This window comes from Mesocricetus auratus, unplaced genomic scaffold (genome assembly GCF_017639785.1).
Source record: "Mesocricetus auratus isolate SY011 unplaced genomic scaffold, BCM_Maur_2.0 Super-Scaffold_100030, whole genome shotgun sequence".
Classification (NCBI taxonomy): Eukaryota; Metazoa; Chordata; class Mammalia; order Rodentia; family Cricetidae; genus Mesocricetus; species Mesocricetus auratus.
In genome coordinates, this window is record NW_024429211.1 from 15,435,041 (window position 1) to 15,507,129 (window position 72,089).

Here is a 72,089-nt window from a genome sequence, read left to right on the forward strand (position 1 = left end):
GCTCTCTTCTGGGTGAGTCAGAGGAGATATTATTAAAAAATGTTTCGAGTGTGATTTTGATTTCAGGATTCTCAAGAAGAACTTTCCAATACTATAACGATACTCGAGGCTATATAGGGAAAAACAATATATTTATTTATCAGGGAGAGAGAGAGTCGCACATACTAGGAGTTAGAAGCGTGGCTGGCTTCCAGGAGAAAAGAGAGAGAGCCCCTTTTCCTTTCACTACCTTTTATCTCTACCTTGAGCCCGCCCTGTTGGGCAGGTATCTTTGTGGCATTGACTCCTACAATTCCCCTTTTAGTCTAAATAGGAGATTTAAATTTGATGCAAACTCAAACATATACAACATATATACATAGAGGGTGATACTTAATTTATAATCTACTTATCCTAAACTAAACATATCCATTCCACCTAAGTTCTAAACTTATCTGAAAGGGATGCCTAAGTCTGAAAACCTCCCTCTAGTTCCAACCCTAAAATAATTGCAAATTACACTAACAGGGGTAAACTATCCTCTTATGTCAATAGTACGGAGAGGGGATGTGGAATTCTCAAAGTTACTTCCTGCTGAAGTGGGACGATGACAATCATGGGGACCTGTGGGAAAAAATTGTTAGTATAACAAGAGTCTTAAATAGGTCGTTTTGCAGGAGAGGCTTGACTGAAGTTCCGGATTAGATTTCTGATTTTGATTGAAGCTCTTGTCTGAAGCTCTGATCAGATTGTAGAAGATGCACTGTATCAGTTCCTTGGCCTGACGATGTGTCGGGTGATGTAGTTCCAAGCTGTTTTCAGGATGGTGCCTGTCAGGTGGGGTCGATGATGTGGGGCAGTTTAGATGTATCCAGTCGAATCAGGCGGAGTTGGGAAAGTGAATACACATTCTCTTTCTGAAGCAGTTGAAGATCACTGTCAAGAAATCCCTTTGTCTCTAGAAAACTGAAATATTAATGTTAGCACAGAAACTCTTAACTTTTATGTGTATGAATACTGGAAAAGGCAACCCTGAGGAAGATAATACACATGAAGGAGATTAGAGTTTTAGAAAAATTAAATATACACAGATTACAGTCCCATATATGTATATCTTTTTTGATGTTGTTTCTGTCTTATATCAATGGCTCTTTGATATAATACAGAAAGTCTGAATTGCATTTTAACAATATGCTTGGGTTTAAAGCAGGAGAGCCAATCCAACTCCAAAGCCAGCAATAATTAGATGAATTAAGACTCAGGCATATTAAGAAGTGGAAGTAATAGAAATTATAATAACACAATACAGAGATGTAGACATTGAAAACACATCACATTATTGCATGCTTGGTGGTCCTCTGAGTAGCTATCCTTTCTTCTTTAGGTATCCATATACCTAGGATTTTTTCACTGTTCATAACTAACTGTCCTGTAAAGACACAAACAGAATGCTTCTCTTTCCTTTTATGAGGTCTCCTTATACTTAGCAGACCTTGTAGATGAGCTGTCATCCTTCCTCCTCCTGAGACGTTTTCTGTTCTGATCGAATCTTAATTAATTTAGATGGGATCCAAAGCTTTTCTTCTCCTGTGGAAACAAAAGCATAACCCCTTCCCCAACGTAACACATATCCTGGTTTCTAGACTGAGGTCATAACATCCTTAAAATACACTGGTTGGTTCATTTCAGAAGTCTTCTCTGTAGTCCAGTGTCTTTCCGCTGCAGTTTGCCCTTTTTCATCAGCATTAAGAAAATTCAATGTTAGTAAAGCATTATATAACCTGTGTTTAGGGGTCTTTGTTCTCCCCGGCTGTTTATGAAGCATCTCTTTTAAGGTTCGGTTAGATCTTTCAATCACTGCTTGTCCTGTGGGATTGTAAGGTATACCAGTTACATGTTTTATATTATAATATTTGAAGAATTGTTCCAATTTACTGGAGACATATGCTGGACCATTGTCAGTTTTTATCGTTTTAGGTATACCCATAACAGCCATCACCTCTAAGAGGTGTGTAATAACAGAGTCAGCCTTTTCAGAGCTGAGGGCAGTAGCCCATTGGAATCATGAGAACGTGTCTATGGTATGGTGTACATATTTTAAACTGCCAAATTCTGGGAAGTGAAATACATCCATTTGCCAAAGTTCATTTCTATGAATACCTTTAGTATTACAACCTGCTGATAATGGAGTTTGATTGTAGAAGGAGCAACTGGGGCAATTTTTTACTATTTCTTTGGCTTGTTGACAGGTGATAGAAAAATCCTTCTTTAAGCCTTTGCTGTTGACATGGTGTTTCTTATGAAATTCTGAAGCTTCCAACACATTACCTACTAACAAACGATCAATTTCATCATTGCCTTGTGCCAGAGGACCTGGCAAACCTGTATGGGACCTGATGTGTGTTATATATATAGGATGAGTCCTGTTTCTGATGGTTTCCTGTAATTGTAAAAATAATGAGGTTAATTCTGTACTATCAGGAACAAATTCTGCAGTCTCAATATGCAAGGCAACTCTTTCCGCATACTGAGAATCCGTGACTATATTAAGAGGCTCTGTAAAGTCTTTAAGTACCATGAGAATGGCATATAACTCTGCCTTTTGTATGGAGTTGTAAGGGCTTTGAACTACTTTACTTATATTTCCTGATTTATACCCTGCCTTACCTGATTTGTTTGCATCCGTGTAGAAGGTAAGAACTCCAGAAATAGGTGTTTGTCTCACGATACGTGGAAGAATCCAAATTGTTTTCTTTATGAATTTGATTCTCTCTGTTTTGGGATAGTTTTTACTAATAGTTCCCAAAAAGTCACTGCAAGCTATTTGCCAATACTCATTATCTTTCCATAAGGAGGAAATTTCATCATTTGTTAAAGGTACAATAATTTCAGCTGGATCTTTCCCAGGCAGTTGACGAAGCCTTAACTTACCTTTTAATATCAAGTCAGAGATCTTTTCTATATATGTTTTCAATTTTTTATTCTGTTTATGTGGCAGAAATACCCATTCTAGTATGATGTCTTCCCTCTGCATTAATATTCCTGAGGGGTATTCTCTAGATGGTAAAATAACTAGAATACAGTCTAGATTTGGATCCACACGGTCCACATGTGCTTCTAATATTCTCTTTTCTACCCATTCTAATTCTTTTTCAGCCTCAGCTGATAGTACTCATGGGCTGTTTAGATCTTTATCTCCTTTTAAAGCCATTTTCAAGTGTTTCAAATCATGCCCTTCTACACCGATAATTGTCTGTAATTGAGAGATTTCTCCTAATAGTTTTTGCAGATCATTAAGATTCTGGTAACGATCTCTTCTAATCTGTACTTTCTGAGGTGTAATTTTCTGAGCATCTATTTTATAACCTAAATAGTTAATAGGATCTCCTCTTTGTATTTGTTCTGGGGAAATTTGTAATCCCCAACGAGGCAAAGTTTCTTTTACTGCTTCAAACATCTTTTCCAATGTATCCTTATTTGAATCAGACAATAATATGTCATCCATATAATGATATATTAACGAATGTGGAATTTTTTTACGAATTATTTCTAGAGGTTTATTCACAAAATATTGACACAAAGTTGGACTGTTTAACATACCTTGAGGTAGTACCTTCCACTGGAATCTCTGTACTGGACGGGAATTATTGTAGGTAGGTACCGTGAAGGCGAACTTTTCTCTGTCGTTTTCTTGTAACGGTATGGTGAAGAAACAATCTTTTAAGTCTATAACTATAATTGGCCAATCCTTAATAATTAGAGAAGGTAATGGCATCCCAGGTTGTAGAGATGCCATAGGCTGAATTACCTTGTTGATGGCTCTAAGATCAGTAACCATTCTCCACTTACCAGACTTCTTCTTGACAACAAAAACAGGTGAATTCCATGCACTAGTTGATTCCTCAATATATCCTGCATCTAACTGTTCCTGAACTAACTTCTCCAAAGCCTCTAACTTCTCAGATGTCATAGGCCATTGACCCACCCAAACGGGTTCATCTGTCAGCCATTTTTAGGGTAGAGCTTTTGGTTGCTCTGTTGGTTTGGCACTAGCATCTTGCTTCTGTACAGCCTGTACATTTGGCTTCTGTTTTCTGTACTGTCTTACTATATTCTTTGTACCACTAAAAGCTTGTCTATAATTCCTAGCTGATACACGAGGAATGTTAATCTGTGTATTCCATTGCTGGAGTAGATCACGACCCCAGAGGTTTATAGCAATATCTGCAACGTATGGCTTTAACCTTCCTCTCTGTCCTTCTGGCCCAATAAAGTCAATCCATCTAATGTTCTGTTTAACTTCAGATAGGGTTCCAATCCCTAAGAATTGAACATTAGCCTCTTTTAAAGCCCAGTTGTGTGGCCAGGACTGATGATTAAGGATAGTGACGTCACTTCCTGTGTCCAGTACCGTAAATCACCCTATTATTTACCTTAACTGGTAGTTTGGGTCTATGATATTGTATAGAAGTTTGCCAAAATATATGTTTTGTATCTCCTCCTGATGTAATTGATTCATCCTCTGGAGCTAAGGTATTGTCCAGTGCCATATTATTTACAATGGGCAGTGGATCTTCTAATTGTCCTGGGAGAGGCTGTCCTCCACTGTCACTGGGAATGACCGGATAATCTCTCTTTTTGGGGCTCGGTTGAGCCCCTGAGTTCCGTTTTTTGGCTTTAAAGATCTACCTTGTCTATCTGTTGTGGATTTGCATTCATTTGTCCAATGCCGGCCTTTTCCACACTTCCTGCAGCGACCAGGAGGTTGAGGCCTTCTGTTTGACACATTCATGGTAAAAGCATTATTCCTAGGAATGCGTTGTCTACAGTTCCTACCCAGATGTCCCATTTTACCACAATTAAAACATCTAAAGTTTTGATGTCTTTTGAAACTTCTAGAGATTGCTTCCCCAACCCAATTTGGTATCTCCTCTTGGGTAGGCCATATTTCATCCTGATTCCTCCTAAATCCTTTAGAAATGGCTTCTCCCATCCAAGTTCCTGCCTCTGGATTGTCATACTCAACATTAGTTGTATATAAGACCCATTCCTCCAATGGTGCTGATCATACCTTTAATGGCCACAGTATCTGTTTTTAATGTGGGTTTGCATTCTCATAAGCCAACGATTCTGTAAGAAGTCGCCTAATATTAGGATCAGTTATTTGTAAATCTACTGCTCTGGATAATCTTTGTAAGAATTCAGAGAATCTTTCTCTCGGACCCTGTATCACTTTTGAATATGCTTCAACTCTTTCCCCTGGTTCACGAACCTTATCCAAAGCATTTAGTGCTGCTGTTTTGCATAAATCAAATGTACGCTCATCATAACCAGCTTGGACCTGCGGGTCAGAAAATTGCTTCTCCCCCATAATCTTACTTTCAGAAGCATCAAATCCATCCCTCAAACCTTGAAGTCAAGGGCCTTGGCTTCCTGTCTCCACAAAGCTTTCCACTGTATTTGAGAAGACTGGTCCAACACTGCAGATATTAAATCATTCCAATCTGAGGGAGTTATCTTATTGGTCGTAGCCCATGTACTTAGTAACTGTTTTACATAAGGGCTGTGGACCCCAAAAGTCATTATCGCATTTTTAATGGATTTCATCTCTTACATGGGAATAGGTTCCCATTTCTGTGTAGTGGAACCGGATTGGTGCCTCCGTGATGATGACCTTTCTACTACAGTTACTGGAAAGGCCACCTTAGGATGTCTAGTAGCCGTATTTCCTTTATTTCCTAGTGGCCTAGCATCCATCGACTCAACTTCTGATATTTCAGAGGATGTATCTTCTAAAGATTGAAATTTTGCAACCATGTCATTCTTTAAGTCTCGTATTTCCTGCATTAAAAATTGTTCCAATTCCTTGGACTGTTCATTGAGGTCTTCTATTTCCTCCATTAAAATTTGTCCCAAGTCCTCAGATTGTTCATTAAGGTCTTGGATTTTCAGCATTAAAGATTGTTTTAACTCTTTGGATTGTTCAGTTAAACGAGATTCCAAGCTTTTCATACCATCCTCCCTAAAAACTCCAAAGGCATCTATTTTTCCTTCCAGAAAACACATTCGATCTGCTAGATTGCCATTATTATCAGACATAGATTGAATCGACCCTGCTGATTTTGAAAATTCCTCCTGGTTAGATTCAATCTTAGCCATAAATGTAGTGGACATCAAATTGAATATGTCTCGAAGGTTGTCCTGGTCAAATTTAACCAAATCCCCTTGTTCCTGAATTTTTAACTCTAACTTTTGAATTGACTCTGATAATTTGGAAAGTTCCACCTGATTAGACTCAGTCTTAACCATAAATGAAGTAGACATTGAATTAAACGTAAGCAAATCCACTTGTTCCTGAATTTTCAACTCAAATTTTTGAATTGACTCTGCTAAATTGGAAAGTTCCACCTGGTTAGAGTCAGTCTTAACCATAAATGTAGCGGACATTGAATTAAATGTAGCCAAATCCACTTGTTCCTGAATTTTTGACTCTAATTTTTTAATTGACTCCACTAAATTGGAAAGTTCCACCTGGGTAGATTCAGTTGTAACCATAAAGGCAGTAGACATTGTTCTGATCAAATTCCAAATTATCTGTTTTGGTAACTAAATCACCTTTTTCCTGAATTTTTGACTCTAATTTCTGAAACATAAGCTCATGTTTCTTCCAAGTGATTATATGTATTAATACACTAATCACAAGCATGGCACACATATACGTATGAAAAATATCATAATTGTCTTTTACCACATAATCCATCACATTGGTAATGAAATCTCCAAAATCCTGCAGTGTTAAATTACCTGCCATGTTATAATTAGATGTTCTTACCATCAATCGGTGATTCCTAAATTGGAAAAATTCACCTCCTTTATTATCTCAAATTAAAAAACCTGTAGTTACCGTGCTTGGCCAGCAGATGGTGGAGGTGTACTGCCAAACGCTACCTCTCCGCGGAAAATCGGATGATCCCAAGGAACCTGTGAAAACTTAATGGGCAGATTTGGGAAGGCAGATTCGCCGCACAGCAGTGGAGCTTGCAGTGGCTCTGGTAGCTGCTAATGCAGTGCACGGCAGAACTAATTGGGCCAGGGAATCGGGTGGGTGGCAGGGGTGGAGGGCGGGCAGAAGATGGCCGGGGTGCCGCGCTGCGGCGGAGGGGTCGCGGTGTGTTGCCGAGGCTCGCCGGCTCCTCTCTCGCAGCGGCGGGGCCGCGGCAGGCACGTGCGGGGGGCGAACTGCAGCAGCTCCGGACACAGCAGCTCCAGACACAGCGGAGGCCGCTGCTGTGGCGGCAGCAGCTACTGCGAAAAGGCACGGGTGGCGGAGTGGGCAGCAGAAGACGTGAGAAATGGAATTCGGGAGAAATAGAAGCGAGCGAGTGCAATGCAGTGGCAGGAGAGAGTGCACACAATGTAGCTGCTGCAGCGACAGCTGGAATGCCGATTAGCACTCACCTCGGGATGCCGATTTCAGGCAGTTTCCCGCCACTAAGGCATGGGCTGTAATTCCAAACCACTTCTGCCACCAGGTATAATGATACTCGAGGCTATATAGGGAAAAGCAATATATTTATTTATCAGGGAGAGAGAGAGTCGCACATACCAGGAGTTAGAAGCATGGCTGGCTTCCAGGAGAAAAGAGAGAGAGCCCCTTTTCCTTTCACTACCTTTTATCTCTACCTTGACCCCACCCTGTTGGGCGGGTAGCATTGTGGCATTGACTCCTACACAATACATCTTGTGACTAATCTGAAAGAGTCACAGTAGTTTATTGACTTTACAGATTTTCATAAATATTCTGGAGAGAATGATATTAGACACAAAGCCTAGGACAAATGTTAATAGGAGGTGATGTAAGATGTTACTGGAAACAGTGTAGGAACATGGAGTGAAGCAGAAAATGGGAATCCACAATGTCCTCATTTCTAATAGTTGTGCCCAAACCAAAGGAAGATGAGAGGAGAAAGACAGAAGAACAAGGGATAAGCAGTGCCTACTATTATGAGTAAGATTGTTAGTTATCGCGCTTACAGGATGATAGGGAAAACCTGGTATAACCCCTGTAGGAGATAGAGTAGCATAGAATGAAACATGACTTGATTCTGCCTTGGCTGATGAGCTGATTGTGAAAGTTTAGATTTGATTAGAGGTAAACATTAACCTCTAGAGTCAAAATTCTGTTTCACTTTGCATGAGTCTATAAGCACAAATGCTGCCAAATGGGCACATTGTTCAATCTGTAGGTGAGCCAAGTTAGTAAACTTTCTTTTATGCTTGAAACACTGCTTATGCTACTAATGTTGAAGCAATGAATCAACTAGGTAGTGATTTCTGGTGGGAAATCTGGGGGACTGAAGAGAAATGAGGTAAAGGAACAAACTGGCAATTATTGTAACCATTATTAGAAACTTAAGGTAACAAATTTGATTCGAAAAATGTTCATTCAAACCACTGAAATTGTAAAAATAAAAATGGCCCCAGCTATCTGAGGCCACTTGTTTGAAGCAGGTGGTCACATTTCATTTCACTGATGTCAGACATCCATCCCACGTCGTTGGACTGTTTGGAATTAGAATTCAAGCAAAGAAGATTGGTTCAAATTGGAGGCATTGAAGAGTTAAGTCAGGAAGGGATGATTCATAAAGATGGACAGTGTTAAGGGAAAATGGAAATGCATGGGGAATTTTTATGGAATAGCACACTGAATCACAGTTTTACTTCTAGGCTTCAAGTGACAAGGATAAGAACTGTCACTTCAGAAAAGATGAAATTCTTGGGTTAATGAACTTTCATGTGTCTGTGCATGCACATGTGTGTGTGTGAGAGAGGGACACGGAGAAATACAGAGAGAGCAAGAGAGAGTTGTGTATATGTGTGATTGTGTGTGTTTGTCTGTGTGTGTGTGTGTGTGTGTGTGTGTGTGTGTGTTCTTCCATGAGTATGTGCATGCCTCAGCAAGGTGAGACAGGGCCTATGGAAATACCAAACCCTGGATATTTGTCCTCACCTCCCTACTTATTTCAATTTAGATCCCTTTAGTCACTGTTCATGTCAGATGAGCCAGTATGAGCTCCTGGGGACTTTCATGTCTCTATCTCCCATCCAGCCATGAAAATGCAGGGGTTACAGATGAACACACTATTTAGCCAGACCTTATGTGGGTTCTAGCAATTCCAACATAGATTTTCAGACTTCCTTAATTTATCAGGAAATTAAGCCACTGGGATATCTTCCCAGCACATATTGCATGTTTATTGATTTTAAAAATATCTATTTTATTTATGTCCCTTGAATAAACTAAATTTTACCATAGGCATGCAAATCAGTGCATTTTAATACTATCAGACTTCAGAGTCCTGTTTTATCCCAGTAACTGTTATTGAGAAAGTACATTAGTGAATAAATAAACTGAACCATTTGATTTCAGACCTGTTCTATACCTTCATTTCGCAGAATTGATCCCATCATGAAATGAAAAGCTTTCATTATTTCCAACTTTTGAAAGTGTGAACTTCAGTTGAATTAGAAGATAAATATGCACCCTGCATAATGGTGGTGTAAGGTAGAACCCTTTGCTTTATGATCCTTTCATATTTCTTCCATTAGCATCTCAGATATATCCCTTCCCATTCCCATAACCTCCCTGTCTATTTATCTGTTTCCTTATGGCAGGTTCCAAGGGACTTTGTTGAAAATACTTTGAGAATGGATCAATGCCAAAATAGAATTTCATTTTCCTGAAATCACAACACACATTATACTTCAGAATTATGTCATTTATCAAACAGCATATTAATGTTTATTTAAAACTTTCATAAATCATATACCCCAACCAACAACTTTGGTGGAAGACCCTGCTTTACCAGAGGCCACACTGATACCCAGAACCTCAAGTAAGCCCCCACCAGCAGATCACCAACACTCCCACAGAGACCACCCATCCTATCCCCAAAATCCCTCATCATCATCATTTCCTTGCCCTCAACTCCAGTAGATGCCCCCTTCACACAGGCAAAGCCAGCACTCAGGACCCTAGAGGTCACCCAAGCCACCAGAACCTCAGCAGAGGCACCCCACTAGACCAGAGGGCATTCCAGCCACCAGAACCACTGTCTACCTAGGCCAGAAGACTACAGGGTAAACAGAAACTAAGGGAAAATACCCATTCAATAACAACAAAATAAGAAGTTGGCATCTAAACACATAAGTACCCAAAATTCAGAATCCAAGATGCCAGTGTAAGAACACAACAACAGCCAGGGTAATATGTCACCACCACAACCCAATTATCCTAATAAAGCCAGCCCTGACTATTCCAACACAGCTGAAGCATAAGAAAATGACCTTAAATCCAATTTTATGAAGAGGATAGAGGAAGGTAGATGAAAAAATAAAGCTTCTGTAAGCCATTCATAGTAGTATTCATCTAATATCCTAGCACACAGGAGACTTATACAAAGAATCTCCACGATTTTGAAGTTATTGGGAAACATATTGCGTTAAAGGATAGTCTTTGTAGGGAGACTCCTCTTACCATACATACACACAATGAGAGAGAGACAGAGAGAGAGAGAGAGAGAGAGAGAGAGAGAGACAGAGACAGAGACAGAGACAGAGAGACAGAAACAGAGAGACAGAGAGAAAGAGAAAAAGAGAGGCAGAGACAAAGAGTCAGAGAAATAGAGACATGGACAGAGGGTCAGAGACAGAGAGACAGAGACAGAGAGAGAGACAGAGAGACAAAGAGACAGAGAGGGAGAGAGAGAGACTGACTCTGGGGCCAGGCAGGCAAGTTTCTATAAGAAAACCGCAAGCTCAGACAAAGTGACAAAGTGCATTCATTTTACTTCCTGGGATTTGGGAAACTGAAGCTTGGAAAAGGACCGGCATCAACTACCCCACTTTCTTCTGTGCTGGGGTGAAATGGGAACATTTCCTAAGAGACAATCAGGCATCAGTATGAAGGAGTGTGGTATTTTCGATGTGAAGTGTCCCACGGGCTATGTAATTTGAACACATGGTCTGAGCCAGAGTGGCAGACAAAAAGGTTGCAACACTTTCAGCAGGTGACGCCTTACTGACAGCAGTTAGTCATTGCGGGGGTGCCTCCCTTCCTGTTCACTCTCTGGTTCCAAATTGCCAGTTGAGTGTCATCAGCAAGCCTCCCACTCCTGCCTCCACCACCATGGTAGGATAGATCCCTTCACCCTCCAAGCCAGAATAAACCAGCTTGATTTCTTCATGCTCTGTGACCCAAGTATGTGGTGTCATCATCAATAGAGTTTTAGCATCACATTATAGAGAGTGATCAAGCACATTGCCAAAAGCTTGTAGTGCTCGTGGTATGGAAGCCTATCGAACCCCACTGACCAACAATTTCTATTATTTACAAGAAATGTGGGCTAGTCACCCTGGAAAGGGAAAGGCTGATATGCTTGTGTTTTAGTTACATACTCTTAAAACTCAAGTGGAAACTACATCATGTTGCTACCTGTGATGGGACTTCATCCATAAAAGAGGAAAGAGTAATTATTTGGCGACAAGTAGACCTAAAAGGATGGGATGGGAGAGGTTGATATGAGTATAATTGGGACAGATGCCAAGAAGCATCTTAGTGGGCATCTGAATTCAAACATCTCTTGTGTGTGACTTGTTCCTAGTATATTTACAGGAAATCACAAGGTCAGCTCAACATTTTTATAAGCTTCACCTGGACCAGAAACTTACTCAGCTTCTGAAGACAAAACCCAACTCAAGGAAGCTGACTCAAGATTCAATCTATGAAGGGGTCTTCTTCAACGTTTGACAGCTCTCCATCTCCAGACCAGAGAATGGAAGAAAGGTAAAGATATATTACAATAATGTTCAGAGTTACTGTCTTGGAGTTTTCTCTATGTCCACACCCCTGTGTTGCTACCACAAAATGAATTGTGCCTGGTCTAGGTCTTTATCCTAGGAAGGCATGAGACGGAAGCTTCTGTTTGAAGCAAACATGGCCTGACTTGAGCAGATTTTTCTTACTTTCCCCAAATCATTTGTATTTCTGTCTGTTATTTAAAGTGGAAGCTCATGTGCATATTTACCCCAGGGAAGAAAGGCTGCAAAAAGGTTTCCTGTTTGTTGGTTCTTATAGCTGATCTGCAATGTGTATATGTTGCTCCCAAAGAGAGTCAGATACTTAGGATTTGAATAGCTGAGGAATACCACAATAAATGTTTATTTACAAAGATCACAGGTCTTAGAGCCAGAGTAATTTGCTGGGGAAACATGATAAAGTGAGAGAGTGGGGGACATTATCACTCCTTGGCTCCAATAATCAGCAAAAGTAATTGACACAAGTGTGTGTGTGAGAGAGAGAGAGAGAGAGAGACAGAGAGAGAGAGAGAGAGAGAGAAAGGGAGAGAGGTAGAGAGTGAGACAGAGAGACACAGAGAGAGATAGAGAGAAAGGGAGAGAGAGAAAGAGAGCACTATGAGTAAGTAGTATGAATGGATAACTCGATGCACAGAGAAGCACTGCTGCTCACAACACACAGGTGACCAAGAGAGAGATTAAAAGTAAAAATCGCACACGCAATTCCAGCACTCAGGAGGCTGTGGCAGGCAGATCTCTGTGATTTGAGACCAGCCTGGTCTACATGAGCTAGTTACAGGAGATCCTCCAAAGCCACAGAGATACCCTGTCTTGAAAAACCAAAAATACAAAATAAAAAAAAGAAATAAAATCCCAGTCTCTTTCCTGCTGCTCTCCAGTGTCCTGGAAATGTCACCCACTACCTCAAATACAAAGAAAATTGGAGAGAAAGGGGCAGCTCTTGGGGGTGAGATGTAAGATGTTGAGGAGCAGAGAGAGAATCAGAAGAAAAAACTTTATTACTTGCAAGTCGTCTACCGTGAAGCTTCTAGACTTAAGTGTCATCAGATCATTTCTCCCCTCATCTCCATCAGAGTGATGTTCGTCTTTCTTTCATTTAACTTTTAATGCTGTTTTTTTTGGAGGGAATCATCCATATTGGCCAAAAATAACCTGAGAATAGACTGAAATTCATGCAGGGAAAGATTTCTTATTGGCTGTATGTACTAGAGCATCTACTCAAACACAGAAAAATAGAATATTTCACCAAGAATGTTGTTATGTATGGGTTGGAAACAGCACCAAGTCAGACCTAAGGACTGCAGTATGGGCTGGTCCTCAGACCTAAAGAGGCATGCTGTCTGTGGTCACGGACTCTCCGGCACATCGACAGAGTAGAGAAGACACAGAGGAGTGGGAGGATGACCCTGTAAAACTGGCCCAGCCTTGCTGCAGTTACCCACTTGTTGAATCATCAAGTTCCAGTCATGCTTCTGTCATGGGGAGTAAGAGAAAAATGTGAACTGGAATCCATTTTAATTTATAATAGGATAATTAGTTAGCAGGGAAATTACGATTCTGGATTTGCTGGGTTATCGAGAAAAACAAGAACTTCTGTTCTTCCTGCTTCTATCTCCTGAGCACTGGGGCCACAGGTGAACACCAGCATCGCCACTTTTGTGCCAACTGTAGCTGACGTCAGGTACCTTCCCAGTACCCATTTGACTGCTTCTCTCCTGTTGTTTCACAATTTTTTAACCATCCACACTTGTGACTGCCATCTTGCTTATAGGGTGGGTAAGTCTCCTGTGCTTTTCCATTATTCACTTCTAGTAGACAGGCAGTGTTGTGTATGCAAATTTGTCAAAGTTTGATCTGTCCAGGGAAGAATGGTTAGTTTATAAAGTAACTGTGCTGTTTGTATAAGAACCTGAAATCCAATCATCAACCCAATCCAGGCCTGACAATGCATATCATCATTCTAGCGCTGTGATCTAAAGGTGATGCAGAGACCAGAGGATCTCTAGAATTTACTGGTTAACTGTTGAGTCTGTAAGCTTGATCTATTTAAGGAAAAACTTGACATCAGTTTGTAACTTCTTCAAACACATTCATGCAGGTACACACACACACACACACACACACACACACACACACACACACACAGTGTACTGGTCCTGCAGCATTTATTTTGGATTGGAATTCACACTCAAAATTATGTTACAATTCCATCCTCAGAAAACCATCAAAAACAGTCATCCTTTCACCATAGGCTCTGGGGGTGGAATTGAAATGACAATATAGGTGAGCTTTTAAAGAACTGTGGCATTTGGTCCACATGTGAGCTTGTCCTTTTCCTGTGGTTGCAATTTCATACCCGTAACTATTTGTCTTTCAAGTGGTGCACCTTCTTAACTTATCCTCAAACAGTCAACACAGACAGATTTTGTTATCAGGAAAAACTCCCATCTTCTAGAAGAGACATGTAGTAAGAACCCTTTGTGTTAGGTTTGTCCTCATTTGTTGCACTCCACTTAGGATTCCTCCATTAGAAATTGTATTGAGTCCTTACATCAAACTTATCTCAGTGATCAATTTCAGGTACTTAGGCATCCATCAGTAATTCCTAATATAATCAGAGCTGCTTGCAAACAGTCAGGGCAATTGAGAATTTCTTTATCATATTGTCTATCTCTGTACAATTTTTATTTTCTTCATAACCCCCCATCTATCAGTATAAAGATCTGTATGACTATATTCATTCTGAAAGTAATAATAATTTCAAAGCCGTGTGATATGAAAATATTTGTATATTATACAAACTAAACATGAGGTTTTAAACAGTTTCTATCTTCAATGTTTGTTGCCATGTGATGTTTCTGAGTTTAAAGATTTTTGAAGTAAAGGATTCATTTTCCTGCTACAGGGGGGAGTGTAAGTTATTCATTTTTATTTTGAATCTTTTCTTTCTGGTGGCATTGATTTTACTAAGGTTTTGAGTGCAATATTTTAAACAGAAGAGGAAAAGGAGATGAAATTATCATTTTCATTTAAAAATGATTTCATTTCCCCAGGGTAGATAAGCTATAATATATTTCCTCCACTGTGTTAACTTATCATGTTACTATCCTGTATTTCTTCAGAATTTTTTATTCTGAAATTACAATAAATTTTGTCAGCGTCATTTTCTGCATAATGATTTTAGAGGTTGAATTTCCTAATATGCAGTATTACATTCTTTTATATTTAATGCATGTTGAACAATCTTTGTTTTTTTATGACTATGTACAATATTTATCTCCTCCTAATTTCTATTGCCTTTGTTATATCATTAGTTTCTTGTATGTAAACAATTTCTTGTGATCATATTCATCCCAATTAATCTTCTCATCTGTATACATACACCTCCTGATGACCTCCTTATTATTCTCAATTTTTCTTTCCTTCTTTTTGATCCTTTGGTAAATTAGTTAGTTATTCAATCTTCAAATCGTTGTGTGTCTACTGTTGTTGTTGTTGTGTTTGCTTGTTCATTTTTATCCTACTGTGAACCCAGAAGATACAACACTTTTCAGTTGTTCTGCATTTGTCAATACTGTTGTGTTACATTTTCTATTTTCTTCTTTGCTGCTGTGGCAAGACACCATGATCAAGCAAGCTATAAAAGAAAGTATTTCATCTGCTTCATGGTTTTAGGAGGTTAGAGTTGGTGATGGAGGACCAAAGGCATGGCAGCAGGAACAGCTGAGAGCTCACATCTTAATCTGTAAGGTGGAGACAGGGGGTAGGGCTGGAAATATCGTGGGCTTCTGAAGCCTCAAGATCTAATCCCAATGACACATCTCCTCCAATAAGGCCACACTTCTTAATCTTTTAAAAATAGTTACACCAAATGGGAGCCAAGTGTTTATGCACAGGAGCCCATGCGGATCACTCACATTCAATTCACCACAATTATCTCATGGGATAAAATATTTTAGAGAAAATTTTGTGGGATGCTGATAAGAATATGTGCCAAACAGATGTTGAATTGAGTAAATTGCATATGTAAATTTTGATTTTCTATCTTCCGTCCATTTGGAATATCATTTCCCATCACATTATGCCACTTTAAGCATGTTTTTATCAGTGAAATATGTTTCTTGTAAACAGCTATCAGTTGGATGATACTTTGTCACACATTCAAACATGCTATCTTTTTATTTAAATTAGAAACAATCTTATTATACATATCAAATACAGTTCCCTCCCTTTCCATCCTCCCATACCATTCATCAAGCTCCCATCTCATCCTCCTTCTGCTCCTCATGAAGGGTGAGACCTTCCAGGGGAGATAATTATAGTCTGTTACATCATTTGGGGCAGGGCCTAGGCCCTCTCCTATGTGTCTAGGCTGAGAGAGTATTCCTCTGTGGGGAATTGGCTCCCAAAATCCATTCGTACAATAGGGATAAATACTGATCCACTGAAAGAGCCCCATAGATTGCACAGGGCTCCTAACTGACAACCACATTCAGGGGGCCTGTTTCTGTCCTATGTTGGTTTCCTAACGGTCAGTCTGGGGTCCTTGAGCTCCCACTTGTTCAAGTTAACTGTTTCTGTGGGTTTCCCCAGCCTGGTCTTGACCACTTTGTCTGTCACTCCTCCCTCTCTACAACTGGATTCCAGTTCAACTTAGTGCTTTGATGTGGGTATCTGCTTCTGCTTCCATCAACTACTGGATGAAGGCTCTAGGATGGCATATAAGGAGGTCATCCATCTCATTATAGGGCAAGGACATTGAAGGTAGCCTCTCCACTGTTGCTTAGATTCTTAGTTGGTGTCATCCTTGTATATCTCTGGACATTTCCCTAGTGCCAGATATCTCTTTAAACCTATATTTGTTCCCTCTATTAAGGTATCTCTTATCTTGGTCTTCTGTATTCTTTCCCCGACGCAATATTTCTGGTCTCTCATGTCCTCCTCTCACCTCCTTTTCTCCCCTTCATTTTTTCCTGATTCCATCTCTTCTCTCCTGGCTCCCAATTTGCTCTGGAGGTCTTGTTACTTTCGCCACCTGGGGACCATGTATGTCTGTCTCTCTTAGGGTCCTCCTTGTTTCCTAAATGATGGTTTAACACCATTTATATTTAAGTTTATTATTTGGATATACACACTAACTCATGTAATTTCAGAGTTTTCCTGGTTATTCTGAATACTGACTCTACAATTTCTTTCTCATTTGTTCATCTCGGTTTACTGTTATTAAGTTTAAATTAGTTTATTCTTTCTCAATGCCATTTTCTTAAATCTTTATGAGATTTGTTCTTTTGTAGAGTATCATTTTTTAAATTTATTCTTCCTTTTCATGGTGAAGCATTTCGTTTTTTGTCTTTTTTATTTTTACATATCAATCCCAGTTCCCTCTCCCTCCCCTCCTCCCACACACCACCCACCATACCCCCATCTTCCCACCATATTGCCAATTCCTTCCGCATAGAGGATATCAAGAGTCTATCATTTCACTCAGGGTAGGGTCCAGGCACTTCCCTAAGAGTTATGGACACATGATGTCTGTTAGTATTCGAGGGATAAACACTGATCCACTGCTCAGGACCCCATAGGTTGCCCAGGCCTCCTCATTGACTCTCACATTCAGGATGTTTGGACCGATCCCATGCTGGCCTCCCAGCTGTCAGTCTGGGGTCCACGAGCTCTCCCCTGTTCGGATCAGCTGTCTCTGCTGGTTTTGCCAGCCCATTCTTTGCCAATTTGCTCTTTGCTCCTTTCCCTCTGTTGCTGGGTTCCTTGGGTTCTTTTCAGTATTTAACTGTGGGTGTTTGCCTCTGCTTCCATCAGTCACTGGATGAAGGCTCCAGGATGGTTATATTTGACAAAGTAGCAAAAACTATATAAGGGAAAAAAGAAAGCATCTTCAACAAATGGTGCTGGCATAACAAGGTACTGGTATACAGAAGACTGCAGATAGATCCATGTTTATCGCCTTGAACAAAACTTAAGTCCAAATGCATCAAGGATCTCAACATAAATCCAGCCACACTGAAACTTTTAGAAGAGAAAGTGGGAGATACTCTTCAACGAGTTGGTACAGGAGACCACTTCCTGAATATAATACCAGTGGGACAGACACTGAGATAGACAATTAACAAATGGGACCTCATGAAACTAAAAAGCTTCTGTAAGGCAAAGGACACAGTCAACAAGACAGAAAGGCAGTCCACAGAATGGGAAAAGATATTCACTGACCCCACATCTGACAGAGGGCTAATCTCCAAAATATACAAAGAAATTAAGAAGCAAGTCTCCAAAACACCAAAGGATCCAATTAAAAGGTGGGGTACAGAACTAAACAGAGAATTCTCAATAGAGGAGGCTAACATGGCCAAGAGACACTTAAGAAAGTGCTCATCATCCTTAGCCATTGGGGAAATGCAAATCAGAACAACTTTGAGATACCAACTTACTCCTGTCAGAATGGCTAAAATCAAAAACACCGAAGACTATTTATGCTGGAGAGGATGTGGAGAGAGGGGAACACTCCTCCAGTGCTGGTGCGAGTGCAAACTCATACAGCCACTTCAGAAAGCAGTATGGAGTTTCCTCAGGAAAATGGGAATCAATCTACCACAAGACAAAGCATTTCATTTTTATGCTTTCTTATTTTAGAGATCAATTACATACATAATTGGTGACATGGTTTTTATATTTGAGGGGTGATTGGCTTAAACTTAGATCAGAAACTTCAGTTACACCAACCCATTGGATATAACTGTAAAACATGGACATATAACAAGATGCGACTGGTGACAATTTGAGAACATCTTCCCCAATAGGGCTTATAGTTCAAGCACATAATCAGAAGGGAAGTCTGTGCAATATTCTTTGTAGACTGACATACAGTGACAATACATACAGTTACAATATAAGCTGTAGTTGATTTTGTTCTATTTTGACTAGCATATCTGCTAGATATTCTTCCCCCTGGTTGTTTTATTTGACTCACTGAGGTTGTTCTTACCATGATTTTCATCTCTTGCTCCCCAATCTCTATCTCAGAGGTAAATTTATTAACTAAGACTTGTATAAATTTGTCCTTAACCCTGTTTACATCGTTAAAATCTTTGAACATTTTTAAATTAAGACTTCTGAGTTCATTGTCTGGTTTTGCATGAGTCTTATACTTTTGCATTCATTGTTGAAGTGATATTAACTTTTGGCAGAGCAACATTACTTGTTCATTGACAACTTTTTTTCTGGATCATAATTTTTACCTTTTGTGTTAGTTAATAGTTTTACAAGTCTCTGCCTAGTAACCAGATTTAGCTCAAGATATCAATCCCAAGCAACACCCAAAGGGAGAAATAAGACCTACTCAACACAAAAGTCAACCAAATGTTTACATTAGAAAGCAAATAAAAGCAATTGAAAACAACAGCTGCACTTCTAATGCTGATGGAGATATGGTAATATAGAATAACTGAGAAGTTCAAATTAATTAAGAAAACACTGCAAAACAGTTTTGTGCCTAGTGTTAAAGAGAGAAAGAACAAGATTTGAAGGAGAGAAATGTATGACATTACAAAAACTAACAGTGAGGGTAAAAAATACAACACAGGTACATACCAGCACAACAATATTGACAATAATCATTCATTGTTGATGAGCAGAAGACTGGATGCTTTGGTGCTTGTCTGAAGCTCACTAGGTGAAAACACTTGGATTCTGATGCTTTTTCATTCCCAATTCTAGACATTCCAAGCCAGAATCAACTGTATAGGGACTGCGACTTACCTGATATTCCCCACCACAGGGGATGGTGGGGAGGGCCAATACAGGGAACTCTACTGGGATATGGTCATGCCACAAAGCAGCAAGTACAGGAACATTCATCATTCCACTCCAATTGCCACTTAAGGTGATAAGAAGAGAAATACCAGGCTAGATGTGCTTTCTCCAAATGTCTCTGTGGATCATGGAGGAAATAGGAAACTTTCCAATAAATATGGGAGTGGAACACAGGACCCTGGTTTTCCAAGCCGTGCTGGTATATGTCCCAGGAACTACTTTTGTTCACTTACATCTTCCCCTGGTCTTCCTAGAGGATGGGACCATATTTCCACAGCAACGTCATTTATATTTCCTTTTTCATCTCAGGCCTCAAATACTTCCATATAGAACTGTGCCTTTTTATCTACATAAAATATCAGCTAGCTTTTAGGACCTACAGTGAGTCCAGAATCAAATACCTCACCTTGGGTCTAAAATTTTTCTTATTAATATTTACAGATATATATTGGACATTCCTATGTTGCAAAATCACAATGGCCATCATTGTCCAGCTCTGTAGCATAAGTGGTTATTCACAACCACAAGAGATTAAGAGATTTCCAGTGAAGAAATCATTAGCAATGACATGTTCTTCATTCTGTATGTTTTCTGGTACTCAGCTTATTTTTAAAACATTTGTACAAAGTTTACATTAAATTTTCAACTAACTCTGAGATCATTACTAATTTATTTATTCATTTGTTGCTTTTCTCTCTTTTTTGGGTTTTTTGAGACAGGGTTTCTCTGTCTAGCTTTGAAGACTGATCTGGAACTAGCTCTTATAGACCAGGCTGGTCTCAGACTCACAGAGATCCACCTGCCTCTGCCTCCCAAGTGCTAGGATTAAAGGCGTGTGACACCACTTGCTGGCTTTGTTACATTTCTTAACAAAATACCACAGTAGAGAGTCAGACACTTTTTCCATAAAGACAGATAACAAAAAAACCACTTGTTGTCCTTTATATTTTCCAAAATTTGAAATGAAGATCCAGTTTCTTTAGCCTAATAACTCTGACTGGGCTCACAGAGGTCTTGACTCCAACTCTTTATTCAATGGTTCCCGTTGGAAGGCCTCCCTCCAAGTGACTAAAAGTATCCAATGTTCATGATGAGGTGCCAATACTCCTGCACCTAAGAAGAGACTTCAGCTTTAGGACAGAAATAGTTGCATTCAGAATTCTGTCTTTTCCTGAAAGCATTAGCTGATGAGCATCTCTACTAGAGCTATCAGCTCTCCCAGTGTGGGTAGATGAATTGGTTTGCAGATAAGCTGTATTGATTTGGGTTACTATTGCTGTGAAGAGACACAATAACCATGGTAACCCTTATAAAGGAAAGTATTTTATTAGGGTGGCTTACAGTTTGGAAGTTTAGTCCATTATCATCATGGCTGGATATGGTGGCATGAAGGTAGACATGGTGTTAGACAAGGAACTGAGTGTTCTAAATCTTAATCCACAGGTAACAGGAAATGAACTGTGTTCCAATTGCACATCTCTTGTGCATAGGAGAGCCTAACCTCACCATGATATATATACTGCAACAATGCAGCCCCTACTCTAACAAAGCCACACATCATAATAGTGCCATTCCCTATGGGTATCATCTACTTCCAAACCATGACATTATACTCTCTGGCCCTCAAAGGCTTGTAGCAATAGCATAATGTAAAACTGCACTCAGTCCAACTTTGAAAGTGCCCATAGTCTATCACAGTCTCAAACTTATTTAAAAGTCTAAAGTTCAATGTCTTTTCTGAGATTAATAAAATCTCTTAACTATAATCCCCTGTAAAAATCAAAATCAAAAAGCAAACCACATAATTCCAACATATAATGGCACAGATAAATATTGCCATTGCAAAATGATCAAAGAGACAATACAGGACCAAGGCAAGACCAAAAACCCTCCGGGCAACCCCAAATGCTGTATCTCCATGTCTGCTGTGAAAAGGGTCTTCAGATCTCTAGCTTCTTGCAGAGTTTTGATTGCAACACACATCTGTCTTTTGGGCTTGTTTCACTCTCTGTTAGTAGCTTTTTGCAGGTATCCCACAGCTCTGGCATCTCCAACGTTATTGAGCTCTCCAAGACAATCCAGGCTTCAACTTCACAGCTTCATGCAATGGTCTCTCTAGGCCTCCATTCAGGAGCTAACCTGACTTGCTCCTGGACTCAGTTGATTTTCTTAGCCACAGAAGAAGATTCCAAAACCCCTTTCTTCTATCTTTGACTCGAAAGACAGAACCATGTGGCCAAAGCTGCCAGGACCAACTGTATTTTGGGACTGGAACATGGTCCCATTATTCAATTACCTCTTCACTAGCTATATCTTTTCGATGGTTTCATTTATTGCCTAAGTTTACCTGTCCTGGAACTTTCACTGTAGACCATACTGGCCTCAGAGTCCAAAATCTGCCTCCCTCTGCCTCTGTAGTGCTGGGATTAAAGGTGTGTACTACCACACCTGTCTCTCTGAGATTTTCTTTAATCCCTTTCCACAAGTATAAATTTAGCTAGATGGGATCTTGCCGTGATGTCATCATTCTCTTTATTTCATTTCTTTTTTATTTAAATTAGAAACAAGCTTGCTTTACATGTCAATCGCAGGTCCCTCTCTCTCTCCTCCTTCCCCAACCTTCTCAAATCCCTGAACCTCCCACCCAGTCCACACTCTGTTCTCCAGGAAGTTAAGGCTCTCCATGGGGGATCTCCAAGTCTGACATTTCATCTGGGACAGGGCTTAGGCTCTCCCCCTTGTGTGCAGGCTGTGAGAGCATCTACCAATGTAGGATGGGCTCCCAAGTCCATTTGTATGCCAGAGATAAATACTGGTCTACCACCCAAGGCCCCATAGATTGCCAAGGCCTCCTCGCTGACACCCAAATTTAGGGGGTCTGGATCAGTCCCATGCTGGCCTCTCAGTCATCAGTCTGGAGTCCATGAGCTCCCCTTTGTTCAGGTCAGCTGTTTCTGTGGGTTTCTCTGGCCCGGTTTTGACCCCTTTCCTCAGTTATTTATCTGTTTATCTCCTTTAGCACAGAACTTAGCTCCATCCCATTTCCTGGTGCTCCTTTTCTACTCACAAAGAAAAATGTGTATTTTTCCTTCTTTGGTTTGCCCCTTGTGTTATAAATCTTCATTAGAGTGAACACTAATAACCACATGACAAAATTTGTACTAGGCAGTTTTGAGATGTTTTTCTGCCAATAGAATTAATCCAAAGCTCCTCATGTTAATCTCAGAAAGACTCTATTGACAAGGATAAAAGGCAGCCACATTCTTCATCAAAATATCACAAGGATAATTTCTAGTCAACATAGTAACATTCTTCTCTCCTGAAACTTCTTGAGTTAGGCTCCCAAAGTTCAAATCACCCTCAGAACCACTGTCTTCCATCCTCTTACTAGTATGGTCCATTGAGCAATGCTTGAAGCATTACAAAATCCAGAAGTCCCAATGTCTCCAAATGAAAGTGTGGAAAGGTCTATTAAAGCAATACACCAGTGTGTGGTGTCAATTTCCATCTTAGTCTGGATTTCTATAGCTTTGAAGAGATTTCAGGACCATGCCACTCTTATAAAGGAATGCATTTAGTTGTGACTGGCTTAGAGTTTCAGAGGTTTACTCCATCATGATAATGGTAGGACATGGTACCATGCAGACAGACATGGTACTGGAGAAAGAGCTGAAATTTCTTGATCCACAGGCAACAGGAAGTGAACAGTGCCCCACATTGAACATAGATTGAGCATAGGAGACCTCAAAGCCCATCCCCAGAGGGACATATTTTCTCTAACAAAGCCACACCTACTCCAACAAAGCCACACATCCTATTAGTGCCACCCCCCTATGGGAGCCATTTTCTTTCAAACCACCTCATAGCCCAAGTCAGTAAAATCTTCAAGAAATTTTAAAAGTTGACAAATGACTTAATTTATGTAAGCTGTTTCCTCCACTTTGTGAGCCAGGGTCAGTTATTCCCACAGAGTTGGGTGGGGAGGGAGGGTGTCAGAGAGTATACAGTGTGTGTTCATGTCTTTTCTTTTTCATTTCAGGAACACTAGTGAAGAATTTCCAAGCATGCAACTAAGCACCCCAGCCTGGATGGCTAATGGCACAGCAATGAATACCTGTGACTACAATCAGCCTTTATACTGTGCCACAGTAATCTATACCCTGAATATTCTCATAGTCATCATTGCCCTGGTTGGTATGGCAGGAAATGCCATTGTGCTGTGGCTCCTGGGCTTCTGCTTGCACAGGAATGCCTTCTCTGTCTACATCCTCAACCTGGCTGGTGCCGACTTCCTCTTCCTCTTCTTTCACACTCTGTATTCCCTGGAAAAAATACTTTGTCATCACCATATAATACATATTGATGTACCCATCCATTTCCTTACAGTGTTAAATTGTGCTTATTTGGCAAGTCTAAGCATGCTCAGTGCCATTAGCACCGAGCGCTGCCTGTCTGCCCTGTGGCCAATATGGTACCGCTGTCAAAGACCAAGACATGCATCAGCTGTCATATGTGCCTTGCTCTGGGCCTTGTCCCTGATATTGGGCCTCCTGGAAGGAAGTTCATGTGGAGCCTTCTTTAATGACTTAGTTTTGGCTTGGTGTAAGAAATTAGATTTCATCACTTTTGCTTGGTTAATTGTTTTATTTGTGGTCCTCTTGGGGTCCAGCCTGGCCCTGATGCTCAGGGTCTTCTGTGGCTCACACAGGATTCCTGTGACCAGGCTGTATGTGACCATTGCCCTCACAGTGCTGGTCTTCCTTGCCTTTGGTTTGTCCTATGGTATCTACTGGTTCCACTTATTTTGGGTCAAAGGCATTCATATCAATTCCTCTTGCCGTGTTTTAGAAATGACAATATTCCTATCCTGTATTAACAGTTGTGCCAACCCCATCATTTACTTCCTTGTTGGGTCCATTAGGTATCACCGATTCCAGAGGCAGACTCTGAAGATGATTCTACAGAGGGCCATGCAGGACACTCCTGAGAAGGAAGGTGGAGAGAGGAGTTCTTCCGGACAGGAAATAGTCTAGTACAGCAGCAGACATTTTTGTCCTTGTCCATGAAGGCAATTTTAATACCATTTTCATTTGGATATCTGACCTTACATATGTTGAAAAATAATTATTCTTGTGAAAGTTGAGTGAGACAATGCTTGTCAATCAGGTACTGCTTGCAGTATCCTTAAACCTGCTACTCAGGTCCAGAAAAGATCTCACTGAGGGGAAATCCTTCCCTTAGAGGAAGTCTTAAGGCTCTGGTGGAAAGCTCAGGACTTCTTTGGTCATTGAATTTGACAATGATTAAATGATGGCTATATTTTGTCCAAATGTTCTATTTATTTTTAAAAGAAATCTTGTCTCAATGTTAAAATCATTGCATAAAATTTCCCCACAATCCTAGTCTCCTTAATTTCGGGATGCTTAGAAGATGTTTATAACTTCACAAATCTCTTATATAAATTGCTTAGTAAACAAATATGCAATGTTAAGACAGCTTATTAAATTTCAATTCACCAGACTGTATTCATCACTTTCAAGCCAATTGTTTATACCATTTGGGGCAATGGAAGAGTGAGATCAAGTTTTGTAACCAGAGACAAAATACCAATGCTTGCTTGAATGTTAATGCAGAGCTCGCTCCTGTGGTTCCCTCTCACTCTGCCTTGCTTAGCACTCCAAGGGCATGTCTCCCACTTCTCTATGGGTATTTATTTTGACCATCCCTCTTCGGGAACCACATTTCATGACAAATATTCAATCCAAATGAGTACTATGTTGACCAAAGGCCAGGTTGTGACACCAGTTGGAGATATAGCCCAGATGCTTGGATCACTGTGTATCAGCTTCTGTATGGGACCCCTCAAGAATGTCTTCTCTATTGTCCCAGTGCAGAGCTCAGGGTCTCTGTGATGATTCTAATCTTTCTAACAATTTCTGCTCCCTCAATGTTTGCACGTTGTTTACCCATACTCCTTTCTTCTATCAGAAGATCAGTTCGTGTTCTTAAAACTCAACTTCAACAAAGTTCTCAGAATAATGGTAGAATAATGCCAGAATTCTCAAACAAAATATCACTGACATGGTCCCTAGCCCCGATCCTGGCAGAGTCCTTGCTCCACTCTGAAACACCATAAGCTCAGCCTCTTCAGCTACTTACAACTTTCTCAGAATTCATTTCCTCCATGCTCTTCTAAATTCCTTTCTGTTCCTATGATACAATACTCTGACCAAAAAAAAATTAGAGGATGAAAGAATTATATGGCATATTCTTCCAGGTCAGAGTTCATCTTAAATGAAGTCAGGACAGGCATTAGATGGCAGAATTTGGCCAGATTTCTGTTTTCTCATAATCCCCATGGTTCTAACAGTGCCCCCAAATGTATTCATTTAAGTGGCGTTGGTTATAAATGGTTAATGATGACAACCAATCTTTTTTAAGGGAAAAATGGGGGGTTATGATACAGAAATGAGTACCTGTTATTGGAATGAATTTTTATTTATTGACACAAATTTAAGGTCAATTTTGTGATATGTATATTTCTCCTCTTGTTTAGGTAATGTGCTTATATAGCATATTTTAAGATGTAATATATAATTAAGTACAGATTATAGATAATTACCTATAACAGTCAAAACTTATAGTTTGGTTAGTTAGGTTTTCTAAATACATATAGATATATTTCAAACCTTTCAAAGATCTATAGAATATGGCATTTAATATGATTTAGGCTTTTTTATGTCAGTGTGACATAACTGCTACTGGCAATACCAATTGCTTCAGAGAGGAAGATGGACATCGAAAAATCTTATAATGGAATCTGCCTTTAACGTGGTAAGACTAGCCATTTGGACAAATAACTGCTCATGCCTCGACTGTTTGACTGTATACTGTATGAAGTGGACATACAGGACCAACAGAGAAGTGACTGTTAAAAGACAATGGGTCAGTGCTGTAGGGTTCCTGCTTCATAAAAGAGTCTGGAAGACATTCTTTTTTTTGTTTTTGTTTTTGGTTTTTACGAGACAGGGTTTCTCTGTATTGTTTTCAACGGTGTAGGTCCAGTTTGGCCTCAAACTCACAGAGATCTACCTGTCTCTGCCTCCCAAGTGCTGGGATTAAAGGCGTTCACCACCACCGCCTGGAAAGTCTGCAAGACATTCTACAGGGCACAGAGAAAAATTACTTACAAACTGCCAATACAGGTGGGACATTTCCTAATTTCCTGCTTCTCTGAGAAGACTGTCAGACACACTTGTGGCCTATGGGTCAAAGATGCTTCAATATTACAGAGGAACTTTGAGTGACTGACCAGGCAGCGAGATGTCTGTCTGTTCTAGAGTATATATATTATCCTTCTGTGGTATTTGATGGATTTAAAGACAGTTATGGTTATGATCTTCCTTAGTTATGATAAAAGATAGGTTGCATGGTAAAACATTAGACTCACAAAGATAGGATAGCTGATAAGTTATTTTCTTTAAACATTACTAAATGTTAATTAGCTAAATATTATAACTATAGTTCTTACTTTATAACTGTTTTGTTATATATAATTTGAGAATCATGTTCAAAACTTTTCAAGTCTTCTGAAAGAATCCATGATGTTCAAAGTCATGTCCCTTGCCCAAGAGAAAATCATTGTTTCCATTATATTATTATATGGCTTTGCATTAGCTTAATAAGAATCAAACTGTGCATGCTTTTTTATGCAATCACGTTTAATTAATGTATGATATTCTTGTCATATACTGTTATCATTCATGTAATCATGGTGTAAAATTATTTGAATAAAAATATGCAACTATTCAAACGTTTATCTGTATTCCTTTATTTCCTAAAACATTCTCACACAGCACAACATGTCATTATATTTTTTTTGATTTTTTCTTTTATTTTACAGTTTAAACTTAGATAAGAAACAAGGTTGCTTCATCAGTCAGTTCCAAGTCCCTCTCCCTTTCCCTCTGCTCCTCCCGTTCCTTCCCCCTAACCCCCCCCGTTATCCCCTCATTCCCTCAGTGAGGGTGAGGCCCTCCATGGGGGTGTCCATAGTCTGTCATTTCATATAGGGCAGGGCCTAGACCCTTCCCCAAGAGTTCAGGGTGAGAGTGCACCTCACATTGTTCTATGGGAGTCCAAAGTCCATGTGTATACTTGGGATGGGTACTGATCTGCTGCCCAAGGCTCAATAGATTACCTAGGCCTCCTCACTGACACCCAGATTCAGGGGTTCTTGATCAGTCCCATGCTGGATTCCCAGGCTGATGCCTGGGATTCAAGAGTTAACCTTTGTCTGGTCAGCTGTTTCTTGGGGTTAAACCAGCCCAGTCTTAATCCCTTTGATCATCAGTCCTCCCTCTCTTGTTACTGGCTTTCTTGAGTTCAGCTCAGTACTTAACCAAGGAGTCTGCCTCTTCTTCGATCAGCCACTAAATGAAGTTTCTGTTTCCCAGACTCTCTGGCCATAGGATTGTAGGCTGGCACTCCCCAGATCTATGTCTAAAATCCATATATGAGAGAGTACATGCCATGTTTCTCTTTTTGTGACTGGGTTACCTCACTCAGGATGGTTTCTTCTAGTGTCATCCATTTGCCTGCGAATCTCATGATTCCATTATTTTTTCTGCTGAATAGTACTCCATTGTGTAGATGTACCACATTTTCTCTATCCACTCTTCGGTTGAGGGACATCTAGGTTGCTTCCAAGTTCTGGCTATTACAAATAAAGCTGCTATGAACATAGTGGAACAGACATCTTTGTTGTATGAATGGGCATCTTTTGGATATATGCCTAAGAGTGGAGTTGCTGGGTCTTGTGGTAGGTTCATTCCCATTTTTCTGAGAAATCTCCATACTGATTTCCAAAGTGGCTGAACATGTTGGCACTTCCACCAGCAATGGAGGAGTGTCCCCCTTTCACCACATCCTCTCCAGCATAAATTGTCATTGGTGTTTTAGATTTTAGCCATTCTGACAGGAGTGAGATGGTATCTCAGAGTTGTTTTGATTTGCATTTCCTGGATGGCTAAGGATGTTGAGCACTTTCTCAAGTGCCTCCCAGCCATTTTAGACTCCTCTATTGAAAACTCTCTATTTAGTTCTGCAGCCCACTTTTTAATTGGGTCCTTTGGTGTTTTGGAGACTTGCTTCTTGAGTTCTTTGTAAATTTTGGAGATCAACCCTCTGTCAGATGTGGGATTAGTGAATATTTTTCCCATTCTGTGGGCTGCCTTTTTGTCTTGCTGACTGTGTCCTTTGCCTTACAGAAGCTTCTCAGTTTCGGTAGATCCCATTTATTAATTGTTGATCTCCCTGTCTGTGCTACTGGTGTTATGTTCAGGAAGCTGTCTCCTGTACCAATTATTTCCAGGGTACCACCCACTTTCTCTTCTAAGAGGTTCAGTGTGGCTGGATTTATGTTGAGGTCTTTGATCCATTTGGACTTAAGTTTTGTGCATGGCGATAAACATGGATCGATCCGCATTCTTCTACATGCCAGTCTCCAGTTATGCCAGCACCATTTGTTGAAGATGCTTTCTTTATTCCATTGTATATTTTTAGCTTCTTTGTCAAAGATCAGATGTTCGTACGTGTGTGGGTTAATACCCTGGTTTTCAATTCGATTCCACTGGTCTACCTGTCTATTTTTGTGCCAATACCAAGCTGTTTTCAGGACTATAGCTCTATAATAGAGCTTGAGGTCAGGGATGGTGATGCCTCTGGACGTTGCCTTGTTGAACAGGGTTGTTTTGGCTATCCTGGGTCTTTTGGTTTTCCACACAAAATTGATTATTGTTCTTTCAAGGTCTGTGGAGAATTGTGCTGGGATTTTAATGGGGATTGCATTGAATCTGTAGATTGCTTTGGCAGGATTGCCATTTTTACTACATTGATCCTACCTATCCAAGAGCATGGGAGATCTTTCCATTTTCTGAGGGCTTCTTTAATTTCTTTCTTTAAAGAGTCAAAGTTCTTACGATACACGTCTTTCACTTGTTTGGTTAGCGTTACCCCAAGGTATTTTATATTGTTTGTGGCAATTGTAAAGGGTGATGTTTCTCTGATTTCTTTTTCAGCCCTTGTATCATCTGTATATAGTAGGGCTACTGATTTTCTTGAGTTGATCTTGTAGCCTGCCACTTTGCTGAAGGTGTTAATCAGCTGTAAGATTTCCCTGATAGAGTTCTTTGGGTCATTGATGTAAACTATCATATCGTCTGCAAACAGTGAAAGTTTGACCTCCTTTTCCCAATTTGTATCCCGTTGATCCCCCTTTGTTGTTGTATAGCAATAGCTAGAACTTCAAGTACCATGTTGAAAAGGTAGGGAGAGAGTGGACAGCCTTGTTTTGTTCCTGATTTAAGAGGAATTGCGTTGAGTTTCTCTCCATTTAGTTTGATGTTGGCTGTTGGTTTACTGTATATAGCTTTTATTATGTTTAAGTATGTCCCTGTTATCCCAGATCTCTCCAAGACCTTTATCATGAAGGGGTGTTGGATTTTGTCAAAGGCTTTTTCAGCATCTAGTGAGATGATCATGTGATTTTTGTTTTTCAGCTTGTTTATATGGTGGATTACGTTGATGGATTTTCGTATGTTGAACCATCCCTGCATCCCTGGGATGAAACCTACTTGATCGTGGTGAATGATTGTTTTGATGTGTTCTTGGATCCGATTTGCCAGTATTTTATTGAGTATTTTTGCATCAATGTTCATGAGGGATATTGGTCTGAAGTTCTCTTTCTTAGTTGTATCTTTGTGTGGCTTGTGGATCAAGGTTATTGAAGCCTCATAGAAAGAGTTTGGCAAAGACCCTTCTGCTTCTATTGTGTGGAACACTTTGAGAAGAATTGGTATAAGCTGTTCTTTGAATTTCTGGTAGAATTCTGCACTGAGGCCATCTGGACCTGGACTTTTTTTGGTTGGGAGACCTTTGATGACTGCTTCTATTTCCATAGGGTTATAGGTCTATTTAAATTGCTTATCTGTTCTTGATTTAGTTTTGTCAAATGATAGCTGTCCAGGAAGTCATACATTTCCGTTAAATTTTCGAATTTTGTGGAGTACAGGTTTTCAAAGTATGACCTAATGATTCTCTGGATTTCCTCAGAGTCTGTTGTTATGTCCCCCTTTTCATTTCTGATTTTGTTAATTTGCGTGTTCACTCTCTGCTGTTTGGTAAGTTTGGACAAAGGTTTGTCTATCTTGTTGATTTTCTCAAAGAACCAACTCTTCGTTGCATTGATTCTTTGTATTGTTTTCCTGGTTTCTACTTTATTGATTTCAGCCCTCAATTTGATTATTTCCTGGCATCTGCTCCTCCTGGGGGAGTTTGCTTCTTTGTGTTCTAGAGCTTTCAGCTGTGATGTTAATTCTCTGGTATAACTGTTCTCCTGTTTCTTCATGTGAGCACTTAGTGCTATGAACTTCCCCCGTAGCACTGCTTTCAATGTCCCATAGGTTTGGGTATGTTGTGTCTTCATTCTCATTGAATTCGAGGAATTCGAGGAATTTAATTTCTTTTTTTGTTTCCTCTTTGACCCAGGGATGGTGCAGTTGAACATTATTCAATTTCCATGAGTTTGTAGGTTTTCTGCAATTTGTGTTGTTGTTCAATTCTAATTTTAAAGCATGGTGGTCTGATAAGATGCATGGAGTTATTCCAATTTTTTTGTAGCTGCTGAGGTTTGATATGTTGCCAAGTATGTGGTCGATTTTTGAGAAGGTTCCATGTGGTGGTGAGAAGAAGGTATATTCTTTTTTATGTGGATGAAATGTTCTATAGATATCTGTTAATCCCAGTTGGGTCATTACTTCTATTTGACCCTTTGCTTCTTTGTTGAGTTTCTGTCCGGTATTCCTGTCTAGGTGTGAGAGTGGTGTGTTGAAATCTCCCTCTATAACTGTGTGGGGCTTTAGATGAGATTCAAGTTCTAATAATGTTTTTTTACAAATGTGGATGCCTTTGTATTTGGGGCATCGATGTTAAGGATAGACACTTCATCTTGGTGGGTTTCACCTGTGATGAGTATGTAATGACCTCCTTCATCTCTTTTGATTGATGTTATTTTAAAGTCCAGGTTGTTAGATATTAGGATTGCTACCCCCTGCTTGTTTCTTGGGTCCATTTGATTGAAATATTTTTTCCCAACCTTTAACTCTCAGGTAATGTCTGTCTTTGAGGGTGAGGTGTGTTTCTTGTATGCAGAAGAAGGAAGGGTTCTGTCTTCAAATCCATTCTGCTAGTCCGTGTCTTTTTATGGATGAGCTAAGGCCATTAATATTGCGGGATATTAATGACCATTGATTGCTCATCCTTCTTCGATTTACAATAGTTGTTGATGGTGGAATTATGTGTGGAATTTCACCCCTTTGTTCTTTTGGCTGTTGGTAGAGAGGGATTCTCTAATGCCTATGTTTTTCTGGTTGTAGTTAGCTTCCTTGGGTTGGAGTTTTCCTTCCAAAATTTTCTGTAGGGCTGGGTTAGTGGACACATATTGCTTGAATCTAGTTTTGTCATGGAATATCTTGTTTTCTCCGTCTATAGTGATTGAGAGCTTTGCCGGGTATAGTAGTCTGGGCTGGCATCCATGGTCTCTTAGTGTAGGTAGAATATCTATCCAGGACCTTCTGGCTTGCAGAGTTTCCATGGAGAAATCAGGTGTAATTCTGATAGGTCTGCCTTTATATGTTACTTGACCTTTTTCCTTAGCTGCTCTTAATATTCTTTCATTATTCTGTATGTTTGGGGTCTTGATTATTATAGTGGCGAGGGGATTTTTTTGTGGTCCACTTTATTTGGTGTTCTGTAGGCTTCTTGTACCTTCATTGGCATGTCTTTCTTAAGGTTGGGAAAGTTTTCTTCTATGATTTTGTTGAATATGCCTTCTGCCCCTTTGAGGTGGATTTCTTCTCCTTCTTCTATACCTATTATTCTTAGGTTTGGTCTTTTCATGGTGTCCCATATTTCCTGGATGTTTTGTGTTAAGGACTTGTTGGATTTAAGATTTTCTTTGGTTGGTAAATCCATTTCTCCTAGTGTATCTTCAACACTTGAGATTCTCTCTTCCATCTCTTCTATTCTGTTGGTAATGCTTGTATTGGTAGTGCCTGACTGTTTGTCCAGCTTTTCTATTTTCTGCCTTTCTTCAGATTGTGTTTTTTTAATGTCTCTATTTCAGTTTTCAACCCTTGCAGTGTTTGCATTGCTTCTTGCAATTTTCTGTTTATCTTTGCATCCATTTGTTGCCTTTTATGAATTTTTTGGTTTGTTCTTTCTTCCATTTCTTGCATTTTTTGGTTTGCTTTTTGTTCCATTTCTCGCATTTTGTGCTTTGTTTCTTCTTCCATTTCCTGCCTTTTTTGGTTTGTTTCTTCTTCCATTTTTTCATTTTTTGCTTTGTTTTTTCTACCATTTCTTGCATTTTTTGCTTTGTTTCTTCTTCCATTTCCTGCCTTTTTTGGTATGTTTCTTCTTCCAATTCTTGCATTTTTTGCTTTGGTTTTTCTTCCATTTCTTGCATTTTTTGCTTCGTTTCTTCTTCCATTTCCTGCCTTTTTTGGTTTGTTTTTTCTTCCAATTCTTGCATTTTTTGGTTTGTTTTTTCTTCCATTTCTTGCATTTTTTGGTTTGTTTTTTCTTCCATTTCTTTGAGGGATTTTCCTATATCCTCTTTTAGGGCCTCTATCATTTTCATGAAAGTGCTTTTAAGGTCATTCTCTTCTGCTTCATTCGCATTGGAATGTTGGGGTCTTGCTGGTGTGGAGTCTCTAGAATCTGGCAGTGTCATATTTGTTTTTCTGTTGCTGAGTGTGTTTTTGTATTGTCTCTTTCCCAACTCTTCTTCTAGTGGGTGCAGAAAGAGCCCCTTACTGGTCTGGGGACCAGAGTTCCCTTTTGGTGGGTGCTAGCAAGTCCAATAATCTGGTGGTTCTTCTATTCCTTGTCCAAATCCTGGTCCCGTGGGTGGGGTAGTAGAACAGGAATCTGGGGTGCTTAGCCTCCTACCTGGTCCCCTGGACCCTATGTTGGGTCCTGATGTACCTGATCTGGAACAGCTACTCTCCTGGTCTCCCTGGCTCCTCTGGCTTCCTGGTGTCGTTGGTGGGAGAGAAGATCTGGAGTCTGGGGTGCTTGGCTCCCGCCGGGATTGGAAGCTCTGTGCAGTTCCCAGACGATCTGCAGGTACTGGAACACAGGCCAGGAAGCCAGCCTGTTTACCTGATGCTGCTGGAGGAACAGCTGCTTCCCTGGACTCCCAGCCTCCTCTGGTTTCCTGGTCTTCTTGGTGGGAGAGAAGACCTGGAGTCTGGGGTGCTTGGCTCCCGTCGGGATTGGGAGGTCTGTGCAATTCCAAGGCAATCTGCAGGCACTGGAACACAGGCCGGGAAGCCGGACTGTTTACCTGATGCTGAGGGAGGAACAGCTGCTTCCCTGGACTCCCAGCCTCCTCTGGTTTCCTGGTCTCGTTGGTGGGAGAGACGACCTGGAGTCTGGGGTGCTTGGCTCCCGCCGGGATTGGCAGCTCTGTGCAGTTCCCAGGTGATCTGCAGGTACTGGAACACAGTCATTATATTTTTTAAGTCATCATTTATGATGCTGATTGAGTACTGTATAAGAAGATAAAAAAGCAACAGTTTAAGCATTTCATATTGGGATTGCATGTGTATTGCTATTGAAGATTTTCATACGTACTGAATAAAGAATCTAGAGTAAAATATATGTAGAATCTGAAGATAAATACACAGTAAAAATCTTTCCTAATACTTACCATCATGGTGTTACTGCTTCACTTTCCACCAGAAATATGTGGGTACTGCAGTCTTTAGATGTGAAAAGGGACTGTTGTGTCTTTGTTCTCTAAACTTAAACCATGTTGAGGAGTACAAAGCACTGTGCTCTTGTGTTTTAATTTGCATTTTCTTAATGTCTTTGGAAATTAAGTATCTGAGTAACTATGTATTTACTGGTTATTCATAAGAGACATTTTTAAACGACCTTTTCTCATTTTATAAACCAATCCCAGTTCCCTCTCCCTCCCTTCCACCTACTCCTCCCACCTTTCTCCCACCTACTCTTCAGAGAGGGTGAGACTTGCCATTGAGAAGTCATCAAAATCACTTTGAGGCAGGATCAAGTCCTCCCTATATCTAGGCTGAGCAATGTATCTCTCCAAAGAGAATGGACTCCAAATGTCAGTTCAAACACTAGGGATAAATCCTGGTCCCAGGGCCAGCAGCCCTATAGACTCCCCAAGCTATACAACTGTCAGATTTTTAATGGTGTCTCCATAAGTTTTGAACTTTGTGGTATCAGCATTGTTTTGCAGGATTTTTATTTTAATTATGTGTCTGTGTACATTTCAATGCAGGTGATCATGGGGGTCAGAGTTTTCCAATCCCTCAAAATTGTTTTTAAGTCACCAAACATGAGTGTTGAGAAAAGACCTCAGGGCTTCTGTAAGAGCAGTATGTGTTCTTACCTGTTGATCTATCTCTAACTCATTACACATTTTTATGTAAATTGATGGTTAGTAGCTGTTGATAATAATGACCCATGTAAAAACTTTCTCACTTGGTCATACGGCTGTTAAATGCCAATAATTTACATAAATATTTGATAAAATGGGAGACAATCTATTTCTTCATGGCTTCACAGAGGTCATTCAGTTTACTTGCTCCATTGCTTCAAATAGTGCATAAGACAGAAACATCATGATGGAATGAAATGGTAAAGAAAATCTGACTGTGTCATGACCATCAGGAAGCAGAGACTTGAACGGGTCACAAAGACATCATATGATTAATGGCCTGATTTGGAGAGTTGTACTTTTAGTAGTTAAGCCCTATCATATAGTTTTCATCCTATCCTATCAAGTCTATCAAACTATGAATCACACAATGTCATTCTTATGATGACATTGGAGTCCCTGAAGCCCTATTATGTTTCAACCAACCCTTTAACACATGATGCTTTTAGGGAGATTTCATTTTTAAATTGTAGTATTTCACCACAGACCCTAAAGCATATATTCCTACTACAATGTAAAACATGTATGTTTAGCTAATTTACAATTTCCACTCAGCCCTGAAAATTCTAATAGCTCCAGAAGTTTGCAATGGCAAAGGGAAAGCTCTCTTCTGAGATTTAAAGAAGCACCTAGCTGCAAGCATCCAAGGATCAAGAAATAAGTTATATTCGTCCAATACCTAATGGAGGTACAAAAGGCACACTCAATTTCAGAAAAAGAATGAAAGATCAGTGTTCCTCTGTCCCTTTGAATACATTCCTCTAAGTCAGAGGACTGGGATAGTTTTTCGATGCAAACATCTCCCTCAGGGCCAAAGGGAAACAATGAGAAGAGCAGACTTGGGATTCTAAGGTTACATGGTATATTTATGCCTTCCCACAGCATTTTCAGGTATTTCCTAGACTGTACCTCTGGTGTGAACATTAATTTCTTATTATTTACTTCCCATCATGTTTGGCGGTTCACCTATTTTCACCTCTACATGTGTTTTTGCTTTTTCCACTTAATCATCACTACTATCCAAAGTCACTTGATATGTGAAAACACACTGATTTTTATAAGTTAATTTGTTACCCTGCCTTTTTGCTGAACTTTTTGCTACCAGATCTTTTTCTGAATATTTTGAAATCTCTTATGTATGATATAACATCTGCAAATATGGATAAGTTGACTATTCCTTTATTATTGGTACCCTTTAATTTCCTTCTCCTGCCTTACTGCTCCATAAGTAGTCTTATTTATGTTCCCTACAATACTCCTTCTCTAAGACTTTTATCATGAAAGTATTTTCGATTTTGTCACTAGCTATTTCTGCCATTGACATATTGAGATCATCATTTAATTTTTTGTATTTTAGTCTATTTATATGATTTAATATATTTGCTCAATGATATATATTCAACCCACCCTACATTTCTGTGGTAAATTCAATTTGATCATTGGAAATAATATTCTTGATATGTGCTTTTATTCAGGTTGTTTTTATTTTACTGGGGATTATTGCATGTGTTCTTCATGAATAGTGTTCTGTAGGTGGTTTGTTAATTTTCATTGTTTCCTTACATTGTGTGGCTATTACACTAACACAGGCTTTACTTCATTTATGCAAATTTCATCCACCATTTGTCTAGAAATCAGTACAGAGAATCAGTCAATCAACAAATAAAATCCTAAAAGTAAATCTATCTTCGAATTCAGCTATACTCATTGGTCTATGTCCAAACTACTCAACATCCTACTTCCCAGATACTTACTTAATCATATTCACTGCTACCCAATTTACAAAGGCAGGAAATAGAAAGAGCCTAAATGTTCTTCAACAGATGATAAATAGTGAAAATATGGTACTTAGACACAATGGAGTGCTATTCAGTGCTGTGGAATAATCCTTCTGTACACAGTGTAATTTATATTTTGATTAGTTTAACAAAGAAACTGACTGTCCAATAGCTATACAGGATGACATTAGTCAGAAAAATGGACTGAGGACACTGGGAAGAAGGAGGGCAGGGTCAGAGAGATCAACAGGTGATGCAGAAGGAGCAAGACATGCTGGAGGACAGGTAAAGCCATGAGCGGTGTGGCAAAACATAGATTTATATAAATGGGTTAATTTAAGTTGGAAGAGCTACTTGGTAATAAGCATGAGTTATTGACTGAGCATTTATGATTAGTATTAAGTTTCTATGTGGGGTATTTGGGAACCTGTGGTTGGCAAAGGAAAGTGCACCTACAATTCAACTGTCAAGAATTAAAAAATCATGAAACATTCAGATAAATTTCTGGACATAGAAAATACTGTATTAAGAAAGGTAACCCAAGCCTGAAAAGTCAAATACTTCATATTCTTTCTCATCTGCAGTTTCCAGCTGAAAATCCCCATGCAATATTGAGTAAACAGAAAAACCATGGAAGTATAAAGAGACAATAGGTGGGCTCAGCTTGTTGGGATAAAATGAAAGAATATACATGATATGAAGTGGGAAACCGACTAATGGGACAGATGTTCTAACTTGGGGAAAGAGGAGAGCTCAGTTGAGAAGAAGAAAGAGGGACAAGGCTCAAATAACAACAGGGTTGTTTGATGAAGCCACATAACATTATTTATGTTTGCCTAAAAGTACGTTATAAGTTTATAATTATATATGGTTATGTTATATATGAATGGTTTAAAAAACCAAACCTATGAATAACAAGTATAGAGTAAGAAGAAAATCAGATCAAAACACAGAAAATACTTTTTAAAAAACCATAGAAGAAAATTTCTGCAATCTAAAGAAAGGGGTACCTATCAGGGTACAAGAGACATATAGAACACCAAATAAACAGAAACAGAAAATAAACTTCCCATAAAATACAATAATCAAAACAAAAAATGTCCCGGGTATCCAGGCTGAGAGAGAATTCCTCCATAGTGATTGGGCTCCCAAAGCCCATTAGGATAATTACTGGTTCTGCTGCCAGATGCTGCATAGTTGCCCAGGCTTCTCCACTGACATCCACATTCAGAGGGACTGGTTCACTCCTATGCTGGTTGCCCAGTTGTCAGATTGGGGTTCATTAGTTCCCACTTGTTCAGGTCAGCCTAGATCCATGGAGGAGGGCCTAGGCCCTGCCCCAAATGATGTGACAGATTTTGATGATCCCCCATGGGATGCCTCACCCTCCCTGGGGAGTGGATGGGGGTGGGATGAGGGGTTGGTGGGGAGCATGAGATGATGAGAGGGAGAGGGACCTGGTTTGATATGTAAAATAAGATTGTTTTTAATTAAAAAATTTTTAAGATAAGATCTCAAAAATAAAGAGTCTGTCTGAGCTAAAGTGAAAAGGTTTTCATTGATTTCATTGGGAGAAGAAATCTGAAAATATCCTAGTATAGACTCTGTAGTACGGAATCTACTGGTAATTCTAATGAAAATTTATAATGAAAAGGAGCAACCTGAGCAAGGTAAGTTAAAAAAGTAAATTTTGAAGAGGAAAAGAATACCAGAAAGTGGAATGGAGCTAAATCCTGTGTTCAAAGAGATGCAAAGATTAAGAAATGTAATAAAGGGAGTGATGACTTTAAGGCAAGATCCTACCCAGCTGTGGAAAAAAAAAACTAAAGAAAAGCTTAGAGTCAATTATGGTGGGCCACAACTCTAATGACAGCACTGGGAAGCAGACACTGACGTATTTCTGAGTTTGAGGCCACCCTGGTATACAGGGCAAGTTTTAGGGCATCCAAGCTTAAGCAGTGAGGGACTGAAATCTGATGACGATCTAATTCAATGAGGGGACCATGTTCCATCTTCAGCAAGCAGTAGAACTTGGTGAGTTTGGCCTCATGGTCCGGGCTTTAGGGCTAAGAATGAAAATTACAGTTATGGAGTTTGCCTCCATGCCTAAAGAGAGCCACTGAGACCATGAATATGTCAGGGGTGTCCCTGAATGGAGGCTTAATAGAGTCAATTGTGTGAGGCTGTGAAGTTGAATCCTGGATTGTCTTGGAGACTTAAACATTTTAGAGATTCCAGAGTCTTAGGATATCTGCTAACACGGAGTGAAACAAGTCCAAGAGAAAGAGTTGTGTTGCAGTCAATAAAGCTGATTGGCATTGGAGATCTGAAGAGAGTCTTGAGATCAGACATGAAGATGATAGGTTTGGAGTTTACCCAGCTGCTTTTCAGTCTTGTTTTCTTTCAATATTTCCTCACTAAGTTCTCTTTCCTACTCTTTGGAATGGTAATGTATATTATATGCCATTATATATTGGGTTATAGGATCCGTGTTTTGAGTTTATTGTGAATTACAGTTAAGAGATTGCATGAAACTCATAGAGACTTTGAATTTTTAAACATTGTTGAGACTGTAATAGACTATGGGGACATTTGAAGTTGGACTAAATGAATTTTGCATTATAATATTTTTACAAGTTTATGGGAGGCAGTGAGTGGAATTTAGTTGTTTGAATGTAATTGACCCACATAATGTCATGGGGAAAGGAACTATTTGGAGGTGTGGTTTTGTTACAGTGGATATGGCCTTGTTGAAGGAAATGTGTCTTTGTGGGGAGGAGTTAGAGGTTTCTTATGCTCAGGATACCACTGAATGTGTCCACTGACTTCATGTTGCCTGCAAGATTTAGGATTCTCAGTTCCAGTACCATGTCTTCTTTCATGTTGCTATTCTCACCTCCATGGTAATAATGGACTGAATCTCTGAGACTGAAAGTGAACCACCCCAACTAAAAGTTTTATTTATAACAGTTGGTGTGATTATGGTGTCTTTTCACAGCAAAAAACAAACAAACAAAGACACAGGCCAAAAGCTGTCTTTCAAGGGGAGAATAATAACATGGCAGCATACAAGCAGGTAATAGGAAATAAACTGTCTACCACACTGAGCACAGCTTAAACAAAGTAGACCTCAATGGCAATTCCCAGGATGACACAATTCCTCCAAACAAGTTACATACCTATTCCAACAAAACCATGCCTCCCAACTTTGACATTTCCTACGGAGACTGTTTTTCAAACCACCACACTTCTATCATCTGAGAATGGTGATACTTTGATTTCTTCCTTACCAATTAGTATCCTCTTGGTTTCCTTCAGTTATCTTATTGCTCTAGCTACAACTTCCAATGCTATATTGGACATACACAGAAACAGTGGACAGCTTTGCCTTCTTCCTGATTTTAGTGGAACTGCTTTGAGTTCCTCTCCATGAAACTTGAAGCTAGCTATAGGCCTGTTGAGAATTTTCTTTATTATGTTGCAGAAAGTTCCTTGTATCCCTACTCTTTCCAAGAATATTGTCTTTGTAGGGATGTTAGATTTTTTAGACTTTTTCTGCATCTAATGAGATGATCAGTTTTTTCTTTGTTTTGATTTTAGTTTCTTTATTTGGTGGATTACATTGATTGATTTTCACATGTAGAACCATCACAGCATCTCTTGAGTGAAAGCTATTTGGTCCTGCTGGATAAACTTTTGATGTGTTCTTGGATTAAGTTTATAAGTATTTTATTGATATTCTTCCATTTATGTTCACGGGAGAAATTGGTCTATAATTTTTTCTTTGTTAAGCCTCTGTGTGGTTTAGGTTTTAAGGTGACTGTGGACTCATAAAATGAATTTGGTAATGCTCCCTCTGTTTCTGTTGAGTGGAATAATATGAGAAATATTAGCATACACTTTTCTTTTCAAGTCTGGAAAAATTATGTGCTAAAATCATCAAATGTAATCCCCATCGAAAATCCAACCCAATTCTTTACAGACCTCAACATGACAATCCTCTACAGCATATGGAAATAAACACTATAGCTAAAACAATCCTGAACAAAAAAAGAACTTCCAGGTATGTCACCACCCCTTAATTCAAACTGTAATATAGAGTGCTACTAATGAAAAAATAAACGTCAGGACATTAGCATTAAAAACAGACCCTTCTGTGAATGAAATTGCATAAAAGACACAGACATAAATCCACACACCTATTCATCCCTGATTTTTTTATAAAGAAGCCAAATTTATCCAATGGAAAAGAGACAGCATCTTCAACAAATGGTGCTGTCATGACTGGATTTCAGCATATAGAATACAAATAGATACATTATTTACCACCCTGCACAAAACTCAAGTCCAAGTGGATCAAAGACCACAACATAAAATCTCAAAAACCTCATAGAAGAGAGAGTGGGAAATAACTTTGAACACATTGGTACTAGAGACAACTTCTGAAACAGAACATTCATAGTACAAACACTAAGATCAACAATAAATGGGACCTCATGAAATTGACAACTTCTGCAGAAAAAAAGAACACAATTTGTCAATAGCACAAATTGCCAGCCTCCAGGATGGAAAAAATATTCATCAACTTAAAATATGATAGAGGACTAATATCAAAAATATATAAAGAACTCAAGAGGTCCCTCTGGCATCATCAGGTAAACAGGCCAGCTTCCCGGCCTGAGTTCCAGAGCCTGCAGATCGCCTGGGAACTGCACAGAGCTCCCAATCCCGGCGGGAGCATCAGCTAAACAGGCCAGCTTCCCGGCCTGTGTTCCAGAGCCTGCAGATCACCTGGGAACTGCACAGAGCTCCCAATCCCGGCGGGAGCATCAGGTAAACAGGCCAGCTTCCCGGCCTGTGTTCCAGAGCCTGCAGATCGCCTGGGAACTGCACAGAGCTCCCAATCCCGGAGGGAGCATCAGGTAAACAGGCCAGCTTCCCGGCCTGTGTTCCAGAGCCTGCAGATCGCCTGGGAACTGCACAGAGCTCCCAATACCGGCGGGAGCAAAGCACCCCAGACTCCAGATCTTCTCTCCCACCAACGATTCCAGGAAAGGAGAGGAGGCTGGGAGTACAGGGAAGTAGCTGTCCCTCTGGCATCATCAGGTAAACAGGCCAGCTTCCCAGCCTGAGTTCCAGAGCCTGCAGATCGCCTGGGAACTGCACAGAGCTCCCAATCCCGGCGGGAGCCAAGCACCCCAGACTCCAGATCTTCTCTCCCACCAAAGAGACCAGGAAACTACAGGAACCAGGGAGACCAGGGGAGTAGCTGTTCCGGATCAGGTACAACAGGACCCAGCATAGGGTCCAGGGGACCAGGTAGGAGGCTAAGCGCCCCAGATTCCTGTTCTTCTTCTCTACCCACGGACCAGCATTTGGACAAGGCATAGAAGAACCACCAGATTACTGGACTTACTAGCACCCACCAAAGGGAACTCTGGTCCCCAGACCAGGAAGGGTCTCTTTCTGCACCCACTAAAAGAAGAGATGGGAAAGAGACAATACAAAAACACAGTCAGCAACAGAAAAACAAATATGACACCGCCAGATTCTAGAGACTCCACACCAGCAAGACCCCAATATTCAAACGCGAAGGAAGCAGAAGAGAACGATCTTAAAAGCACTTTCATGAAAATGATAGAGGCCCTAAAAGAGGATATTGGAAAATCCCTCAAAGAAATGGAAGAAAAAACAAACCAAAAAATGCAAGAAATGGAAGAAAAAACAAACCAAAAAATGCAAGAATTGGAAGAAAAAACAAACCAAAAACGGCACGAAATGGAAGAAGAAATGAAGCAAAAAATGCAAGAAATGGAAGAAAAAGCAAAGCAAAAAATGCAAGAATTAGAAGAAGAAACATACCAAATAAGGCAGGAAATGGAAGAAGCAACAAAGCAAAAAATGCAAGAAATGGTAGAAAAAACAAAGCAAAAAATAAAAAAAATGGAGGAAGAAACAAACCAAAAAAGGCAGGAAAGGGAAGAAGAAACAAAGCACAAAATCCAAGAAATGGAACAAAAAGCAAACCAAAAAATGCAAGAAATGGAAGAAAGAACAAACCAAAAAATTCATAAAAGGCAACAAACGGACGAACAGATAAACAGAAAATTGCAAGAAGCAATGCAAATGCTGCAAGGGTTGAAAACTGAAATAGAGACACTAAAAAAAACACAATCTGAAGAAAGGCAGAAAATAGAAAAGCTGGACAAACAGTCAGGCACTACCAATACAAGCATTACCAACAGAATAGAAGAGATGGAAGAGAGAATCTCAAGTGTTGAAGATACATTAGGAGAAATGGATTTATCAACCAAAGAAAACCTTAAATCCAACAAATCCTTAACACAAAACATCCAGGAATTATGGGACACCATGAAAAGACCAAACCTAAGAATAATAGGTATAGAAGAAGGAGAAGAAATCCACCTCAAAGGGGCAGAAGGCATATTCAACAAAATCATAGAAGAAAACTTTCCCAACCTTAAGAAAGACATGCCAATGAAGGTACAAGAAGCCTACAGAACACCAAATAGAGTGGACCACAAAAAAAATCCCTCGCCACATAATAATCAAGACCCCAAACATACAGAATAAAGAAAGAATATTAAGAGCAGCTAAGGAAAAAGGTCAAGTAACATATAAAGGCAGACCTATCAGAATTACACCTGATTTCTCCATGGAAACTCTGAAAGCCAGAAGGTCCTGGATAGATATTCTACCTACACTAAGAGACCATGGATGCCAGCCCAGACTACTATACCCGGCAAAGCTCTCAATCACTATAGACGGAGAAAACAAGATATTCCATGACAAAACTAGATTCAACCAATATGTGTCCACTAACCCAGCCCTACAGAAAATTTTGGAAGGAAAACTCCAACCCAAGGAAGCTAACTACAACCAGAAAAACATAAGCATTAGAGAATCCCTCTCTACCAACAGCCAAAAGAACAAAGGGGCGAAATTCCACCCATAATTCCACCAACAACAACCATCGCAAATCGAAGAAGGATGAGCAATCAATGGTCATTAATATCCCTCAATATTAATGGCCTTAACTCACCCATAAAAAGACACAGACTAGCAGAATGGATTCGAAGACAGAACCCTTCCTTCTGCTGCATACAAGAAACACACCTCACCCTCAAAGACAGACATTACTTGAGAGTTAAAGGTTGGGAAAAAATTTTTCAATCAAATGGACCCAAGAAACAAGCAGGGGTAGCAATCCTAATATCTAACAAACTAGACTTTAAAATAAAATCAATCAAAAGAGATGAAGGAGGTCATTACATACTCATCACAGGTGAAACCCACCAAGACGAAGTGTCTATCCTGAACATCTATGCCCCCAATACAAAGGCATCCACATTCGTTAAAGAAACATTATTAGAACTTAAATCTCATCTAAAGCCCCACACAGTTATAGTGGGAGATTTCAACACACCACTCTCACCACTAGACAAGAATACCAGACAGGAACTCAACAAAGAAGCAAAGGGTCTAATAGAAGTAATGACCCAACTGGGATTAACAGATATCTATAGAACATTTCATCCACATAAAAAAGAATATACCTTCTTCTCACCACCACATGGAACCTTCTCAAAAATCGACCACATACTTGGCAACATATCAAACCTCAGCAGCTACAAAAAAATTGGAATAACTCCATGCATCTTATCAGACCACCATGCCTTAAAATTAGAATTCAACAACAACACAAAGTGCAGAAAACCTACAAACTCATGGAAATTGAATAATGCTCAACTGCACCATCCCTGGGTCAAAGAGGAAATAAAAAAAGAAATTAAAGACTTCCTCGAACTCAATGAGAATGAAGACACAACATACCCAAACCTATGGGACACTTTGAAAGCAGTGCTACGGGGAAGTTCATAGCACTAAGTGCTCACATGAAGAAACAGGAAAACAGTTATACCAGAGAATTAACATCACAGCTAAAAGCTCTAGAACACAAAGAAGCAAACTCCCCAGGAGGAGTAGACGCCAGGAAATAATCAAATTGAGGGCTGAAATCAACAAAGTAGAAACCAGGAAAACAATACAAAGAATCAATGCAACGAAGAGTTGGTTCTTTGAGAAAATCAACAAGATAGACAAACCTTTGTCCAAACTTACCAAACAGCAGAGAGTGAACACGCAAATTAACAAAATCAGAAATGAAAAGGGGGACATAACAACAGACTCTGAGGAAATCCAGAGAATCATTAGGTCATACTTTGAAAACCTGTACTCCACAAAATTCGAAAATTTAAAGGAAATGGATGACTTCCTGGACAGCTATCATTTGCCAAAACTAAATCAAGAACAGATAAGCAATTTAAATAGACCTATAACCCCTATGGAAATAGAAGCTGTCATCAAAAGTCTCCCAACCAAAAAAAGTCCAGGTCCAGATGGCCTCAGTGCAGAATTCTACCACAAATTCAAAGAACAGCTTATACCAATTCTTCTCAAAGTGTTCCACACAATAGAAGCAGAAGGGTCTTTGCCAAACTCTTTCTATGAGGCTTCAATAACCTTGATCCCCAAGCCACACAAAGATACAACCAAGAAAGAGAACTTCAGACCAATATCCCTCATGAACATTGATGCAAAAATACTCAATAAAATACTGGCAAATCGGATCCAAGAACACATCAAAACAATCATTCACCACGATCAAGTAGGTTTCATCCCAGGGATGCAGGGATGGTTCAACATACGAAAATCCATCAACGTAATCCACCATATAAACAAGCTGAAAAACAAAAATCACATGATCATCTCACTAGATGCTGAAAAAGCCTTTGACAAAATCCAACATCCCTTCATGATAAAGGTCTTGGAGAGATCTGGGATAACAGGGACATACTTAAACATAATAAAAGCCATATACAGTAAACCAACAGCCAACATCAAACTAAATGGACAGAAACTCAACGCAATTCCTCTAAAATCAGGAACAAAACAAGGCTGTCCACTCTCTCCATACCTTTTCAACATGGTACTTGAAGTTCTAGCTATAGCCATACGACAACAAAGGGGGATCAAGGGGATACAAATTGGGAAGGAAGAAGTCAAACTTTCACTGTTTGCAGACGATATGATAGTTTATATCAGTGACCCAAAGAACTCTACCAGGGAACTCTTACAGCTGATTAACACCTTCAGCAAAGTGGCAGGTTACAAGATCAACTCAAGAAAGTCAGTAGCCCTACTATATACAGATGATAAAAGGGCTGAAAGAGAAATCAGAGAAACATCACCCTTTACAATTGCCACAAACAACATAAAATACCTTGGGGTAACGCTAACCAAACAAGTGAAAGACCTGTATCGTAAGAACTTTGAATCTTTAAAGAAAGAAATTAAAGAAGCCCTCAGAAAATGGAAAGATCTCCCATGCTCTTGGATAGGTAGGATCAATGTAGTAAAAATGGCAATCCTGCCAAAAGCAATCTACAGATTCAATGCTATCCCCATTAAAATCCCAGCACAATTCTTCACAGACCTTGAAAGAACAATAATCAATTTTGTATGGAAAAACAAAAGACCCAGGATAGCCAAAACAACCCTGTTCAACAAGGCAACGTCCGGAGGCATCACTATCCCTGACCTCAAGCTCTATTATAGAGCTATAGTCCTGAAAACAGCTTGGTATTGGCACAAAAATAGACAGGCAGACCAATGGAATCGAATTGAAAATCCGGGTATTAACCCACACACGTACGAACATCTGATCTTCGACAAAGAAGCTAAAAATATACAATGGAATAAAGAAAGCATCTTCAACAAATGGTGCTGGCATAATTGGAGACTGGCATGTAGAAAAATGCGGATCGATCCATGTTTATCGCCATGCACAAAACTTAAGTCCAAATGGATCAAAGACCTCAACATAAATCCAGCCACACTGAACCTCTTAGAAGAGAAAGTGGGTGGTACCCTTGAAAGAATTGGTACAGGAGACAGCTTCCTGAACATAACACCAGTAGCACAGACAGTGAGATCAACAATTAATAAATGGGACCTACTGAAACTGAGAAGCTTCTGTAAGGCAAAGGACACAGTCAGCAAGACAAAAAGGCAGCCCACAGAATGGGAAAAATATTCACTAATCCCACATCTGACAGAGGGTTGATCTCCAAAATTTACAAAGAACTCAAGAAGCAAGTCTCCAAAACAGCAAAGGACCCAATTAAGAAGTGGGCTGCAGAACTAAATAGAGAGTTTTCAATAGAGGAGTCTAAAATGGCTGAGAGGCACTTGAGAAAGTGCTCAACATCCTTAGCCATCCGGGAAATGCAAATCAAAGCAACTCTGAGATACCATCTCACTCCTGTCAGAATGGCTAAAATCAAAAACACCAATGACAATTTATGCTGGAGAGGATGTGGTGAAAGGGGGACACTCCTCCATTGCTGGTGGGAGTGCCAACTGGTTCAGCCACTTTGGAAAGCAGTATGGAGATTCCTCAGAAAAATGGGAATAAACCTACCACAAGACCCAGCAACTGCACTCTTAGGCATATATCCAAAAGATGCCCATTCATATAACAAAGATGTCTGTTCCACTATGTTCATAGCAGCTTTATTTGTAATAGCCAGAACTTGGAAGCAACCTAGATGTCCCTCACCCGAAGAATGGATAGAGAAAATGTGGTACATCTACACAATGGAGTACTATTCAGCAGAAAAAAATAATGGAATCATGAGATTCGCAGGCAAATGGATGACACTAGAAGAAACCATCCTGAGTGAGGTAACCCAGTCACAAAAAGAGAAACATGGCATGTACTCTCTCATATATGGATTTTAGACATAGATCTGGGGAGTGCCAGCCTACAATCCTATTGCCAGAGAGTCTGGGAAACAGAAACTTCATTTACTGGCTGGTTAAGTACTGAGCTGAACTCAAGAAAGCCAGTATCAGAGAGGGAGGACTGATGATCAAAGGGATTAAGACTGGGCTGGTTGAACCCCCAGAAACAGCTGACCAGACAAAGGTTAACTCTTGAATCCCAGGCATCAGCCTGGGAATCCAGCATGGGACTGATCAAGACCCCCTGAATCTGGGTGTCAGTGAGGAGGCCTAGGTAATCTATTGAGCCTTGGACAGCAGATCAGTACCCATCCCAAGTATACACACGGTCTCTGGACTCCCATAGAACAATGTGAGGTGCACTCTCACCCTGAACTCTTGGGGAAGGGTCTAGGCCCTGCCCTATATGAAATGACAGACTATGGACACCCCCATGGAGGGCCTCACCCTCCCTGGGGGAATGAGGGGATAACGGGGGGGGGGATGGGGGGAGGGCACAGGAGGAGGGGAGGGAAAGGGAGAGGGACCTCGTACTGACTTGTGAAGCAACCTTGTTTCTTATCTAAATTTAAAATGGAAAATAAAAAAAATATTAATATAAAAAAAAAATAAAAATAAAAATGAAAAAAAAAAAAAAAAAAAAGAACTCAAGAAAGTAGACATCAACAAACCAAATAATCCTGTTTAAAAATGGGGTACCGAACATTCTCAATACAAGAATCCCAAATAACTGAGAAATAGATAGATAAAGGAATGTTCAGCATCCTTAGCCATCATGGAAATGCAAATCAAAATGACACTGAGATTCCATCTTACACCTGTCACAAAGGCTAAGACCAAAAACACAAGTGACAGCTCATGCTGGAGAGGAGGTGGAGCAAAAGGAACACTCATGCATTGCTGGTGGGAGTGAAATCTTGTACAACCACCATGGAAATCAATATGGCATTTCCTGAGAAATCTTGGAATTGATCAACCTTAAGACCCTGCTATGATACTCTTTGGCATATACCCAAAGAACTCTCCATCCTATGACAAAGACACTTATTCAACTATGCTCAGAGAGACTTTTTGCATAACAGACAGAAACTGTAATCCAGACAAGCAAAATGAACAATATATGTACTCACTTACAAATGAATATTAACTGCTAAGTAAATAATAGGACACAATCCGCAGACCCAGAATGTGCAAGTGACATGAAGGGCTCTAAGAAGGACACATGGATCTCCCGGGGAAGGGGAAATAGAATAGACTTTGTGGGTGGACTTAGAATTGTTTGGAATGGGAATAGGAGGGAACCTGTTAGAGGGAGGAGTTATGGAGGGAGATAGTATGGAAATAGATAACTGGAAATGTAAGGCATGTGGGGGGGAATGTGGAAATATAGTACAATAGATACAGAAACCCACAGCCAAGCATTAGGTACAGAGAGAGCCCAAAGTGGAGATCACCATCAGTTACCATCCCTCAGAGCACAGGGAACCCAATGGAAGAAGCAGAGAAAGAACTGTAGGAGCCAGGGTGATTTAGAACCAGGAGAACATGGTCCACAGAATCAACTAAACAGGACTCTGTTCCTCCTAGTGGTTTGCCTTGCACAATGCTGATATAAGAGTTTGTGCCTATTCTTACTGTATCTTATTATGCCATGTTTGATTATTATTCCTTGGAGGCCCAATGTTTTCTGAAGGGAAACAGAAAGAGTGGATCTGGGGGAGCAAGAGGACAGGGAAGAGTGAATCAAGTGGAAACTGCAATATGGATGAATCATATTAGAAAAGAAAATAAGTAGAACAAATTATGGTTAAGAACAATGGTGGGCTGATGTTTATTAGTGGCACACGCCTTTAATCCCAGCACCCAGGAGGCAGAAGCAGGTGGATCTCTGTGAGTTCGAGGCCAGCCTGACTTACAGAGCCAGTTCAGGACAGCCTACAAAACAATACAGATCTTGCCAATCTGTGGGAACTTTGAGAGTAGAACGATATTTATTCCTGGCATACAGTTGGACTCTTGGAACCCATTCCACGTGGAAGGATGCTCTCTCAGCCTGGACACATGGAGAAGGACATAGGCGCTGCCTGGATGATGTGACAGACTCTTAAAATCCCTCATGGAAGCCCTTGCCCTCCCTGGGGAGTAGAGGGAGGATGGAGTTGGAGTGAGAGTTTGGGAGGATTGGGTGTGGGCAAGAGGGGAGGGAGAGGTTACTGAGAGTGACATCTGTAAGAAGTTAATTAAAAAGATATGAAAAATACAGACAAACCCTGTCTCAAAAACAAGCAACGATGGGGCCTCTGCTCAATTGGATGCAAAACACTCCCAGTTCATCCTGGGTCCTCAAGACCCTGGCAGTGCCTGGCCTTCCACCAGTGAACATGTTGTTGAGGAAGCCATGTTTATCTGGGTGGCCATGGTTTCCTCAAGGTCCAAGCTGCTGCCAAGGGCCATGTCTAGATCTGTGTTCCAATAGAAGCTAGAGTCTCAGTTGTTGTCTATGTTTCCTATTGCAACAATTATCTGTGTGGTTTTTCAGGGTCTGATCAGCCACCTGGGATCATGTTGGTTCCCTGGAGCCATGCTGCCTCTGAAGTCTAAGTTGTACATACTGATATCCAGTGCCATAGTGAAATCCAGACTAGGGCTGCAGCTTAGGGTTATGTCTGGCTGGGCCCATGGCCCTAATGCAGCCAGAATGGGTCTGGGTTGATTTCTTTGTCGACATGCCATTCCCAGGTTCTGAGAAACCACCTGGGGCTGTGTTGGTGTTCAAGGGCCATACTGTCCCTGGGGCCATGCCAATAAGGAGTGGTGGTGTGTCCAATTAGCTATACTTGCAAATGAGTCCTGTTCAAGGACTCTGGTTTCTGGCATACCATCATCACTGGAGCTTTACCAAATCTCTCTCTCTCTCTGACATTCTGCAGTCACCATAAATCATGGAGATCTCGTATCATGTTACAGGACCAGTCTTTCAACCAGCTCCAGCAGGTTGTATATATGGTAGATGTTAGGGTGGGCCAACCCAAGGCCAGGCGGTGGGCCTGGATGGTAGTTGAGCTGGTCTATAGGGACACAGACCCAGATACAGCCCTTGGCAGCAATATAGCCCTAGAGAACACCATGGCAATTAGTGGTACACAGGCCACTCATATCTGTATATCTGCCACTGCAGCATGGCCTTCAGACTCCTAACAAGGCCACAAGTTATGGATCAGATCCCTAGGCCTCTGAGTGGCTCCTGTTGGGTTACAGAGTTCAAAACAGACTCCAGTTTCAGTAGGAACAAAGATCCAAATATGCCTGCCCCATTTGCCTCTCTATTTTCTCCTGCCACTCCTGTCCTCAGAGACAAGTCTCCTCTCTCCCCACACAGACCTTTCCAAATTGCTTTCTCCCAGTAAAAATCCCCTCTGACAAAGATCTTTTGAATGGTGTATTTCTCTCATGCACCAATTTTTAAATTTACAACACTGGTCCTTCTTGCAGATCCAAATCTGCAGGATCTCCATGACATATAGCAGCAACAAGATATCCAGGAGGAGTCCCAGTGAGGGCCCAGCATCAATAGAGTAGCAGAAGTCAGAAGCCTGTAGTCTGAATGATCCAAGGCAATGAACGCTTGCAAGTAAAGGTGTATGGACTAAGGGTATACTGTGTGACTCACTGGTCCACACCATAGCATCCACACTGAGATTTTCTTTTCCTTTTTTCTTTTTTCTGTTTGTTTGTTGGTTTAGGGTTTTGTTCATGCTTTGTTTTGTTTTTTTGTGGGGATTTTTGTTTTTGATCTGTTCCTTTGATACAATTTAATTTTGGGGTTTTAGGAGGATCACAAAGGCAGAAGGCAGAGGCAAGGGGACAGGGAGATGAATGGGATCAGAATACATGATGTGAAATCCACAAAGAATCAATAAGAAGTTTTTTATGGCAAATTGATGGAACTAAATGCCTACATAAACAAAAACCAACAAGAAAAACATAACTGAAGCCAACTCATAGGTAAGTATAGAACTGAAAGCTCAAGAAAAACAAGAAAGTATAGTAATATGCCTGAAAGTAGATGGTAAGAAGTAATGGAATCCATGACTGGAATCAATAAAATAGAAACTAATAACAACAAAAGAAAAAATGCTAAAAAACATTGAAAAAGGGCTCTGCTTCAGGTGAAAGTAGGCACTCCTAGGACCCCAACTCCTGCCCATAACCCCCTCCCTTGAACTTCCTAGGCCTGCTCCTCAAATCTAGTGGACACACCCTATGGGAAGGACTTGAGTCCTCCTACACCTCACTCTTGGGTCCCCCCACTCCGTCTATGCTCTGCTTCAGTGAGTGTCGGCCCTCCTAGTACCCCAGGTCCTGCCCAACATCTATTCTCTAGACATTCGTGGGCCTGCCCAGATAGGAAGGTTATGAGTCCTCCCACACCACACACTTGTCTCTCACTGGGCCCACCAAGTTCTGCTCGAGTGTCAAGAATGCCAGGAGAAACCAGACCATCTAGAGTGGCAGACACTGCAGTCTTGGCCCACATGTACTACCAGGAGAACAGTGGAGACAGAGAGACCCCACCTGCACTCACTTTAATAAGAGTTGAGAAGAAGATGATGTAAGAACACACTCAGCAATAGAATTCCAATACAACCAACACGACTCCACCAAAATATAAAGACTCCAAACCAGCAGTATCTAAAAAGCACAATGCACATGAAGCAGAAGAGACAGACCTTAAAAGAGGAAATGAGAAAATCCCTTAAAGAAATAGAAGAAAAAGAAACAAAATTTTCAAGAAATAAACAAATCTCTTCAAGAATCCAGAGAGAGCCAAGAAAAAAAAACACAAACAAGTGAAGGAAACAGCTCAAACCATTCAAGGCTTGAAATCTGTTTCTAGAGGTTTAATACCTCAACTAAAAAAGCCTGTCCTACTGGCACGGCTATGGGGAATCCCACAAGGACTGAGGGTCTGCAACTACTGACACTTTTGGTGAATAGACAGTGTCTGATAGGGAGCTGATTAGGATCACTGGGGTCTCACAGTAATGGACAGGGGAAATGAGCAGGTGGCAGTCCCTCATAAGCAGTCACTGAGTCTGGTTATCTGGAAGGAAGTTCAGTGCATTTTGACAAAAGCAGAATGGCCTTGACTTGTCTTCATAATCTCATGCAGAATAGAGTTGATGTTCTAAAATCATATTGTATTCTTATATTTCCTATTATTGCTCATGGTAACAATTATTTTCTGTCACTGTAGATTTATGTCTTCCAATACTTTGTTTTGTTGCTTTGATCCAGCTCCAGCATGTGACTGTTTTAGACTAATTTCATTCAGGCTTCCTCCTTGTGTTCTCATAGCGGGCCCTGTTAATATTAATGATGACAAGTAATTCAATTTATAAGGAAGTTCCCCTCTTTCCTCATTCACGTACTTATAAAGAACATTTTGTACAGTTCCAGATGGCAAAGAGGGTCAGTATTGCAAACTTTTCTTTATATTGCTTCTGAGGAGCTAGGAATTTATCCCAGGTTCTTATACATGCTAGTGTTCTCTCATGAGCTTCAGTTACAGTTGCTTTTGTAACGTTATATGCAGTGTCTGGATTGTTTATTAATTTATGAATTCTAGATAACTTGTCTACTGTATTCTATGGCAAGTCTCATTTTTGTACTGTTAGGAAATCTTACCTGACTTTATACATTTCTTAGTACTTTCTTTGTCTAGTTATAAGAAAATAGATACACAAATTTGAGTGTATCATTCAATAAAACACATAGAGCAATTAAAACAAAGAACTATACCTACATATATCATTAGGAATAAAAATATAAATATACAGTTGAGCATGAAATATTATTACATAATATCACAGATGATAGTATATAAACTTGTTACTTCCTTTTTAATATTTTTATTTAAAAGTTTTTAAAATTTGAATGCATAATCATATTCTTCCCCTCCCCCAAGTCTTCCCAGATGTTCTCCTGCCCTCTATATATCCAAGTTAAGTTCTTTCTCAAAAAACACACACAAACACAAAACAGCAACAAAGCCCTCTGAAACCAAGAAAACAGTTTATTGGTGTTGAGTAGACCAATGATGCATTTATTTTTTATTAATAAAGCCTTAGAATGAAAGCTCATAATGCTTGATGTTCCTGTTATGATGAGATTGCAATCAGAGAAAAGCAAGTACTTAGAGAGATGATGACCAAACATGATTTAATGGAAGGGACTGATGTGAGAATTGACCAGAGTAGATGCCAATAAACACCTTAGTAAACCTGAATTCAAATCTGTGATTTGCTCCTACACATGTACAGGAAGAAACAATGCCAGGTCAGAGTTTTCACAAACTCCACTTGGTGGCAAACTCTTATGTCCTAGACTCATCTGCTGAAATAAAGAACAAAGTCATGAACTGTCTAAGAAAACTCCCTCTCCTTCAGCACTGGCCATCTCCCATCGCTGGACTAGAGCATGTAAGAAGGATCAGAATATATTGCATGAACTTGCAGAGAGTTCTTGGTGTACTATTTTCTCTGGTGCTTCCTGCAGAGAAAGGCATGTGATAGTCGTTTCCCCTCTAGTACTTTCTGTCTTCTAAACCAGCCTGCATTTGCCACAAAAATTCGCATTTGATATCGTAATGAGAACACATTCTCTTTTGCTTTTTAAGAAAGTACAGCTTCTCAGAGCTGAGGTACTGTCAAGCAGTTTGATTTCTTTGTTTTGCTTGGTTTTGTATATTTAAATCCATAATATAAGAGCCATGTGTGCTCTAATTAAATCACTTAAAAATTATTATTTTCCAATCATCACATCATCTGGAGCTCACACATGTTTGTGCGAACACAGCACATGCAAACGTGCAATCGCACACACACACACACACACACACACACACACACACACACACACCCTAGTCACCCTACTCCTTCTTTCCTAACAGGTTCTTTAGATATTTGAAGAGACAGTGTATGTAAGACAGTGTAGAATTTTTTAAAGTGATGTATTTAATTCATTGAACACTGATAAGTCAAGTTGGTACATACCCAGAGCCTTTACCCTACTGACTATTCTTTTGTACCAAAAGGTACTCTGCACACTACCAGAGGAAAAAGGTAAACACCAACCCAACTAAAAAACTTCTGCTCTCAAATGGTCACCTGCCTTCAAGATATGCTGGTACAATAGTAGCACAAAAGTTATAAAAGTAACCAACCACTACACTTCTGAATTTAAGTTCCACTTCATGAGAGAAGACCCTGACCAATTGATTCTCATGGATTTGTCTAAGACTTTGGCACCAGATATGCCATGGACCTAGGGGAAAACCAAATACTACTCTTCTGCTGAAAAATAATATAGCAATAAAATGACTCCTAATGACATTGCTATATACTCATGGGTCACTGTCCTTCTCAGTGGTAATCAGGAATGCTTCCTCCTGCAGCACATGAGAAAAATTACAGAGATCTACAATGGGAGAATGTGCAGAGAATGAGAAAACTTGGAGCAATCAGTCTTAAATAGGATGTCTCAAATCCCTCTCCTCAGAGAATGCTGGAGAAGAGGAGACAGAAAGATTGTAAGAGCCAGAGGTAATGATAGACACTAGCGTGGCCTTCCCGACACAACAGGATTGATGCACATATAAGCTTACAGAGACTGTGGCAGCCTGAACAGGGCCTGTATATATATGATCCAGATGGGTTCTTGGAGCTGACAAGAGAAGTAGCCACAAACCCCCATCTTAAACCCAGAAGCTATCTCCAATTGATAAACACTCACAAAGGAAAAATTAGTTTTCTCCAACAAAGTATCAGTACCTGTACAAACCAGAGCTAAATGCAGGCCTCTTGCCCAGCAGTAGATGGCCAATAAAAAACAAACAAATAGTATTTAGAGGTTGTTTTGTCTCATGATGCCATATGTATTGTCTGGGATTCTTCCTCTTATTCTCCTTCCTCTTCACCTTACAAATCATTTGCTTACACATTATGATGTCTTCCTTTATATTTAATGTTGGATCCGTGAGACAGAATGTGTTTGTTTCAGTGTCTAGTGTTTGTATTTGCTTCTTGCCATTTTTCTTTGGCTCTGTTTTTTCATAGTTGTTTGTTTTACCCCATGCTACTTTGTTTTTTACTTTTTTATCTTAAGTTTTATAGATGCCTGTTGGATTCCTCTAAGAGAAGAAAGACAGGGCATGAATTTGCCTGAGTGGGGAGGCAGGGAGTGTACAGGAGGAGCTGACTAGAGGAAACCCTAGTCAGAATATATTGTATGAAAAAAATCTATTTTCAATTTAAAAACTGTTGTATTCTTCATAGGAATAGCAGTGTCCTATTCCTCTAGTAGCAATTGAATGCCCATCACAATTTGTACTTCCTGTGCCTCACCTTCTCACCCCCCATCTTGTAGAAGAAACCCTGAAGAAGGCTCCCACTGTGTTGGATTTGTCCTTATTTGCCTCACTCCACTTAGCGTCCCTCCATTAGACATGCCCCTGTTCCCATTCCCTCTCAACAACAGCACTCAGAGCTCACCTTCACTTCCTTCTTCCTTCCTGCAATGAGCAATCATCTCAGACGCACATCCCATTGACATTCTGTTCACCTAAGTGCTTCCTGCTGCTCAACAAAGCTGTGCTTCATCTTTATCTCAATGCCCTACTAACAAACACCAAATATTTGTACATGCTCGATTAATTCTGAATACGTTCAGGGCTGTCCACCAAGAAGAATTGGGAATATCAAGAATTTCTCCATCACTTGTCTATGCCTATTCTGATGTCTTCTGTTGCATTTGCATTTTTATTTTCTACATCACTCAAATCATCCAACACAGTAAATCTGTGTATATACTATACATGAAGCTGTAAATTGTTCCCAATTTGAATTTCTGATACTATGGGAGATGCTTCTGTCCTTTTATTAAAGTAGGTAATTCTTTATATTCAAAAACAGAAACTATGAATAGCTCTTTTTCTTTGTCTTGATTTATTAATTTGCTAAGGTTTCAAGGACAATGAGGAACAAAGGGGAATGTGGGATTTGCTTATCTCATTCTTGATTTTAAGAGGCGATGATGTATGTCACTTTTCTACATGCAGTAAGCTGCTGGCTGTTTTTGACATATTGTCTTTACTATCTTATAATAAATTTTCCTATTCCAAGTGTCTCCAAAGTTCTCATCCTGAGGAAACATTCAATTTTGTCAACGTCTTTTTTTTTACAGTTTTTGAAATTATCATATGGGGCTTCTTTCATTTTATTTAAATTTAGTGGTATTTATTAACTTTTTTGTATGTTGAAGGATCATTTCATTCTTGGGGAAAATAACTTATTTATTGTATATGCTTTTATCTATTTTTAAATTCTTATCCTTTCTGTTGTTACTTTATTTTTAATTTCTTTTTTGTAAACAATTCGTTGTGATCATTTTACTCTATTACTCTGTGTCATGCCCCCTCCTGTTGATCTCTTTCTTCAACCAATCTCTTTCTTAATTTCTTGTTGTAAAAAAATTTATGTTTTAATAATTCATTTACCATACAATCTTTATGTCTTTGCATGTTTTCTGTTGTTTCTTTTGTTGTTCATTTCTAATTATGTTGGATATTTTAAGACAGGAAGCATTTCAATTTGTTAGCTTTTATACAGACTGTCTTATGAGGTAAAATATTGTAGAGAAAGCTTTGTGTGTTTCTGAGAAGGATTCATGCTCCAGAGTAGTTTGATTAAGTACTTGGCACTCATATATTAAATGTCTCTTCACTAAAGTTGTTTATTTCTGAAGCTTTCTTGTCAATTTATGTACTGAATGATACATTAATCAGAGTTTTAATTGGGAGTAATGACACTTGTCTATAATCCCAGGAGTCTAGAAGAAGAGACATGAACGTCTCCACGAGTTCAAGCCCAGCATAGCTTATATACTGCATATCAAGCCAGCCAGGCCTACACAGTGAGACCTTGTTTCAGTAAAACAAAACAGGAGAAAACAAAACAAAGAAAGAAGAAAAAAGAAGTTGTATATTAAGCTAGCATTCTGTAGTTGAATTTATTTACTGACATGAGTATACACTCACATACACTTAACACACGACACACAACATACACACATATATGCAAATATTACTTCTTGATGAATTATCCATTCAGTAGTATACATCATTATGACTTCTATTTTTGAAGTTTATTTTGCCAAATGGGAGTACAGGCACACTTGTTTTTCATAGTCCATTTATTCAGAATATTATTATCTTCCCTTTGGGTTTTTTCTATGTATGTTTTTGTCAGTAAATGTGTTTCTTGCAGACAGCAAACAGCTGGAGGATGTATTTTCTCCCATTCAAGCAGAGTTAAAATAATTTATGATGGCAAATTCAATACTGTAAATAATGTCTCTCTTTTTGTTTGATGAATAAAATGCTGTTTTCCAATAGGGAAGCAAGGTACTGTGACTAGGAGAGAAGGAGAATTCTGGAAAATGTAATGGGGAGTCGCCATGTGATCCCAGGAGGAGAGGAGGCATGAGACTGGCGTTTCTCAGTAAGATAAGACCTTGAGTAGTTATGAGTTAATACTTAAGACAGGGCTAGTCAAAAAGAAGCCCTAGGCATTGACCAAAAGCATTGTAACTAATAGAGTCTCTGTATGTTATTTAGGGTTGACACAGCACTAGGATCAGGCTGGCAGGAAGAGTTACCATAGCAAATTTACATTTAAGGTTACAACTGAGTGATATGCACTAATCCTATAATTTGGAGGATTTCCTAGTAGAATTGAATAGCATCTCTGAGTCAAGCCAGTTAAATGTTTTCTTTATAAGATTTGCCATGGTCATGCTGTTTTTTCACAACAATACGAACCCTAGCTAAGACAGAAGTTGGTACCAGTAACCTGGCTATTGCCTGATAGGTGTGACCATGTTTTTGTTTGAAGGAATTTGAATTTGGGTTAGGAAAACAATGGGATGCTTAAAGCACTGCTTAATGGGCCATCCTAGTGGGAGCATGGAAGACAGTGGTGCTAAGAGTTATTTGACTGGTAGGGTCTCACATAAGAGGTTTCAGAGGAGGAGAGTTTTAGTATGTTATCTAGAGATCATTCTTCTAATATTTTGGAGAAGAAAGTGGTTTCCCTTTTTTCCTTGTCCTCAGAGTCTGCCTGAGGCTAAAGTGAAGACATTTGGATTAATTCCATTGGCAGAGGAAATCTCAAAACAGTCTAGTATAAAGTCTGTCGTGTGGTTATTAGTGTTAACTTTAATGTATACTTACAATGAAAAGGAGAAAGCTGAGCACAATAAATTGTAAAATATAAAATTTAAGGAGAAAAGGATCACCAAAAAGTGTAATGGAACTACGTCCTATGTTAAAGGGTATGAACATATTTAAAAAATGGAATAAAGCTGGGCGGTGGTGGCACACGACTTTAATCCCAGCACTCGGGAGGCAGAGACAGGTGGTCCTCTGTGAGTTCAAGGCAGGTTTGGACCTACAGCCTCCAAAACGATACAGAAAAACCCTGTCTCGTAAAACCAAAAATGAAATTGCAATAAATGGAGTGGTGGCCTCAAAGCACCCAGATCCCACCCAGATAACTTTCCAACTTGTGAATTAAAGAAAGGCTTAGAGCAGGATGGGTTCATGAACACCTAGAATGACAGCACTGGGAAGAAGAGTCTTACAGATCTCTGAGTTTGAGGCTAGCCTGGTCTACAGAGCAAGTTTCATGACAGGTAAGCTTAGGCAGTGAAGTACAGAAAGCTGTTGAAGACATAACTGAATAAGGAGGTCATGTTCCAGCCGTAGAAAGCACTAGAACTTGGCAGGTTCAGCCATGCAGTTCTGGCTTTAAGGCAAGGGCAGAAGAAACAGGTTATAGAATTTGCCTACGTACCTAAAGAAAGCCACTGAGGCAAGGAATGTGTCAGGGACATCCCTGAACGGTGGTTTGGTAGAGAGGCCATTTCATGAAGCTGTGAAACTGAAACCTGAATTTCCTTGGAGACCACAAGATGTTAGAGATGTCACAGCCATGGAATACCTGCTGAGGAAAGTGCCTAACTGGGAGAGAAACCAGCACAAGAGAAAGAAGTGTGTTGCAGTCAACAACGCTGAGCAGAGTGGGAAATCTGAAGAGCATCTTGATATCAGACAGGGAGACACTGAGTTTGGAGTTCGCCAGCTAACTTTTAGCCTTGCTTTGTTCCAGTATTTCCTCACTATACTCTCTTCCCTGCATTTTGAAAGGGTAATGTATATCCTAAACCATTAAATATGTTGGAATTATGTGATCTCCTTTTTAATTTTGATTTTGCTGGTGATTACAGTTAAGAGATTGCATAAATCTCAGAAGAGACTGTTAGTTTTGGACTTTAAAAAGTAATTGAGACTGAGATAGACTATGGAGATTTTTGAGGATGGACTAAATAAATTTTACATTATGATATTATTATAAGCTTCTGGGGGCCAGGGAGTGGAATGTAGTAGTTTGAATGTAATTGACACCCATAAACTCACAGAGAATGGCACTAATAAGAGGTGTGGCTTTGTCGGCATTGGTATGGCCTTGTGTGAACAGGTGTGTCACTGCAGGATTTACTATTTCCTAAGCTCGAGATACCATTCAGGTTCTCAGTCTACTTCCTGATGTCTGCAAGAAGTAGGACTCTCAGCTCCAGCACCATGTCTGCCTGATGATAAAGGACTCAACCTATGAGCCTGTAAGTGAACCACCCTAATTAAATGTTTTCTTTTTATCAGAGTTGCCATGGTCATGGTATCTTTTCAAAGCAATATAAACTGTAACTAAGACACTGCATTTGACCCCCAAGTGTCATACACATCTCATAATGTAAAATCCATGTAGCCCATCTTTGAGAGTCCCAAAAATCTTGTTTGTTTGTTTGTTTGGTTTTGTTTTTTTGGGTCAGGGTTACTATGTATTGTTTTGGAAGCTGCCATGGAACTCGCTCTGTAGACAAGGCTGGCCTCGAACTCACAGAGATCTGTCGAGAGTGCCCAAAATGTTAATGGTTCCTACATTGCTCAAAACCCCAAGTCCAAAATCTCCTCTGAGATAAATGTCTGTGAATCTCCATGAATAATAAAATACAGGTGACTTCCTTCTGAGGTACTGTGGTAGAGAACTCATTACCATTGTTTAAGGCAGAACAAGAAAATATCTGACCAAAGCAAAACTAAGCCATAGAATAAAAACATTAAATTCTGTAGATCTATATCTGGCATCCATGTCACATGTTATTATGGCATTGATTCCAATAGGCTCAGACATTGCTGCCTGCTTCTAATGCTTATCTCTTGTGGCCACATGGCTTCTCTCTTTGGCTGGTTGCATTAATTCTCTGCTTCTTTCCTCTTCAGACATTCCAAATTCCTGTCTTCTTCAATATCCTTGGGTTCCCACTTCGGCTTAGATTTTTCCCTCACAGCTTTAAATACTACCTGCTGAGGTATTCTTGCAGGAATCCAACTGTTTTGCTCATTGCCAAGAATCTTGAGTCTCCTTTAAAATCTATGACTCCACCTCTTGTCAACGTCCAAACAATTCTCTTCTAATCCAAACCCTTCCTTCTACCTCTCAAATCCGCTGGCTCATTATGATCTGATAATACAAGCAGCATTCGGTGCTCCATTCTCAAACCAAGAATTATCAGAAACAACATAATTAACATTTTAACATTTCCTAATTGTGAGCTCTAAAACTGCTAAGATCAAGAAACAACCAAAATCAAGCTAGGTAAATACTCTGTCCCTCAGTTCAAACGGTAGCATCTGATGTTCATAATAACTTGGGCCACCAAAAGTATTGGGGAGCCTCATTCCTCCAAATGGCCCAAAGCCATTCTTGTCTGATATATAATTGTTCTAGCAACTCTACTATACTGGAATTTGCATGATTACTTAAACATCATTTTCACAACTTTACACAGTGGACTACATGGTAGTCCTCTCAGGGTTCAACCCTAAAGCACACTGCCTGACCACAGCTGCCTTTTATTTCCCCCCTGTATTTTGTCTTTCATAATGTCAGATACACTAAAAGGAAGTTCTGAAAGTTTGAGATGAAGCCTCAACTCCTAGGCCCACAAATGTTAACAACATCTGTGTGCAGACCTTCAAGAAACACTTTCCTATTTTCCCAGTAATGAACCCAAGGTTTCTACTTAATGATACTAATCTCTCTGACAATTACAGTTTCTACATTGTCCATATGCTCCTATCCAAAAATGCGAGCTTGTCTAACACACACTTTCTTCATCAAACAAATTAATCCATTATCTTCTTTTAATCCATTATCTTTAAATTTAACTTCACTAAAGCTCAAAGCACATGGACAGACTGATGCCAGGATCTCGAAGAAAATACTGCAAGAATGGTCCCTAGCCCAGTTCCTGACAGGGTCCCTGGTCCACTCAGATCCCCATAAGCTGGGCTGCACTATTTGTACCTTTCTCAGAATTCATTTCTTATTAGATGTTCAAGATTCTTTTCTGTTCCTGTGAGAATACATTCCGACCAAATGTAACTTAGAGAAGGAAAGGATTTCCTTGGTTTGTGCTCATGGATAATAATCCATCTTCAAAGGGAGTCAGGATAGAAACTGAAGCAGAAACAAGAAGACAAATGTCATGCTCTAAGCAACAAACAAAACAGAAAAATGTGACCTCTAGAAAAAAACTGAAAACTTAAAATTCAGTTATGTAACTTCCTGGGACCTAGGGAACCGAAGCTTGGAACCGGTCTGATATCAACTGCACATGCATACTCCAGGCAGTGAGTATAAGGGAGTATTTCCTGACAGGCATTTAAATGGGAAGTATCCCACAGGCATAGTTGTGGGGACATATGTGTAGGCTTTCAGTCCCACACACTAGCTTTTCAGTTATTCTATAACATTTTAATCTAAATTCATTATAGCATTAAAAAGTAGAAAACAAATAGATAAGGTGTTGATATGGTTTCTTCCTACTCTGTACCAACGTGAACCCCCACACTGATAAAATAATTAACAGAAAGGGTCCTTGATATTGGTAAAAAAATTACCTAAACTATAGACCTCAATGAGGCTGCATCATTTTGATCATTTCATGGTGCTGCAGGGTTCTGGGCAGAGCCAAGGCTGGACATTGGAACATGTGCAGAGGGAGGATCCTGTCTTTATACAGGAAGCAATGAGACTCAAGTAAGGCCATACATACTCCTTTTATATCAACTCTCAAACACTACTAGAGGTCACATGTGGGCCCAGGACCAAGGTCCCTAGAACCAGTCATTAGAATTCACACCTCAAAAGCCCCACAGATACTCCCCAATCCATCATACTGTATAAACAAGTGTCCAGTAATTGGTCGACAAAGTCAAACCACATCCAAAGCACAGTATTCTTTCCATGGAGACCCTCTTGTCTTCCAAATGAAATTGTATTTTTTAATGGAAAGGAACTCAAGATGCATGTGATTTGAAGGATGTAAGGTTAAATCATAGAAGAATAGGCTTAGAATTCAGAGCATTTATGCTGGAAGAAGATTAACAAATTTTATGGAGTAGGTCATAGAAACTGGTACACATGCTGAAGTCTGTGGTTCATGAAGTGGGTAGGCCAACACACTTCTTGGCATATAAAGTAGTCATCAATCTTATTATCGGGAAGAGCATTTAAGGTAGACTCTCCACTATTGCTGACATTGTTAGTTGTGGTCATCCTTGTAGATCTCTGGACATTGCCCTAATGCAGATTTCTCTTTAAATCTACAATGGTTCCCTCTATCATGGTATCTCTTAAATTGCTCTCCTCTATTCTTCTCCCTACTCAACCTGCGTGCTCCCCGATGTCCTCCTCTCCCCTCATCTTCTCCCCTTCTCTTTCTCCTAGCTCTCTCTTCCCATCCCCATGCTCCCAAACAGCTCAGAGATCTTGTCCCTTTCCCCTTCTCTGGAGAACCATGTATGTCTCTCTTAGGGTCCTCCTTGTTTTCTAGCTTCTATGGCAGTGTGGATTGTGGGCTGGTAATCCTATGCTCTATGTCTAAAATCCATATATTAGTGATTGCATACCATGTTTGTCTTTTTGAGACTGGGTTACCTCACTCAGGATGGTTCCTTCAAGTGGTCTCCATTTGCCTGTAATTTTCAAGATTGTTTTTTTTTCTGTGGAGTTGTACTCCATTGTGTAAATGTACCACATTTTCTCTGTCCACACTTTAGTTGAGGGGCATCTAAGTTGCTTCCAGATTCTGGCTATTATAAGTAATGCTGCTATTGTTGTATGAATGTGCATTATTTGGGTATATGCCTAAGAGTGGAATTTCTGTATCTTGTGCTAAACTGATTCTCATTTTCCTGAGGAATCTCCATACTGATTTCCAAAGTGGCTGTACAAGTTTCTAAACATCACATGGTTTTTGAGGGAGGCATGGATGAAAGAACAGTGGACAGTAGGAAAAAATCATATTTGGGGCAATAAAATATTGTCTTCAATAGTTACACTCATCTCAGGCTGCAAATAACAAGCAATACCAGATACACACTTTAAATGTACCTCACTACTGGAATGAAGTGAGTGATCTGCATGGCCCTCATGATGAAAGAAACCAGGGACAACAACAGACACCCTGTCTGCAGTAGGACCATGTTACCAGACATGGCTCCCAGTGGAAGCCTTAGTGCCAGACATCACCATGGCACCTGACAGCAGAATGTGCCACTTTTGTCTGCATGGCCGCAAATATGTCATGTCCCTTGCATACCAACATAGTCCCAGGAGGCTGATCAGGTTCCAGAAACCACACAAACCCTGAATGCAGCATTTAGCATTTAGTCCAACTTCAAAAGTCCTCACTGTCTATGAAAATTTCAAACGTGTTTTAAAGTCCAACGTCAAATTTTGAAAAAATTTGGGAGTCACACACTCTTGAAATTTTTAAACTACTAACAATTCAAGGACTCTTTAACAATCAGACATCTCTTAACTCTGAGCTCTTGCAAAATAATGAACAAATAGCATGTCTTATTACAAAATGAAAGCAGTGATGAATAGCAAAATAAACTAAAAATCTAGCAATGTAAATGTCAATCATGTAACTCCATGTTCATCATCTAAGACTCACTCATTGTGTAGTTCTCTAGATCCAAAAAGTTTGTGCAGGCCCATTCTCCAGCTCTGCTATTTACAGCAAACACAGTTTGTCACAAACACTCTGTCATATACAGAAAACACAGCTAGCCACACAGGCTTAGGTTATCTCCATCCATACTTGTCTTTGTCCTTGGAAACCACCCTGTTTCTGATATTTAAGGAGTCATAATGGAAGAGGATCTCTATTGCTGTAAAGAGACACCATGGCCATGGCTGCTTATATAAATGAAAACATTTAATTGTATCTGACTTACAATTCAGAAGTTTAGTTTATTATCACCATGTGGTATGGCATGCAAGGAGACATGGTACTATGGAAGGAGCTGAAAGTTCTACATCTTGACCTGTAGGCAACAGGAAGTGAACTGTGTGTCCCACACTGGGCATAGCTCAAGCACATAAGACCTCAAAGTCCACAACACAGTGACATACTTCCTCCACCAAAGCCACACCTATTCCAACAAAGCCACACCTCATAATATTGCCACTCTCTACAAGTCAGGCATTCAAACACATGAGTCTATGAGAGCCATACCTATTCAAACCACCATAAGAGGGGACAGAAAGAACCATTATACTAAGAAGTATGCTGTGAAATTGTCTTTCCTAGAAATGGTTGTATAAAGAAGACCAGAATAATGGCAATATTGGTGGGCATGCTAATTCAGAAGGGAGAAATGTCAGGGTTAAACGAGTAGACAAAGAATGGTAGGCAACTATTGTCTTCTTAGTGGGGGAGAGGTAGATTTCCCAGAGTTAATACCAAAGTGGCCAACTCTTGTTTTAGTTTGGAGTTTCTATTGCTGTAAGGAGACAGAATGGCCAAGGCAACTCTTATAAAGAAAAAATTAATTGAGAATGCCTTGCAATTCACAGGTATAGTTAATTGTCATCACGGCAGGAATCATGGTCCCATGCAGGCAGACATGGTGCTGGAGAAGGAGATGAGAGTTTTGCATCAGGATCATCAGGGAGCATAAAGGGAAAATAACACTGGGTCTGGCTTGAACTTCTAAAACCTCAAAGCCTGACCCCAGTTGCACGTTTCTTCCAATAAAATCATGCCTACTCCTACAAGTGACAATCTGAATAGTGCCACTCCCTATGAGCTATAGGGATCATTTTCATTAAAACCACCACATTATATTCCCTGGCCTTCACAGACATGTAGCCACATCATTATGCAAAAAAGCATCCAGTCCTACTTCAAAGGTCCCATAGTCTATCATTCAGAACCCAGTTTAAAAGTACAAGGCTCCAAAGTCTCTCCTGAAACTCAATCTCTTAACTATTATCTCTTGTAAAACCAAAATCAAATGATTATGCAGAAAAGCATCCAGTCCGACTTCAAAGGTCCCATAGTCTATCAGTAAGAACCCTGTTAAAAAGTACAAAGCTCCAAAGTCTCTCCTGAAACTCAGTCTCCTAACTATCATCTCTTGTAAAACCAAAATCAAAAAAGAGATTACATACTTCCAACATATAATGGCATATAACATACATTACTGTTCCAAAATGGAGGGAAAGAGTAATACTAAGGAAATACTGTGTCAAAACAAGACCAAAACCCAGCTCTACAAATCCCAAGCTGTGCATCTCCATGTCTGATGTCAAAGAGCTCATAAGATCTCCACATCCTTTCAGCTTTTTTTTACTATAACACCTTTCTTTCCCTTTCACTGATTCTACTCCCTGTTAGCAGCTTTCCTTGGCAGATATCCCACAGCTCTGGCATCTCCAAATTCTTTGGGTCTCCAAGGCCATCCAGAGTTAATCTTCATATATACACATTGTCCCCTTAGGTCTCTGTTCAGGGAGATCCCTGACACATGCCTTGTCTCAGCTTCTTACCTCATCCATGAGGGAGATTCCATAACACTTTTTTTGTATCCGTGACTCTAAAGCCAGAACCACATGGTCAAAGATGCCAAATTCTGATACTTACTGAGCTTGGAATATGGTCCTCTTGTTCAATTATATGTATCTTCACCAGCTTTCTGTTTTATATGGTTTTCTTTGCTAACTAAACTAGACTGTTTTGAAATTCACTCTGTAGACAAGGCTGGCTTGAACTCAGACATCCACCAGCCTCTGCCTTCTGAGTTCTGGGATAAAATTGTACACCACCACACCTGACCCTAAACTTGTCTTTAATTCATTTTCACTTTCCTTTAATTCCTTTTTAATTTTCTTTAATTCCTTGTCACATGTTGGAAGCTTAACTGGGTAGGTTCATGTTCTGAGATCAATACTCCCTTCATTTCACTTAGCTTATTTTTAAAAATAGTTTTCACTTTTTGGTGCTACTTTCCTCCTCCCATTGTACATTTTGCATTGTTTTTGTTTAGATTGCACCTTTTCATTATAGATCTGCATAAGAATTTCCACTAATAGCCACACAATGTAGCAAATGCTAAGTTGTGTTGAAACATCCTCTGCTAAATCAGTTAATCCATAATTCTTCAATTTAGCCTCAGGAAAAATTTTTGGATAATGGCAGATAACAGCCATGTACTTCACCAAAATATCACAAGAACAGTCTCTAGGATACATACTAATATTCTTCTCCTCTGGAACCTCTTGACACAGCCCCTCACAATTCAAATCGCTCTATGTACTCCTGTATTCCACGATTTTAATATTATGGCACATTAAAGAACTCAGCTGCTTTTATACTACAAAGTCCCAAATTCCATGTTCCCCAAGACACAAACATGGTACAGCCTATCACAGCAATATCCCAGTCCCTGGTACTAACTTCTGTCTTAAGGTTTCTTTTGCTATGAAGAGACATGAAGAACACAGCTTCTCTTATTTTTATCTTTTTTTTAATTTAAATTAGAATTAAACTTCCTTCACATGTCAGTCCCAGCTATCTCACGATTCCCTCCTCCCTCACCAGCACCAACCATCCAACCCCAACCCAACCAATCCCCACTCCACTCCCCAGGGAGGGTGAGGCCCTCCGTGAGATATTTACAAACACAGCATCTCTCATAGAGAAAACAGTTAATTGGGGCATGCTTGCAGTTCAGAGATTTAGTCCATTGTCATAATGTCATGAAGCATGGTACCATGTAGGCAGAGTTTGTACTGGAGAAATAGCTAAGAGTTCTACATCTTGTTCTGCAGGCAGTAGGAAGAGAGTAACACTGGGTCTAGCTTGTGATTTTGAAACCCCTCAAACACTATAACACACTTCTTCCAACAAGACCTCTATTACTTCAACAAAGCCACACTTAATATTGCCACCCCTATGAGCCTATGGGTCCTTTTTCAATCACATTGACCTGAAAGCACATACAAACAAACAAGAAAAATTCTGAATGCACTATAAACTTTTGTTGAAAGAGAGAGAACAAGATCTAGATAGAGAGACAGAGACAGAGAGAGAGAAACTGGTGGTATGCATCTAGTTAGCCCATCAAACCGGCTTGCTTTACAGTTGTCTCTTGGTTATTCTCTATGTAAATTTTTATCTTTTATTAAAAATAGATTTTTTTCAGGGGAAGGGAGAGGGAGATGGGATTGACATGTAAAACAAGCTTGTTTCTAACTTAAATTTTAAAAAAGGAAGAGGAACAAAACAACAGCAAAAAAAAAAAACAAAAAAGAAATCTTTGTTCAATTAAATGTACATGGAAGGAAAATATCCTAAGAGATGACATGAGAAACCACTCAAGAATTCCATAAAAACATTAAACTAGAAACCATATTATATACACAAGGACATGGTACAAACCTGTGCAGATTTTGTGTATAATACCTCAGTCTCTATGAGTTCATATATGCACTGGTTATGGTGATTTAGAGGGTAGAGTTGCTTCTTTAATATTTTATTCTGAATTCATTTAGGGTAGCACAAAGTTGGAAATAATGTTTTTATATCCTCTACTTCCGCTGGCATACTACATTGATACAGTGTAATATAGTATATTATCAAAACTGGAAAGTTGTGTCTGAAGAAATGGTACCATTAAAAGAATTGGCTGCTCTTCCAGAAGACCCATATTCAATTTTCTTCATCCATGTGATGGTTAATAAGAGCTGTAGCTCCAGTTCCAAAGTATCCATCTTGTATATCCTCTTATGTCCTCTATGAACACCAGGCATGCAACATAAGGCAGGTGCATACACACAGGAAAAACACTCGTTTGCATCAAAGATAAAAGAAAACAATTTTAAAACTGGGAAGTTGGCCGGGTGTTGGTGGCATATGCTTTTAATTCCAGTACTCAGGAGGCAGAGGCAGGAGGACCTCTGTGAGTTCGAGGGAGGGCTGGACTGACAGCCTCCAAAACAATACAGAGAAACCCTGTGTCCTAAAACCAAAAAAAAAAAAAACCAAAACAAAATTGGGAAGTTGATGTTCTTGAAACCTAACTCTCCAACTCTCTCAGTTATAGATGTTCATTTAGATCTCATCACTTTTGGACACCTCATAGGTTATATACAAGGATATGGTTTCCCCTGAGGCTAGATGTTAGAACATGTGTTGGGCTGTGTGGGTCCTGTGTCCATACAGGAATCAATTACATCTGAATAAGGTCAGGATTACTCCTTTTATAACAACTCTCTAACAAACCCCTAGAGGCCATCTGAGAACCAATTACCTAAAAGCACATACCCAAATCCCTAAGGACCTCCATTAGACATCACCTCTTAAAAGTACCTCAGAAACCCTTCCCTCAACTATCAAGCACTGAAGAGACAATGGTTAAAGACATCCAAACCACAGTACAATTTCGATGTCCCCCTTCTAAATAAAATCACTGTTTTTAGAATGGCAAATAGCCAAGTGTATCTATAATGTGAAGAACAAAAAAGGGAAATCATAGGTGCAAAGACTTGTACTCTGAGCACCCACACTATTAAAAAGGTAACAAATTTTACAAAGTATAGACATTAAAAAGAAAAGTGTGTCACTCTCTGGTAACCCACATACCACTCTGCCCAGGGAAGCATGTAGGCTAACAGTAGATCTTCACTTCTCCTATAAATCCAACCCATGCCAGTATTATCCACAGCTATGCAGACCAATCTCCTTCATGAACACTGATGGAAAGATACTCAATAAAATACTGGCAAACTGAATCCAAGAACACATCAAAAAGATCATCCACCATGATCTAATAGGCTTCATCCCAGACATGCAGGGATAATTCAACATACAAAAATCAAAAATTTAATCCACAATATAAGTAAACTGAAAAATAAAAAACACATTTTTATCTCAATCGATACCAAAAAGAGTTTTGACAAAACCTGACACCCTTTCATGATAAAAGTAATAGAGAGATTAGGGATACAAGAGATGTACCTAAACATAAAAAAAGCAATTTACAACATGCTTCAAATGTTAATCCCAGCTCCCCTCCCCTTCTCCCTCCACCAGGCCCACCCACACCACCCATCCCCAGGCCAGTCCCCATACCTTTCCTCAGGGAGGGTGAGGCCCTCCTTGGAAGGACCTAGGCCCTGTCCCATGTGACCATCCCTCTATGTCAACATCCCCATGTGAGCATCCCTCCGTGTGGAACGGGCTCCCAAAGTTCATTTGTATGCCATGGTGAACACAAGTCTACTACCCAAAACCCCAGAGATTTCTGAAGCCTCCTCACTGACACTACATTCATGGAGTCTGGATGAGTCCCCTGTTGGCCTCTTAGCAATCAGTCTGGAGTTCAAGAGATCCCCCTTGTCTAGTCAACTGTCTTTGTGGGTTTCACCAGAACAGTCTTGACCCCTTTGCTCATCACTCCTCCATCTCTATCACTGCCTACCACAATTCTTTACAGACCTAGAAAGAACAATATTCAACTTCATATGGAAAAACAAAAACCCAGGATAGCTATAACTATACTGTATAATAAAACGACATACAGAGAGGGCCTCACTCTCCCTGTAGAGTGGAGTGGGGATTGAGTGGGGGACTAGGAGGAATTGTGGGCAATATGGGAGGGAAATGGAGCTGGGATTCACGTGAGAATCAGGCTTGTTTATAATATAAATAAAAAGGCTTTAAAAAAAAGGACTTCCAGAGGTATCACCATCCCTTATTTCAAACTGTTCTACAGAACAATAGTAATTAAGAAACCCTGCAAAGTTTAATCAAAGAAATTGAAGACCCAAAAGTAAGCTGACACACCTATGGACACTTGGCAAAGATTATACAATGGGAAAAATAAAGCATCTTCAGCAAATAGTGCTGGCCTAACTGAATATCTGCATGTAGAAGAATTTGATGCACTGTTTTATGTTGCATTTGTTTAATTCTTTGAAGCTGTGTTACTTTCCTGTATAAAACACCTTAGTGCTCTAATAAAGAGTTTAATGAATCAAAAGGTTGGCAATAAAGTTTTGGCAAAGGCTGACAGATATACAGATTAAATAGGTGAAATCTGGGAAGAGAGAAAGGAGGAGGAAGAAGGAAGAGAAGACAGGACACCAGGGGCCAGCCACCCAGATACAGGGCAAGCCACAGTGAAAGAAGCAAAAAAAGGTATACAGAAATAGAGAAAGATCAAACACCAGAAGCAAAAGATAGATGGATTGTTTTTCTTAATTAGGTAAAGCTTGCTAGAGCCAGGTGGTGTTGGTGCATGCCTTTAATTACAGCACGTGGGATCCAGAGGATGGCAGATCTTTGTGAGTCAAAGACAACCTCCAAAGCCAGAGAGAAACACTGTCTCAAAAAAACAAGAAAAGACAGAAAAATGAAAAGAGGTAAAAACTGGCTAGTAAAAATTCAAGCTAAGGCTAGACATTTGTAAGAAGGATCAATCCTTTGTGTGTGATTTATTTGAGTGCTGGGTGGCATGTCTCCAAAAGAGCCAATGATAAATACTGTAGAGTGAAAATATTAAACTACAATTTTATATTTAGAATTATAGAGAGGAAATATCTATAGAGGTAATGTTCAACAACTAACAGATAGACAGGAGAAGTAAAATCAGGTTATAAATATGTCACTGGGTGTGTATCAAAGAAATCATGATGTGGTTAAGAATCAGTCTCACAAGGCAGTTCTTAGTGTCCTGTTCCATAACTACAGCCAAGTGGGTGCTCATCGTACAGGTGTGGACTGACATTGATGCA

General features: G+C 39.8%; 1 protein-coding gene across 1 annotated transcript; it reads left to right on the forward strand.

Moving 5' to 3' along the window:
• The first annotated feature begins 7,041 nt into the window (after positions 1 to 7,041).
• On the forward strand, positions 7,042 to 24,713 carry LOC106022243 (mas-related G-protein coupled receptor member B4-like). The gene is made up of 2 exons (XM_040733358.1): positions 7,042 to 7,484; positions 23,720 to 24,713. Exons 1-2 carry the CDS (start codon positions 7,042 to 7,044, stop codon positions 24,711 to 24,713), a joined length of 1,437 nt encoding a protein of 478 aa, XP_040589292.1.
• The last annotated feature ends 47,376 nt before the right edge of the window (positions 24,714 to 72,089 follow it).

What these genes read in the sequence shown, in the direction of transcription:
- LOC106022243 (XM_040733358.1), top strand. Translation starts at nt 7,042, where the DNA reads ATGCAGTGCACGGCAGAACTAATTGGGCCAGGGAATCGGGTGGGTGGC. An exon ending in CCGCCACTAAGGCATGGGCT is followed by an intron (nt 7,485 to 23,719) that starts GTAATTCCAAAC and finishes TTTTCATTTCAG; the next exon opens with GAACACTAGTGAAGAATTTC.